Source organism: Cupressus sempervirens, chromosome 3 (assembly GCF_028749045.1).
Source record: "Cupressus sempervirens isolate cs-2001-9-10 chromosome 3, ASM2874904v1, whole genome shotgun sequence".
In the NCBI taxonomy this organism is placed as follows: Eukaryota; Viridiplantae; Streptophyta; class Pinopsida; order Cupressales; family Cupressaceae; genus Cupressus; species Cupressus sempervirens.
The window spans coordinates 461,274,290-461,346,378 of NC_143120.1; the positions used below are offsets into that span (position 1 = coordinate 461,274,290).

The following is a 72,089-nucleotide window of genomic DNA, read 5'->3' on the forward strand; positions in this document are numbered from 1 at the left end:
TCCTTGCTTCATATTTCACCCTATACAATCTACATGCCATGACTATTTGTCATGACATGAAGTCATGATTGAGATTCAGTGGTATCACATGTAATACCTACAACAACCAAAGTATAGAGGACTACTTTTAATATGTTCATAGAATTCTACATCTAAGGTGTCATATAATCCTACATCTAAGGTGTTGGAACTCAATATTATATTATCCAATGGAGTTGAAATTTAATCACATGCTTCTATTTTTAAAAATTTACTGACACACAAATTATTAGAGTGGGGTTGCCATTGCACCAAAAGATTGATCTGTTAATGCATGATACAAAGAGGTGGTTAATCCCTTGTCATCAATCCTAAGGGGAGTGTTGAAAAATTTTCCAACAATTTCACTCTCAACATTACCTAAGGGTCTGAGGATTCAAACCTATGACCAAGCTTTGATACCATTTGTTAGAGTGGCGTTTTCGTTGCACCAAAAGACTGATTTGTCAATGCCCAATACAACCACTCAACTTATAGTACACAAGAGGTGATTAAGCCCTTGTCATAAATCCTAAGAGAAGCATTGAAAAATTTTCCAAAACAAATGACATATATAGAGGTAAGAACCATCAATTGCATAAGAAATCCTAATCTCAAGGTATTCTTGTGGATCAAGAAAATCAGGCGCTTTTCATTATGCAATTCAACAACACTTTTAATTAGAAAAAAGAAAAAATTGAAAGTAAAAATAAATAAATAAATGGATCATATATCTAGTAGTTTAATATCACTTTTAATCCACAAAGTTGTAAAGGTGTCTAAAGGGATCTTGACCTATGAAAGAAGTGTTGAATACTTTTTCAACAAACCCCTTCATATGACAAAAATTGAAAAGTTGCTAAAAGATCCTTGAAATAGAATTAGACAAATATTAAAATTATAAAAAATGATAAAATATAAAAAATTATAAATTATAACCAGCTAGACCCATGAAACTACGAATCTCTGACACAGTAGTGGGTGCAGGCCAATCTACTATTGCCTGGATCTTCACAGGGTCTACAGAGATACCTTCACCTAAAATAACGTGTCCCAAATACTGTATCTCTGATTGAAAGAAATCACACTTTTCCGCATTGGCATAAAGTTGATTATCTCTCAAGCACTGCAAAACTAAACTCAAATGTTCCTCATGTTCCTTTTGGGGCCTAGAATATATCAGAATATCATCGAGGAACACAAGAACAAATCTATCAAGATAGGAACGGAACACCCCATTCATTAAGCACATGAAAACTGATGGAGCGTTCGTCAGTCAAAGGGTACCACTGTGAACTCATAATGCCTGTAGCGAGTTCGGAAGGCGGTCTTATGAATATCAGCCTCCTTGATGCGAAGTTGATGGTATCCTGACTTAAGATCAATCTTAGAGAACACTGTAGCCCCCTTGATCTGATCAAATAAATCGTCAATCCTTGGTAAAGGATACCTGTTCTTTATTGTCACCTTATTCAGCTGTCTGTAATCAATGCAAAGGCGCAAAGAACCATCCTTCTTCTTCACGAAGAGCACTGGAGCTCCCCATGGTGATACACTAGGTCGAATACTACCCTTGGCCAAAAGTTCCTCTAACTGCAAACGCAACTCACTTAACTCTTGAGTGGTCATACGGTAAGGAGCTCTAGAGATGGGTTCCGCTCCTGGAGTGAGCTCAATGCTAAAATCAATGTCTCTCTTCGGAGGCATGCCTGGAATCTCACTCGAAAAGACATTAGCATACTCATGTAAAATAGGGTGATCTAGGGTCTTCCTCGTAGAGTCTTCCTCATCTAGCTCATTTACCGTAACGGCAAATACCTGATATCCCTTACGAAAGCTTCGCTTTAATTGCATAGTAGAGATCATCCGTAGGGATATAGGCCTCGGTATCCCCACAATCTCAACATCCTTCCCTTGGTCATCCTAACACATAATGGTCTTCTTTCTGCAGTCTATACTAGCCCTATGAGAGCCAAGCCAATCCATACCTAAGACCACATCGTAGGAGCCAAGAGGAATAACTCAAAAATCAACTGAAGTCTCAAACCCTTCTATGCTAAGTCCACACTTATGAACTACAGAATCTGTGGAAACTTTAGCGCCTGAGGCTAGTTCCACTTGCCAACCATGATCTTGCTTAACCGACTCCAGATTACACTTATCGACTAGAGATGGAGAAATGAAAGAATCTGTAGCAACCGAATCAAATAATACAGAGAGAGGTGTACCTCGGATAGCTCCTGTAGTCTCAACTACTGTCCCCTGATGGTTTGCCTGACGGTGGTCCACCGCTGCAAATACTCTATGAGATCCACCTGCATTTCCAACTGTAGGCTCAGATGTTGCTGGCCTAGGTCCTGAATACTGAGATGCTCATTGTGGGCAGTACGCTGCAATATGACCAATCTGTCCACGCGAATAAAATCCCATGCTTCTACCAGATCCTCTCCCTATAGGTGGTGCATTCAACCGCTGGTGGCTACCCCTGCTAGCAAAAGACTGGCTGCTCTGTGCAGGCCGAGATTGTTGATTCTGTTTATTACGTTGAGCATTGCGATTGATCCTAGAGTTGGATCCACCGCCACCACTCTGTGCCTGAGGGTAAAATCCCTTAAGCTGCTGAAGCTGCTGCTAAGAATGTTGATTCCTCCTAGGGAAGGGAGGCTTCTTGATTCCACCGGAGTTGTGGTTGCCCTTAGATCCTGCTATAGTAGGCGCTCCCACAAAACCCCCTTGTCCAAAGTTGACACTCTGCTCTACCAGGATAGCTCGATGTACCGCATCCTTGAGGGTCTTAGGCTCAAATACCTTAACACCCCCAATAAAACGGTTGTTCAAGATTCGAATGAAATGTTGTGCCAACTGTGTTGGGTTGTCACTAAATCCTGAAAAAGGCATGAGCTCATAGAACTTGCGCTCATACTGGTCATAGTGAACTGTCTCAGGTTATGGAACTCATCTACTCTATGCTGCTTCCATTCCTCTGGTAGGAATCGCTCATGAAAACTCTCCAAGAAAATCTCCCAAGTGACACTACCCATGTTAATGCCCAACTTCTTCTCCTCAATAGTCCACCAGGTGGCCCCAAATAACTCTAGATTGGTAATGGCAAATCTCGCTTTGACATTACTGTTAAAGTCCTACATAGCAAAAATCCTGTCAAGGGCAATAAGCCACTGCTCAGTTACATACCCAGAACCTTGCCCATTAAAGGGCTTGATCTTGGACCTCTGAAGATCCTTCATCTGAGAAGATACTATGGATCTATGTCGATCCCTCTGAGGACTCCTAGATTTGTGTCTATGCTCATGTCTTGCCTGGTGTGCTCTATCATGCTCAAGAACAGGAGGTAAGCGATCAATAAGGGTTCGCATCATTTGTCTCAGATCAACCTCCTCAGATTTGGCATGTCCCTCTCCCTGGTTCTCTTCCTGATGTTCACTGACATGCTCTTCCCTATTCTCTTCCTGAATGGGGTTCTCGTGGATAGACTCATGAACACTAATATCTCTGCCTCGTCCATGGCCTCTGCCATGGCCAAGGCTACGGCCTCTAACGGAAGATCTCGTCCCAGATACCATCCTACAATAATATCCAAGACACAAGATGCTAAAATAACCATGAAACATACTACTGAAACACATAGATAAAAGACACATGTTTTGCAAACAAGATATTTTCAATTTTCAGTTTACCTATAATTTTAGTTTAAGTATAATTTCATTTTTGAAGACTTAAGTGTTGAAGTATGAAAAATAGGTACTAATAGTTTACATAATGTTTCAGTTCAACTAGTTTCAAGTTTCAGTTTAAGGTTTGCATTTTTGTTCAACTAGTTAACACTAGTGGCATTCCAATATACCCAGAGCTCCCAATGTAGAAACTCAGGCTCTGATACCAGATGTAACGCCCTGCCAAGGGATCCAAAAGAATGACCTAAAGTTTCACTAAGTTTGCAAAACATTGATGTAGTGCCTGCCCCTAGTCTACATTTTCGAGCTACATTTCTGATATCATTGCCAAACTCTTTTAGGCCAATTTATGTTTGATGATTAGTATTATTATTTTAGAGATTATCAGATGTTGTTTTACACTCAGTATTATATGATGAGATTACTTGGTACTCTATATTTCATGCATGTATGATGATTATTCAATGGTTTCAGTTATCGATGATGATTAGTTAGATGGTTTATTATTTCATGGGCTTCTTATGGATACTTACCCCATACTGCATGTGTATGGTGTGCGTGTTGTTTTATTTATGTATGGTGTTTCTGATGTGGTTAAGGAAGGGAGTCGTAGTCACCTGCTAGTCGGGATCTACACGATGCACCACTTCCTGCCATTGTCTGTTTAGCGTAGAATATTGTGTTTGTACATGCATGAATTTTATGCAGGTTGCAGGTACCGGGTATCGACTTCCCTGAATTGTCAGGATGAGCGTACCCTATCGCACTGTCTCAATGGTAAGAGAGGGGAGATAAACTCTTAAGTCCAATTCCTAAACCATTTAGCCAATTGTCCTAATTGATAATTAGGACAAGTATCTGAGTTAAGTACCCTCTGAATGCATCAAATGATGTAATTTCGGGATTATAACCTTTTTGTTTTGATTTAGTATATGCTTTTCTATGTAGGGTTTTTGTATGTTGTTATATGAGTCCTTGATGTGTTTTCTATTAATTAAGTCTAATTAAAAAAAGATTAATTAAAGATTTAATTTAATGGAGAATTAATATGATATCTTTAATATTTAATTAATTGAGAAATTAATTAAATAAAAGAATTAAATTTAAAGGTTAAAGTTCAAAGATAAATTTAGAACAGGATAATATTTATTTAATTTAATAATAATATATTTGAAGTTCATTTTTAAATAAATGCTAAATATTATTGTTATTTAAATTAATTAAATATGTTATCAATTAAGTTCTAAAATAAATTCAAAGTTGAAAGATATTAAATTATTAAGAATTCTAGATCGCATGATCTAAGCATGAGTTTAAATATGAGAATTAAATTAAAAGATTAAATTATAGAAATTAATAATGTTATTTTAATTTCTTAAAAGTGCACATGAGATTAAAGTAATAAATTAATTTAAAATAGAAGTCAAGTAGAATATTAAATAAAGTTATTTAATAAATCAACTTCATGTGCATGAAAGTTGAATGCAAAATAAAATAAAAGATAATAAAGGTTAATTTGGAGTTAACTGAGTTGTGCAAAGAGTCTTCTCGGGTAAACGCACAATTAGTGCTCCAATTTGAGGAGAAATTGCTTATCACAACTTTGGGGGGTTCATTTTTGGGATATACGAAGTTGGACAGGAAATTTTGGGGAGACAACTTTTGGAAGCGATTTTCAGAAGGCGAATACCAAAGAAAGATTTTGGGAAGAAGGTTATTGAGAGGAGCGAATTCTCTTACAGTTCCTGGGGATTTCATAATAGCATCAGGATCAGGTAGGGTCTTGTGTTTTTTATTATCGATTAAATACGCAATTATCCTTTCCTGTCTTCTTCGTGTCTGAGGTTTGTAAATCTGAATTCTCTATGATGAATGTTTAAACATTACAATATTAGAATTTATCAGATACTTGTCTATAAACTTCTGTATACAAAATTTAAATGGGAAGGGTTGAATCTTACACTGAAATTTTAAATTAAACGTTTGGATGAATTTTCTATATCAATATAGAGAAGGAAACAAATTTTCAATGCATATATTTATATATATATATTAAAAGAAATTATTTTAATATATATATAGTTATAAATTTATATATATATTTATATCCAAACAAATTCAAATTTAAATTAAAAAAATATTTAATAATGCAATATTAAGTGGGGGGGAGGGATTTACCCCGTGCCCACCCCCACTGTCGGCATAGCCGACAGAACCTGCATCGCAGGTACTGCGATTGCAGGTACGATGTACCTGCTGCCGCAGGCCCTGCGTCCGCAGGACTGCGGCAGGCCATCGGCTTATATAAGCCGACGGTTATTTATATTAAATGATTTATTTATTTATTTTTAAAACGTATTTTGTTAATTCATTTTTTTTTATAAAAATTATGTTATTTACAAAACAGATTTTATTATTATTTAAAATTTTTAATTAATAAAATTATAATATATTTTAATTAATAATAGTTTTATTTTTATTAATATTTAATAAATAAATATTAAATGTATTTCACATAGTTTGTAAATATTAATTTATTGATAATTTTGGTTTAATATTAATAAATTAATAATTAATGAATAGATTAAGATAGGTAATTAGAACAAGAAATTATTGATTAATTTAATTAAAATTAGTTTAATTAAAGTTAATTAATAATGAATATCAAATGATTAAATGGCAGATTTGGAATATTGACTTAATGGAAGTTATTATAGAAATGGGTTAATCGTAAAAGGGTAGTTGAGAAAACCTACTTACTTGAATTCGACATTAAACTGAAACATAAACCTTACCTTAACTCAATAATATACTTTCAAATACAATCTCCGAGACTTTGACATTTTCTTTGTGTTCTCTGTGTTTTGGGGTTGTTTTAGTATTGACCAGTTTAGTTATTACCAGAGGCTCGGGATTGTGAATGTGATGTCATGATGATTTGGTCTCGATCTTTCTTAACTCGACCATGGTAATGTGATAAAATGCTCTATGACATGATTGTGTTTACTGTTTGTTATTGGTTTCCAGTTTCCTTGTGTGAAGCTAAGATGTATGTATTTGAGATACCTGACTTAACCATTTTCGAGTCTCGATCAGTTATATTTGATAACCATTTTTGAGTCTCGATCAGTTATACTTGGATTGCTTTTCGGTCGCTTGAGAGGACTGAAGTGTGTGTTATGTTCTTGATGATGTCATGTTTTGACTTGACCATTTTGGAGTCTTCGATCAGTATTGTAATTTACTATTGGGATACTTTCTGGTTGCTCATTGGAGAACCATTGGATTTTGTGATTTATCATTGATGCCTTCAGTTGTTGATAGAGAACTGTCGTGATCATATGTTTATTATTTGATATTATCTGTTGCTCATGAAGAACTGATGTAATTTTGTGGCTTATCTTTTTATGATATTTTTCAGTTGCTTGTATAGGACTGAGGTGATTTTATTATGATTCTTTGATTCGTGATTTCATGAGCCTAGGGTAGGTTATCTATGTGCAGTGTCAGGAAGTGGCTTGCAATGGGGATCGGGGCCCTAAGAGGTTGCCTGGGGTAACCCATTGTAAGTTGATTTAATAAGTGAAAACATTTACACTAAATGGGAGAAAATGAACATAACAAGATAATTGTATGTTCTCTCCCATGCCTTGAGTGCTAGTACAGACTAGGATGGGGTAGAGAGAACGCTTGGTTACGACCTTGCATTCCATAGTATGCCTCGTCAGTACGAGAGGATACTGGTGGCCGCAAGAATCAGTAGGGACCCGGGATTCCTAAGGGATTGCTCGGGTAACTTCTACGTGACTTTTGCGATGACACTTTCCCGCTTGCATATTAGGTTTCCTACGTGTCTTGTGGTACCTCTGGGTTTAGATGTCGATCTTTTTAGGAACCCTTGAGTTAGCATACTTTTAGGATTTTCCAGACTTAGAGAGTACTTGTGTTTTGTGTTTTTGATACCTTGTTTGGGACTTGAGACTATCTCCTCAGCGCGGTGGGAGTGGACCATTTAGGTTCCACGCGGTCGGGTGGTAGTGCTTTTACTCTTACCATTGAGATCCGTTCCGTGGTCACCGTGGCTGGAGTTTTCTTGGTTGGCATTTACCTTCATTCTGTACATGGATGTTTTATCATTATGGATGTATTGATGTATCATGTATGGTGGATGATTTCATTTATTTTACTGTACTTTGTATCATGAATTTGAGGATGTTGTATCTTTATCTTTACATATGTATATTCTTTTAAGCCTTTCATGCCCTGTGACTTGTACAATGGATGATTGAGCATTCCGAATTAATTTGCCAAGGAGCATTCGGATCAAATGTATATTATGGACATGGGACTTTCTGATTATTCTTTCATATGTATTTGATAGTTGTTAGACTTAGAATTAATTAAATTTAAACATGACTCAACGTCTTGGGATCCTTAAGAAATGTAACTTGCAATCTATGTTAGTTGATGATTACATGTTATTGCTTCCGCTACTATGTGTTTGATGTGTATGTTATGCATTCTTACTTTTTAAAAAAAAAATGTTTTGCAAACTTAGTGAAACTTTAGGTTATTCTTTTGGATCCCTTGGCGGGGCGTTACATGCATGTACATTCAAGAAGAAAGGAATTGATCTCCTTTGGAAAGCAAAACCTCAAAGTTTTTTGTAAGAACTAGGAGGAAAGGGGAAAATAACTAGAAAATAACACCACATATGTACAATGGTTATATTATGCAAAGCTCTTTTATGAAAAAAGTCAAGAGAAAAATGAGTCTTCCATCTACAACAAATATATTCTTAGTAGAAGATATCAAATAAGACACAAAGAATTGAGTAAGTGGCAAAGCTCAATACATTGATGGGTTATAAAAAAAAGTATTTGAAATGGGGTTTTGAAACATGCATTAGGACTAAAATATATAAATCTAACAGTTACATGTTGATTCAACCAATAATGTAAAGGAATAAGCCACCACATATGTATAACTGAGGACACACAAATTTAACATGGTTCACCCAATCTTGAGCTACACCCACCAAATAAAATCTAATCTTATTATCTAGGGAAGAAAAAATTATAGTATGATATGGTTTACATTATACTATGACTTATTTATAACGCTTTATGTAGTTTATCAATGTTTATTAACAAGTAACCCTAAAAATACTTAACAAGTCATTCTAGGGAAATGTTTGACACGTCAACTTGAAAATGCATGAAAATGGTAAGTGTGTAGCACTTGCCTAATCATTGACCATAAAATAATAACCTACCACTCAGGGACTAATCAAGCTCCAACCTAAAACACCTCCCACTTAGAGACTAATCATGTAGCAACACTACTACCCATAAACCTCCCACTAAATTGCCACACCTTAGACTCTATTATTATTTTTATTAATTTTAAGTCTTGAAGACCAACCAAAGTTAAACAAAAATTCAGCTTCTCCCATGTCACTTCTTTTTAAAAATACATCTACTATATTTTTTTCTATATGAATCTTTTCCAACTTTAATTGTTTATCAACCAAAACTAGTCGAATGAAGTGATACCTCAACTATATGTTTGGCCTTAGTATGTAAGACACAATTCATTCCAAGATGAATGACACTTTGATTTTCCATATCATCTCCTTAACTTCCTTTGTAACAATATACTTTTCTTTATAGTGGACAAAGCATTCACCTTCTACAATTGAGAAATCTAACTTATTTTTGTCTCGCTAATAGTAAATAATATCATTTGGTACTTCCCCTATTATCTAAATCCACTTCCAAATACGATTTAACATAGTCTTGTAAATCAATATCTGAGCTCCCAAAATATAAACATATGCTAGATGTACCTCTCAAATATATGAGAATCTATTTCACTCTATTCTAATATTCAATCCTAGGATAAATCATACACCTACTAATGACTCCTACAACATGTGCAATATATGGTATATTACATGCCATGACATACAATCAACTGTCAACATCTGAAGTGTAAGGGACATTTGACATTTTTTCTTCCTCCTCTTGTATCTTAGCACATGTCTCCTTAATCATCTTCAAATGACTACATAAAACATGCTGGCATATTTTGCATTCTCCATATGAAATATTTGCAACATCTTTTCCATGTATTAATCTTGAGATAGAGTCAATTTTTTATTCTTCCTGTCACTACAAATTTTAATACCAACAATTTGTTTTTCTACCCCCAAATCCTTCATAGAAAAAGAATGTGCTAAGTGTTGTTTCAACCCCTTAATGTGATACATGTTATACCCCACTACAAATAGATCATTAACATATAAACGTAATATTAGGTATTTTTCATCATTCAACCTCTTAAAATAAAAATAATGGTTTGAATGAAACCAAGAGTAGCCATGCTTAGTCATAAAGTTGTCAAATTTCATAGTACATACTCAAGGTTCTTGCTTCAAGCCATATAAATTTTTCTTCAGTACGACACTAGATTCTCCTTACTGTTGACCTCAAATCCCTCTATTTGATCCTTATATTTCTTCTTTGAAAACATCATAGATAAAATGTTGATTATAGAAAGGAAGAATATTGAGAATATTGATATTGATGATGAAGTATATAAATCATTGTTGTCATTTCTGGTAAATAATTGAAGAGGAAAGTCAATTTTGTAAAAATATAAGAGGTTAGAGCAATCGGCGAATAAACTTAGCCAATCATTAAGAAGTGTTACTCAGCAGTGAAAGGAAAAGGCAAGTTAATTGGTGAATAAGACCAAGTAGAAAATATATTGTTCAAGTGATAGATAGTCAAGTGGTAAAGGCAGAAAGCGGTTTGAGCAATAAATAAAGAAAATATAGGTGAATGGTGAACTAAATAGTGAGTAGTGAACATAAGGAAAAAGTGGTAAACACACAAGTGATGATCATGAACAATAAAGAGCAAAAACATGAATAGTTTTGATCATTTAGCATGTCAGTCATGATTAAGGTAAATTCATTGAACCTAGTTAACTAGTGAAATATTTTACATAGATTAAAGATTCAAATGAAATGGTTTATAGCGTTTGGTCAAGAAATTCTTATGATGAATTCAAGGCATACTATGGAGAGTAAAAATAAGGAAATAAATTGCATTGGGAATAATGGAAAGATCCAGATCTAGCAAATATGATCAAGAATCCAAGCGTGTATCATCATTTTTGGATTGATTTTTTTTTTTTAAAGGGAATTGAAATCCTATTTAGATTTTCACCACTAATTTAGGAAAAGCATAAAAGGACTTAATAGTCATGAAGAACTATAAAAATTAAAGAGTTGATGACATGAAAAATAATTGAAAGATCAAAATGCAATAGCAGATTGAGTTGCAGAGAAGCTACATAGTTGTTAAGTGGACAAGTACAAAGCTTAATGGATTTTATCAGCATTTGAAGAGTGCAAATTACAAGTCACTTTCTTGTTGTATTCCTAATAGTTTCAACAACTTTTTGTTAAATCCATTAAGCAAGGTAGTTCTTAACAATACTTTTATGTTAGTCCCTTTAAAGGGTGAACATTGTAATAGTGGGATACAATCCTTTAACATGGTAGTTTGTAATAGGAATTTTAGAGACTTTTAACAAAGTTTTAGTCACTCCTAATAGGATGAGTCACTTAGAAGGTGACATTTATAGCTCCTAACCCAATAATCTTTTGTACTAGAGTGAAAATTTGTGGGCGTCATCCCCACCACAATTTTAACATTTGGCCAAGGGTTTTTGTGAGACCAAAAATTAGTGTGTTATGTATGTGCATGAATGGTTTATGGTTGATTTCTTATTTACTTTACATTCCATTTATTTATTATATTAAGTGTTGAAATATTATTATGTTGTAAGGTTTAAGGTTTTAATTGTGAATAGGTAAATTGCTATAGAAATAATTTACACCCTCCCACCCCCCAGTACATATCATTTCCAACAATTGGTATCAAAGAAAAGTTCTTTAGAGGGAAAGTTTAACAACTTGAGAGTAGATTTGAGCAAATGGAAATGTATAGGCATTAGAGACAATTGGAAGAATCCCTAGAGGCAATTAATGAGACAATAAAAGAACAATACCCCAAATGAAGACTTAACTAAGATGAAAAGGGAGAAGGAATGTTAAGCTCTAAGAATGGGTGAAGTTCTTGAAAGAATGAGAGCAACTAAAGATGTAAATAGAATCCTATAAACTAAAAAGAGGAATGTTGAAGACCTTATCAGAGATAAGGATTATATTCTACAAAAGCAATAAGATAAGCATGCCTTGATTGAACAACTTAGTGATATTAGTGGTGATAACTTATTATTAGTAGCTGAAAATGAAAGAATAAGACATGAGAATTAACAACTAAATAATTACTTAAGGTTGAGAAAAAAATAAGAAGTATGAGAAATGCATGAAATTGATGAATAATTGAAGAATAAAAGAAGACTTAGGGATGCCACTAGACTAGGAAATACAAGTGGTAGAAAATTTGAAATTTGAGAATCATCTAAATCTGGAGTTGAACAAAAATTGCACATACCTAACAGTCATACTAGAACACAAGGTATGAAGTTTACTGAACCCAATTATTACAATTTTGGAAAGCCTATACACACATCAAATGATTGTAGGATTAGATAGGCAAATACTTCAAGAACTATAATTCTCAACAATCACTGTTATAATTGCAACTACTATTGTCATCAAGCTTACAAGTGTAGATTAGGAACTACTAGTAGATCACCTGGAAGAAGTTTTTTTGGCTACTATTACTCATGCAATCATTATGGACATAAGGATAAATAATGTAGATTAAGGGTGTCATCATGAAGGATACCTAACAAATGGTAAGTATTCTAAGAAGAGAAGGCAACATTAATGTTATATGTACCATTTGTGGGAATTATGGACACATGGGAATAAATTTTATATTAACAAATATAAGAGGTAATGTTGTACCATAAATATCAACAAGTATGGCTTGTTTCATCTATCATAAGGTTGGACGTCTTCCAAAAGATTATAGGCATCAATCACTTATAAATGAAGACAAGAAAGGTAAAAGGATTATCAATAATGAACATGTTAGGAATGAGATGAAGAAGGTATGGGTAAAGAAAGATGAGAACAATATATTAAAAGACAACCCACCATTTAAGGGATTCATCTTCTAACTAAAAAAATTAAGTTTTTCTTAGGGACTTGAAATTAATTGTAATATCTAATTGATCCCTTATTTGATGCGTGATGACACATATTAGCACATTGAGATGAATTAGTGAGAATGTTGATTGTATCAAAAGAAGTTGAATGAATCTGGTCATCATTGTTTTAACATTTGGAAAAAAATATGTATTTATCTAGTAACAAATAGTGGAGATAGCCAGTGATAAGGAGTACGCTACCAATAAGAAGAATGATCAATGAATTACACTAATGGCTATTAATAACTAGTCCTTGAAAACCTTTTTGGGAAGGTTGTGCTATTCATTTTTCACCTTGCATTTTGAAGAGCTATTTATGAGCAAAGTTTGAACACTAAGAGTGATTGATTGAGCGAATTGTTGAGAGTTGAGTGTTTGCAAAAGATTGAATTTGGAAACCTTGGTTGTGAGGTTTGAGAAAAGCATTAAAGTTTGAAGATGATTTGGGATTTGAAGAAAAGAACCTGCAAAATCACTATGGCATTGAAGATTGACACCTTGGTATGGATTGAGATCATAGAAGAGCTACAACCCAAATACAAATTGAATCCACTAAAGGTTGTGGAGGTTGAAAACACATATGCTTTTATCTTTAATTAAATAATGAGTGTTTGATAGAAGATATCATAATTATCATACATTGAGCTAGGAAATGCATAAATTCAAGAGGTATCTAAAAAATGTGCAAAAATGGGAATTTGAAGGAAGATTTCAAGCATTTGGAAATTAAGGGTTTAACCCACATGGTTAACCTACCAAAGGTTTTCAAAGATGAGTGGATTCTCTATGTACTTAGTTGATCCCATGATTAATGTATATGATTGGAATACCCTATTAAAATCATAGAGTTGATTCATTTGGTAACTAGATTATCAGTGGACAATGAGCAATGCACTCTAAGAATGTATCATGAGAATCTGTTATAAAATTGACAAAGTAAAGGAGATATTATAGAGTGATGACTATAAATGACATACAAGACCAAGAAGTGAGATCTGCATCGATGATTATTGGGTACAAAGTTTATCAAGCCAGTTAGTCGAATAACATATCATGTGGAGTGATCCATGTTGCATATAAAATTGTCAAAGAGGGCAAGCGATACGACCTAGTGTAGATGTTGAGGACTCAATTGATGGTGAATCTAAAGATAATTCAACTAGATATGAAACAAGAATTGAATTCAGTGCTTTATTGCTATGTATGTTCTTTTATGTGAAAAGTTTCTCCCCGGTAAAGGTAAAGTTACATAGAATACCAATAGGCCTACATTATATTAGACGAATGAATATATAAGTGAGTTGGGATAAAACTTTAACAAGTTTAAGTGGGGATACTTCAAATGATTTCAAGAAATAATTTATAGAAGGTATAGGATCCCACCTCACATAGTTGAAAATATAGAGATACCATATATTTTCTTAGTGGGTACCAATACATGCAAGATACAAGTGGTAAAACCTAGAACATCATGTATACCTACTATGGGTTATGAAACTAATGAAAGAATACTTATAATAAAAAATGATTATTTGTTGACTCTACCTAAGAATAAGAATGTCAAGACGTTTGGAACCTTTGAGGAAGCACATAAAAGGATGAATTTGGATTCCAAGAAACCTATAATAGAAAGGAAAGAAAGAAAAAAAAAATATATATATATATATATATAAACATGAATAGATATATGGAACTAGTGAAGAAATTAGCTCATCTATTAAAAACACAAAAGCTATGCCTAAATTTTGTGCCAAGAGGAAAGGAAAGATAACTACAAAACAAAATGAAATCCCTGCTCTACCAACAATTGGAAAGAAAAGTTAAAGAAATAGATGAAGGATAGGCAATTGAGGTAAAAATAATTAAAGTGGAAAAACAAATAAAAACTAGGACATACCTAAATAGGAGAAAAATAAGCCAAACTAAGTAATCATCCAATGGAAAGAAGAAAAATAAAGTAGAAGAAAATGCATAGAAGACTGACTTTGAGAGAGAAATATTAAACATTAGCAAATCAGGCAAGTAGAAGGTCAACCTACCCAAGACAACCACTCAAAGTACATAAAAAAAGAGAACATGGAATGGTAGGAAACATAAGTAACTTCAAGTTGTGAAGATTATCTAATGAGGATAAAAAGAGACTAGTAGAGGTGTAATAGTCTCTCACCTACACAAATTTAAGAGATTCCCAAATGAGTTGAAAGGTCATACTGTAGATGAACTACTTGAAGTAGTAAAATTGATATAGTAATCATCATCACAACTTGAGAAGGAAGTTAGAGAAAGAACTCTAATATACACCATTTCACAAATGACTATTAAAGAAGTTGATGAAGTTACTAAAAAGTTCAAAGACAAGTTCAGTGTTAGAAGTAGGACAACAAACTATTGGAATTTTTTAAATAATTAATGGAATGAGTTAGGACTCATATGGAAAAGGATCTTTGATGTTGATTGACCTTAACCACATGATACAACATGAACATAATAAGTCAATGATACATTTGTTGTAGATGAATTAGTAGGAGACATGTTAGGTCATAATCAAAAGGATCTCATACACATTTATCTAATAAGAGATCAAATAGATGAGGTAACTGAGAATATTACCACTAATCTAGTTTATCCCATAATAAAAAAATATAGTTGTTGTTGAAGATGTGCCATTGTAATAATTGCTAGAACTAAATACAATTGAGCAACTAACTAATGTTGTTGACACAAAGGTCAATAAGGGTGATGAGATTACAATGAAAAAAGAAGAGGAACAGGTTATAGAAGTTACTAAGTAGACCATGGACACTAATGAACAACCACATGACACTTCCAAGAAACAACATGATACAAATGAACAATCACATGATACAGATGAATAGGTCAAGGATACTGACAAAGATAAAGCAACTACAAAACAACATGTTGAGCAACAAGAAACCAAAGAGTTAGAAAAGGAAAAATAAATAGGCAATACAAATATAAGCAATTAGAGTAGAGATGTTGGTATTACAAGTGCACAATTGGTCCCAACCACCACATAAGGAGATACAATAATCCAAATAGAGCAAGAAGAAGAAATGAGAAAGAAAAATGTGCTAAGAAATTTGAAGATAAATAATAATAAAATACCTAGTGGTAAAGAGGTAACCACAATAGAGAATATTCCTAACACTTTATTAGTTGTTGAAGAGGATCCTAGTGCTATAAAGAAGAGGAAACAAAGTGAAGAAGAAGAAGATGATGATGATGAGGATGATATCGAGTTTGAGATTTTAAAGAAGGATCCAAAAAAGATGAAATACAAAGAAAAGATATAATACTCTTATAAATTAGCAGATAAATATGAGAGGGACAAAATTGAGAGGAACAAGAAAAAGAAAAGAGTGTTGAGGAAAATAATTGATTTATTATCTGATTTGATTCTTGATGTACACATTGATCAATATAAGTCATTGATTGATCAACTCAAATATCTAGTTGATGCAATCAATATATCTGAACATAACTTAGAGGCAAAAATAGCTAAGAGCACTAAAAGATGTTAGAGACAAAGATGATGGAAAAGTTATTGGAGAAGATTACTCTAATCAAAGTATCATTGTTTGAATTGGTTAAAGAAATTAAGGAAATATTGATGGAGAGAAGTAAAATATTGAAGAGGACATCTCTCTTAGCGAATTTCATTGTAGAGATCAAGGTTAAACTTACAAAGGTTGAAGTTGAGTTAGTTGCACTTGTTAACTAACTAGACCCCCTAACCAACTCAATAATAAAGCACACAACAGAATTGAGGGATATATCATTGAAATAAAGAGAGTTTATGGCAAAGGAAGAAATGGTGAGAATGACTTTGCTAGAGTTGCAAGGTATTATGACTCTGTGCATAGATATCATGCAAACATACTTTTAAAGAAAGTTAAAGAGTTGATTGGCACACCAAAGATGAGCACTGTAAATACTATGGAGGACCTTACTTTCGATACGAATGGGTAACTTATAACATTAAAAAAACTAAAGGATTCATGGAAAACAACTATTAACTAGTGCAAAGGAAAAATTCAAGTTTGTATTTGACAATGTGTGAGTTTTAAGTACCCTTGTATATAAAGTTTTTGTTTATAATCTTTGGCATTATTGTTGAAAAAGGGGGAGTGATGTATAGTAGTAAATGAGTATGATAGAAAGGGGGAGTAGATTGTACAAAATGTAGTATAATCCAAAAAAAAGGAGCAATAAGAATGGGGGAGTATTATTTTAAAGTTTTAGAAAAGTTTCTACCATCAATGCCAAAGGGGGAGAATGTTGATAATATTGATATTGATGGCTACGTACATAAATCATGGATATAATTGATGGCAAATAATTGAACAGGTAAGTCAATTTTGTACAAGTACAAGAAGTTAGACAAACTGGTGAACAAACTTAGGCAACCATTAAGCAATGTTACTTAGTGGTAAAATTAAAAGGCCAATAAATTGATGAATAAGGCCAAGTGACAAAAACACAGGTCAAACAACAAACAATCAAGTGATTAATCCAAGTGATAAAGATAGAAAGTGGTTTGAGTTAATAAACAGAGAAGACATTAGTGAGCGATCAACTAGATACTGAGTAGTGAACAAAAGGACAGAGCTGTGAATGTGCAAGCAATGAACTTGAACAACAAAGTAGTAAAACATGAACACTTTTGATCATTTAGCATGTTGGTCATGATTAAGGAAGATTCATTGAACCTGGTTAACTAGTGAAATATTCTACATAGATTAAAGAGTCAAATGAAATGGTTTATAAGGATCGATGAACAAATTCTTATAATTAATTTAAGGCATATTTTGGTGAATAAAATTAAGGAAACAATTTGCATTGGTAATGACAAAAAGATCCAGATCTAGCTAACGTAGTCAAGAATCCAAGTGTGCACGAGTTAGTTATGGATTGATTTTTTTTTTAAAAGTGAATTGATACCCTAATTAGTTTTTTTTCATGAAGATAGGGAAAATATAGAAAGACTTAATCGTCATGAATCACTAGAAAAATGAAAAAGTTTTTGACATGAAAAAGAGTTGAAAGATCCAAGTGCAGTGACAGATTAAGTTGCATAAAAGATACAAAGTTGTTGAGTAGATAAGTAAAAAGCTTAATGGATCTTATCAACATTTGAAGAGTGCAATTTATAGGTCACTTTCTTGTTGTATTCCTAACAATTTCAACACATTTTTTAAAAATCCTTTAAGCAAGGTATCTCTTAATCAGACTTGCATGTACATCCCTTAATAGGGTGAACAATGTAATAGTAGGATGAAATCCTTTAATAGTGTAGTTTGTAATAGGACTTTTGGATATATTTAACAAAGCATCAACCACTCGTAGCAAGGTGATTCACTTAGAAGGTGACATTTGTAGCTCTTGATCAAGCAATCTTTTGTACTGCAATGAAAAGTTGTGGGTGTCATCCCCACTACAATATTCCCAAGATGAAAAGATAGTGTGTTATGTATGTGCATTAATGGTTTATGGTTTATTTCCTATTTACTCTACATTTCATTTATTTATTACATTAAGTGTTGAAAGTTTATTGTGATGTAAGGTTTAAGGTTAAAAGTTTGAATAAGTGAATTGTTGTTGTACTGATTCTCCAATAGAATTTTTTTTTTTTTACATCAAGTTGTTCTATATGCAAATCTTCACTAGCCACAATACTTAAAAACAATACAAATAGAAGTCATTTTAACATCTAGAGAAAAAAAAATCTCATCAAACTCAATGCCCTTTTTTTGTGCAAATAATCCCTTCATAACTCACCCAAATTCAAATCTTCTCTTAACCTTATCTTCCTCTTTCAACCTGTAAACCCATAAATATTTTGTAAATTTCTTTTAGCTGTAAGCAACTTACATAATGCTTAAGTTTGATTTTTCAACAAAGAGTCCATTTTCTTCTTTCATTGTAGACTCCTATTGAACCTTTGTATCCACCTTTATAGCTTCATCTTATCATTCTGGCTCACCAACATATGTTAATAAAATAGAATACAAAGAGGGATATAAGATTTTAGAAGGTCCACTCAACCTCTTTATTTAGAGAATGGGGACCATTGGAACCTCATCTGTTGGAGTACCATCCAAAACCACATAATCATCTTCTTTCGTCTCATGTTACTACAACAAATATTTATACAACACTTTCTCATTGGATATTTCATCCTTTCTTCTTACAACTTTATGATTTTCAAATCCAAACTTTAAAGCCAAATTCATCAATGTCATATCCAAAAGATATACATTTCCTTAATATAGCTTCTATTTTGGTTCTTTTAGAGTGTACACGTGTAAATGCTTCACAACTAAAGGTTTTGAGAAAAGAATAACTCAATTTCTTACTTGTCCTCACTTCTTGTAGAATACCACAACCCAAATCACTAGAGGGACCTCTTTTAATCAAATAAATAATAGTGTTTATAGCCTTTACTTACATATTCAAGGGCATCCTGACATGCGATCACATAATCCTTGCAAACTCCATCATTATCCTATCATTTTCTTGCAGAGCCCTAGGAACAATTTTATGTCTATGAATACCGTTATAGGAATTAATAATATTAAAATACTTTATTACAATACCTAAGACCATTATCATAGTAGAGAAATTTTAACCTTTTACCAGTCTCATTTTGAACCGAGCTTTTCCATTCTTTTAAAGCTTCAAATTCATCAAAATATTGTCTAAGGAAACAAATCCATACTTTTCTTGTTTCACCATCAAGAAATGTAACATAATATAGAGAGTCATCAAGGGAAGATACTTGAGATAGTGTCCATACATTTGTATGCACAAGCTCTAACCTCTCATTCTTCTTTTCCTCCCCAGTCTTCGGAAAACTAACTCTCTTTTTCTTACCATATAACTTTCACAAAAATCTACAATGATACAATTTAGACCAAGGTAAGTTTTCTATGAATGAAGGAATTGCATACCTTTTTTACACAAGTGCCCAGGTCTTTTCTAGCACAATATTGTTTTAGAATCTATAACAACTATTTGGTGTTCTTCCTACTCAATTGCATAAATTATTCTCGAACATTAAATTTTCTTTATAACAATTAAAGTATAAGGAATATTATGACTTATACAAAGATATTTAAGGTGCCTAAATTTATACCTTTTGGTACCTCTAAGGAGCCTTTTGAAATTTTCTAATTTTTATCATTAAAACTAATTGTGCAACCCTTATCACCTAGATGACCTACTAATATTAAATTCCTACTCAACCTTGGAACATGCCTTAAATCTTATACTAGCCAATTTTTCCATTGTGCAACTTAATTTTAATTCTTCCCTATCCAATAATCTAACATTGTTCATTATCTTCTATATAAACTAGCTCGGAATCCCCTTAGACATAATCAATAAAATAACTACAATGGGGTTTAACATGAAATGAAGCCCTTGAATCTAAAAATCGTGAATCATCTACATGTTTTGGTGAAAGAAGCAAACCATCCTCTTCCAATTTATTACTTACCACCTTTTCTACCTTATTTCCTTCTTGTTTGTCTCCTTCATTGTTCTTCTGATACCAACAATCTTTCTTCTTATGACCTAGTTTCCCACAATACCAACAATCTCTTGGTCCTCTAGATTGAGATCTCCTGCCCTTTGATTTTTCTCATGATTTCCAAAATGATTTCCTCTGTCCATTGATTTACCCCTACTTTTTGCACTAAAGACATTGCTTGATGTAGATCTATCCAAGATTTTTATATGAGTTTTCTCACTTAGAGTAGTATCAACAACATCGTCAAATTTTAGGGTATTTGAACTATAAATAACATTACTAACAACCTCAACAAACCATTCTAGCTTTCAGAACCATAACACAAAATCAAATGAGCCCTTGTTTCTTCATCAAAATTGACATTTATAGAGGATAATTGACTGGTGGTCATATCAAACTCGTTTAAATAATCATTAAAAAAATCACCTTCTCTTATTTTCATATTAAATAAATGCTTCATGATAAATTCCTTATTCGAAGAAGGATTTTAATACAACTTGATAGGATTTCTATCCACTCTTTGATTTTCTTCAATTTTGTAATATTAAATGTCACCACTTGTGATAGGCATAACTAAATACTACCAAGTTACTTTTTGTCCAAAATATCACAATCCTCATCTAATATATATTGGGTCTTTCTTGGATTGCTTCCAAATGACCATCATAAATCCTTTTGATAGAGATAGTCCTCCATTTGCATTTTTAATGACCAAAAGTTCTACCCATTGAACTTCTCAACCTTCAACTTACCCTCATATGTCATTATTCCCACTCAACCATGAGACCTTACAATATAGGATAACTTAAACAACCTTGCTCTAATATCACTTATTAGGATTAGAATGATAAATATAACAATTATATGCAAATATAACCAATAATACAAAGGAATAAAGAACATATAAGTACAATAGAAGGCACAAAGATTTAACATGGTTCACCTAATTTTGGGCTACGACCACCAAAAAAAAGTCCAGTCTTATCATCAAACAAAGAGAAAATTATAGCCTAATATGTTTTACATTATATCACAACTTATTTATAACCCTTTAGGTTGTTTACTAATGTCAGATAACAAGTAAACATTAAAAGTACTTGACAAGTCAACCAAAAATGCTTGACAAGTTAATCTAAATTTTTTAAATGGTAAATGTATGATACATGTCTGGCTAGTCATCACAAACTAACAATATTGAGACCACACATTAAATAGATATTTAAAACCATAGAACAAATATTGCTAAGTCCTCCATTGCCAAGGGGAAAAACTAGAAGAATGTTCCCTTTTATGATATTTTATTTGGCAATTTTAAGATTGAAGTGTTTGAATATAATGTTTTTGTCATATTATGGAAGGCATAGTCACATATAAGGTGTTTTCTTCTTAACACAGGGTCTATAGGTTCCTCTCCTTTCATACTATATTTGACAAATCTATTTAGTGGGGATTGACCTTGAATAATAAGCCCTTGGCATTGACTCAAAGCTTCTCTACTAAATATTGGAATAATATTGGCATTTCTCTTATTAAAGACTAGTTCATTAATAATTACTGGGGTTTGCGAAAAGAAATTAGTGGTAAGTTTGGTATTCCTAGTTCTCACAAGAAGACATTTACTTTATTATCAAATAACATTAGTAATTCTTCTTTGAATAATACTTATGATTCAAAACCTTTTTTGAAGCAATGAATCATATTTTTGCGACATCACCACTAAGCAATTATACATGATGCTTAAAGATGACTCATCTATATTTCAATGATGAATCTTGGTTGGGGATTTCAATGTCCCTTTTTTTTATTGGTCTTTTTACTTAGTTTTTTTGGCAGTCTCCCTCTAAACAGAAAAAACAACTATGTTTTAGATAGCTTGTAATATTAAAAAAATTAGTTGTTGGGTCTGTACTTAACCCTTTGGTCATGAACCTATTAAGTATGGATTTTGTTTTGCTTCTAAAACTTTTTGAAAACTTATTTTTTGAATTTGAATTTGCTGGAAAAAAAGTGGGCTATTTTTTGGGTTCTCTGATTTTATAGAATAGTCCTCTTGGTTTTTGTTGGAGTGAAATTCTTGTTGGTTACATGTTGTCCTATTTGATTCTAAGCTTTACAAATTTTGGTTAGTTTTGTCTTGTGAAATCCTTTGGTTTTTGTGGGATAAATGAAATGGAGAGGTGTTTCAATAGAAGACAAGAAGACTTATCAAATTTATGCTTAAATTTACACATTTTTCTATTATGTCACAAGTCTCTCTTACTCTAGAGATTTCAATGAGGTAGTTCATGATGCTTGTTTAAGAGGATCTACTATTATTTTCAAAGATGATGTAAAGGACCATTATATATATTAACCAATACAAATATATGCTTAACCCAATGTAACTTGAGAAGCTAGATAATATAATGAAAGAAATCAACATTAAAGATGATCTGGGTTGTTCTATTGCCTCTTTAGATGTTGATCCCAATTCAAAAAGATTAGTTGATCTTGCTAAATTAGTTGCTAACTATGGTGTGGCTAGATGGGATGGTGTTGTTTACCTGCTAAAATAGTGAAAGCATACAGTTCCAATGATGGTTGGGGCAATTGACCCCTATTGGTTCTTTAACTTGGATAATCTAGCCATATTTTAATATATTGTAACCTCTTGATAGTGTGCATATATTTGCTATAATGTTTTGATATATTTTCTCCCCAATTTTCAATTGTATAAATGAGGGGGAGTGAAACTTCTTAGTCTTTTCTTCAAGATTGTTGGTTATACTAATACTTCATTACATTTCTAAGATGTATCATGTGTTTTAACTATTCTAATATCAAGTCTTTAAAATCATCACACAAAGGAGCTTCCCAATTGATTTGACAATTAGTGCTATCATTCCTTTATACAAAAATGGTGAGATCAACAATTCTTACAACTACTATACTATTAATGTCAATCCTCCTCTTAGTTAACCCTATGGGATCATGATACAACACAAAATTAATTACAATAAATTTAGGTAAAAGGGCAAAAATATAGGGTGGTTTTAGGCCAAAACACTCTACAATTGATCACTCCATCACTCTCAGACGCTTCATTTAAAATTATAAGACTCCCAATGGAGAGATGTCTTTCGTTTCTTTGTGGATTTCAAAATAAATTTTGATACCATCCATTGGGAAAATCTATGTGGTACAATGAAAGATCTCGGAATTCCAAATGAGTGTAGAACAATTGTTCACTAGATTTATGAGTAGGTTAGGGAAAAGGTTAGAGCCAAATAAGGTGTATATTTGAGTGCTTTTGTAGTGACATTGGATTCGAACAAGGGTTTCCTCTTTACCCCATATTGGTTTGTATATTGATAAACTAAAATAATAGTTAAACAACAACAATGGAGAGGGTGTTCAATTAGAGGGTATGGCAAAGTTGGTATTATACATCGACGACCTTATTCTAATTGCAAATATGCCTAAGAATTATAAGAGAATTTGAAGGTTGTAGATACCTTTTGCCAAATAGTTGGGATGCAAGTTAAATCTAGCAAAAAGAATATCACAACCTTTACTTGGAAAAAAAGAGAAAATATAGTTAAAGCAAATTTACCTTTAAGAACGAAATGTCCCTGCATGATCATTAGGGATAATATCTAGTTCTATAAGGAATGGCCATGAATGGAGATGAGCATCAATTTTCTATTAAGATGGAGAAGCATCATTGAAGACCTAGGAAGGGATTGGTTGATTGATTATTTGAAGGCATATGATGCCTATATCCATCTGGAAGTGGATTTCAACAACATGGAAAATGTGGAATTTTATCTTCCAAATTATGACAAAACCAGCAGGGGAAGGTCTTCTTATGAATTTCCCCTAGGATCAAAGGCTAGTTCTCTGCATGAAGCTTCAGAAATTATCATGGTATTCAAAAAATTTGGCTAAATCATTACCTAGGTCATTTTGCATATTAATATGATCCATATTTTGGCTGGTAGCACTCTGTTTTAAGCTTGAGTGCCTTTGTAGACAAGTCGTCCCTACTACTAAATCGAGCAAATCTGTTGTTTAATACCTTTTGTCAGTTTCTTTTCAAAATTAGATGGGAAATGATGCTTACTATAAATATTATTATATATAATAGAAATCATATTTAGCAATAACTTTGCTTCCTGTTTATGGTATGTTGTTCATTTTTCAACTCTTTAGAAATGTTTGATGTAAGATTTTATTGACACACCCTCATAACCATGGCATTGAGTTATTCGGATTCCATCCCAATATCCATATCAGAGATCTTTTTGAGAGATTCAAAGTGACATCTTTGATAATATCTATGGGTTTTCGATTTGCGCTCATGTAGGATCCTGCTAACTATCTAAAATTTTGATATTATTCCTTTAATTATGTAGGAATCTACTTTTGAATGAATTATGTAGTACGATCCCCAATGCACTCTCATTATTATGTGAACATCAACAAAATCCAATTAAGTATATATCAAAATTATTAAGCTAAGACAAATTAAGTAATAATAATAAAAACTAATAAAAATCACAACTAAATCAAAATATTAATGTTATTAATATATTTCAACATGGAGTATAACTGTTGGTAATGACTCCCTTGGCTGTACATTATAGTTAGTTTTTTTTTATAGAAGTTTTTATTAACCTTTAACACTTGTTGATGTTGGTGAATTTAGACAGATGGTGATTACCCCATCCAATCTGAAGATTATTTGGATGCATTTTGTATTGTTCAGATTATCCTTTTAAAATTAACACTGGGGTATGCCCCTTTTATTGATGTATAATATAGGACTAAGGTCCCAGGCAAGACAAGAGGTTTTCTTTCCCCGTTCTTTCCTACTTGTGCTTGTCAGAACGGGGGAACTCTTTGTATTTCTTTTGTATTAATAAAATCAATCAATTCTTAGGCTGTTTACTGAGCAAAATAAATAAATAAATAAAAATTTACCTTTAAGAAAGTTCTTTAGAGATAATGGAAAAATGCAAGTACTTAGGAATTGATTATGATAATAGGCTCAACTAAGAGACATGTATGGCCAAAATGATTCAAGTTGGATGGGGAATCACTTACCTTCTTCAAACAAGTGCAAGAAGGTGGAAAATTATAGAATTCAAAATCTAAAAAGACTATTTTTAGTTTATTTGTCATGGCAATTTTCCTTTGTGGTCATGAATTTGAGAGAGTAACATATCATACAACAAGTGGAGGCACATAAAAAGAATTAAAAAACACTTAATTACTAACAATCCAAAGTCAACTCAATAGTGCTATATACAATCCTTTTAGATGATACTGGATGCTCTTGAAAAAAGCATTTGCAATAATTCATTTGCTAAGTTACTTAAAATAGGTTGAAAGCATGATAATCATTGTTATCCCGAAATGGGTGTTGAGGAGGAACTTCACTATAGAAAGAAATCTTGGAGGAAAGAAAAAAAGTGTGTGGACAAGTAGGCATGAATGTCCCAACATTAACATCAAAATAAAATTGGTGGTGCTAGAAAAGTTTAGCACTACAATATGGATAAAACAAAATGATAGAAAAACAATATGTTATGCCATATAATTCAACCCCATATGAATGCATATGAATAAGCCTATCTGAAGGCTAATAAAGGGGTAGACTAAAAGTTTAGTAATGCAATTGAGGATTGACTCTCATTACCTTAGATGTGAAATAGATAGATGGTCTATAATAAAGGGCTGGCTAAAAGTTTAATAATGCAATAGAGGACTCACTCTCATTAACTTAGATGTGAAATAGATAGATGGCCAATCCCAAAAGAAAAGTCAAGGACAAAACTTGTGCCTTTCGTAAGAAAGATGTCATTGAAACTGAGTGACACTATATCATAGGACATGTAACGTATGAGGATATCTATAAAAATGGCTTAAAGATACTTTGAATGTGAATAGTCTAAATGCACCACTTGAGAAGACACAAATTAACAAGTTACCAAACCTCCTTGTCGATGTTCATAATTCAATAATTGATGCAATGCAAGGTGGAAGAATACCTAAAGGAGATGTCCTAGCCCCAACAAATGACCACACAGTGGAAGTACAAAAATAGCACAAAGATTTAGATCCAAATAATGTCAACTCTCATAAAAGAATTATAAAATTTACATCCAATATGCCCGATTGTAAGGCCTTTCGAGTTACAGCCAAATACATAAGCAATTACAAAAGTAATTCTGCAAGATCTCTCAGAAGATCCAAATCCTAGCTAGCTCATATCCATAATCTGGTAGAAAACCCCAAAAAGAATCTAAATGTGTGCTCGCAAGCCACTAAGCAACCTTCTTGTTTCCCAAGCTGCAACTACTAGCTCTGCTCACAAATTTTGCTCTCCTCAGCTACTCCTCTCTCTAGCTGACTCCCTTCATGTTGAAAAATGAATAATGAGAAGACAAGATCCTCTACTTATAAAAAAGCAAGCCATAAGTCGGCCTAGCAAGTTACATTAAATAAACCCTCACATTAAATAAATCCTCAATCCACAAGGTACATTTATCATCATCATCATCATCATTATTTTATTTTATTTTTCTTCCAATTTTCATCACTTCCTCTATCCAATTTTTTTTCTTTCATTTAAAAAATAAATATTATTATTATTTTTAATTCTTATATTTTATGATGCAAGATGCTCTTGCATCAGATTCCCTAGGTAGATAGAAAAGTATGTCCCATACTTTGATGCCAAAATAAATTTCTCCAACCAACTTCATCTTCACCAAAGGTTTCCAATCCACTCGAAATAAAAAAATTAATTTGAACATCAACTATCTCAGCTTCATCCACTCAAACATTAGAATCAAATGAATCTCAACAACCCAATCAACAAGCTCACTCCTAAGAACAAACTAAACATAATGCTTCACCAACAATCTCTGCAATTGATCACAACCACCAACAATAATATCTTCAAACATGAAATCCATGTCAGCAACATAAGGTGACTCCCAAACCAAATCAACAACATGTAAGCTCAAATCCACAATAAGAGCAATGTCTAAATAGCTCAAATCCACAATAAGAGCAATGTGTAAATCCTTAGCCATGTCAACCACAAGCAAATTAGGAACATATAGATCTGTAGTATCATGTAGATCCTCAACCACATTAGCAACTAGTGAATCCACACTAGCAACATCCAACTCCACATCAGTAGAAACTTTCATATGTAAATTCTCACAATCAACAATCTCATCATCCACAATAGGATGCTTTGCAATTTTCATGTCAGATCCATCTAACTAGTCATGAAAACAAACATCCTTTCTAGTCTCAACAAGGTTAGGAACCTCTTTGGTAAGCTTAGGTATCTCAACAAAAATCATAAGTTTCTCTGCAGGGTTCATATCAGACTCCACAAACTAATCAACAAAACCAACCACACATACCTTTTTAGCTTTAGTGAAGTCATCCTTTACCTCTTCTTCAACAACAAAGTGTTTTCTCCTCTAAACAATCTTCTTAACTGGCCATACCACTCTCTTCCAAATCAATACTCTCCAACTCTAAAAATATCTGTGAAACTCAATTATCCCTTCCTTAACTTGATTAGTCAAACTAGCTTCCAACTGAATAGACATATTTGAAATCTTCTTCTCCACCACATCATAGAGATATGCAATCATCCTACTGTCAAATCTTTTCAGAGACATCTTCCAAGATCTTTGCAATCCCTCTGAAACAAATCTCCAACCAAATCTAACCTTTACTCAATAAGGTAAACCTTCCATTTTCACAATCGTTTCTTCATATCAAGATCCATCTATGAGCCCTCTATAATTGTAAGTCAAAACCACAATCTGCCACCTCACAACAAAGATATTTAGGACTCCAAAAGGAACAATCCACCACAAAATCGAACTCCGCTCTAATACAACTTGATGTAGTGTGAGGCAAGAGAATCCCAAAAGGAGATGTCCTAGCCCCCAATAAATGACCACACAACAGAAATATAAAAATAACACAAAGATTTAGATCCAAACAATGGCAACTCTCATAATAGAATCATAAAATTTACATCCAATATGCCTGACTGTAAGGCCTTCCAGGTTATGACCAAATACATAAGCAATTACAATAGTAGTTTTGCAAGATGTCGCAAGATCCAAATCCTAGCTAGCCCAAGTCCACAATTTGGTAGAAAACCTCTAGAAGAATCTAAATTTGTGCTCGCAAATTACCAAGTAACCTTTTTGTTTCCCAAGTCGCAACTACTAGCTCTACTTACAAACTTCGCTTTGCTCAACTACTCTCTCTAGCTTACTTCCTTCATGGTGAATAATGAATAATAAGAAGACAAGACCCTCTACTTATACTAAACCAAGCCACAAGTCAACTTAACAAGTAACTTTAAATAAACCCTCAAGCTAGAAATTACATTTATTATTATTATTATTTTAATCATTATTTTTTCTTCCAATTTTCGTCACTTTCTCTCTCCTCCATTTTTTTGGTTTGTTTTGTTTCCTTTTTTTTTTTTTTTTTGTGATGCAAGATGCTCCTTATGAACAACTAACATAAAACAAACACAAAAATGCGTTAATATTACGACTTTTGATTCTTTAAACTACTTGATCTTATATACATCATTGAAATCCCTTCATTCATGTTTTTTTATCAACTACTTTGAATTTTTCCAATTTAAAAAAATATTTTTACCATACCTATTGAAACTCCATCCAAATACTAGGCATAAATCCACTTTAAAAAAGGAGAATTGAAAACTCTATAATTGATAGCCCATCCCTTATATAGCATTTTAATTTTCTTTTAACATTATTTGCAACTTTCTAAGTTTCAATATATTGTTCGACATAGATAGAGATTTTAATGTTTTATTATTATTATTATTATTATTATTATTAAAAATAATGCACTCGTATGCAACAATAAAATTTTAACTTTAAAAAAAATATGAATTGGCATGCAATAATATAATTACATTCGTCGGGAACCATAGGACGATTTATGAACCATTGGGAATGGTAGCAGAGAAATCCTGGGCTGTTTTCGGAAAAGATGGTTTGATACAAATCGAAGCAACGAAATCACTCGGTATCTAGTAACAAGATTACTACCTGTTTGAAAGCCAATATTGACAGAAGCATATATATTCGGTTTGAGGCACGGTCTCGTGGGGATTGCTTTTGAAATGCTCGTATGCAGTTGGGCAGGATTTTTGTTATTGTGTAAGACAGATTAAGATAGAAGTGGAGAGAAATCAATATTACAGATTGATTTATGGCGTCGATTTATCAGAACATTGGTCCAGGTCGACGCCCTCCTCCTCCCCCTCCGCCTGGTCAGGGCTCATACAGGCAGCCTCCGCCTCAGTATGGAGCGGCTCCTAATAACAACTTTGGAGGCTATGGATCTGCCCCTGCCCCTCCCCAAATTCCCTACAACCCTATTCGTCCTAACAGTGGCTATGGATCTGCCCCTGCGCCTGCTCCTCCTCCTCCATCCCACATGATGCAACCTCCGCCCTACGGCGTGCCCCCTATGCAGCACCATGCCTTTCCTCCTCCTGGATCATCCTCCTATCCTCCGCCTCCCCTTCCTCCTCCTCCTCTCCCTCCCCAGAATTCTCAGCCTCCTCCTCCACCATTGCCCCACCTTCAACACCAGCATCAGCATCATCAACAGCAACATCAACAGCAACAGCAACAGCAACATCCTCCTTATTACCCTAGTTCTCAATTTCCCCATTATGCACCTCCGCCTCCTTCTCAATCGCAGCCTCCGCCTTCCCATGACCGCCCAGCATCGCCCCCGCCTCCGCCTCCCCCTCCACAATCCCCTCCTCCGCCACCACATTTCCCTCTTCCGCCTCCTCCCTCCGCCCCCGCCCCCGCCTCTGCAAATTCTCATCTAATCAAGGAGACCCACAAGATTAATCATATTCAACCTTCTCCTTCACGCGGTGGATGGGCTGCTCCGCCTAAGCCCAGCATGACACCTAAGCATAGAGAGCCCTCTGCCGGTGCTGCAAAGCTTTCGCAGCAGCTGCCAGCCAAGGTTGAGACCGAGGAAGAAAGGCACTTGCGCAAGAAAAGAGAGCATGAGCAGAGAAAACAGCAGGAGAAAGACAAGGAGAAGGACAGACAACGCCGTGAAAAAGAGTCTCAGGCTGCCGTTTTGCGGAAAACCCAGCTGGGGTCATCAGCTAAAGCTTTACCACCTCCACAATCAACACCTAAGGCAGCAGGGGGCTCAAGAGGCGTAGGAGACGCGAGGCTCGACAGAAAGCCTCAGTTTTTAGCTGCTGACAAGGATAATAAACTGAAGAAAGCAACTACCTTCTTGTGTAAATTGAAGTAATTGCTACTTTCTTTTAGTTCTATATACCTTTGCTTTGTTATTGCCACCGTTGAGAATATCTCGGCTGACTCAAATTATCTAGAAATGCAGGATAAAATTTCACCGTAGGTCCTTACTGTAGTAATTTTTTCAAACTAAGTATTCAGAGAATTGCATTATTGGTGTATCTTTGGCTGGTCGAAGTCTTCAACATAAGTTTCACGGAAGAGTATTGTAGATACAAGAAGGAAACTGACGAAACCTAAGCCACAGTATGGATTATACTCAATTTCAATATTAGGCTCCTAAGTTCTCCATGATTTTAGTAGTTTGTCTGAAGACGGTTTCACGCCAAATAAAATTCACTGCCTCTCTTACAGTTTTTAGTAAAAGGTGTTCAAACTATCGATGTGTAATTTATGAGAAATAGTAAAACACATTGCACCAATAGAGGTTTCTGATTTTGCAGAAATAAATCTTAAAATATCTCTCCAGCCTTGGAAAACCTTCAAACACCCATCTGCAGCATCCGCACACTTTCCTCCAGAGAAAATGGCCTCACACTTTTTAATGTTTCCGTAGGTAAAACTTTAATCTTGCATCGACCAACCGCACCCCATTTTACATCCTTGCTCAAAAGGGGTAATAATCATATAAATTATCTCTATGATATTGATAAAATTCTAGAAAACAGGCACGTAATATAGAACAAATCGTGATGATTGCAAAATCTTTGCATACAGAAATAAGAATTGTGAAGGCCGGCAGCATTGTTGGGAAAAAGGGTTTCAATCTAATTTCAGTCAATGAGCAGTTTGAATGCCGTGGGCAACTCAGATAAGCCTATTCAAGTGCTTGAGTGGGCTTTGTTTAATGCTTTAGGAAGGCAGTAGTCTAATCTTCTCTCACAGAGAAAGATCCATTCTCTCTGAATGGAATCTTTGCTGACGGTCTTGCCTGCTCTATTATGGATGCTGGACTGCTTGATTAGTAATATTACCTAGAATTTTAACATCGTCATTGTGAATCCTATCAAGGTTTTGTGCCATATTTTGTAAGTGGAATTTGTAATTAAACTTCGTGTACTACTTTTTCTTGTTGAAGGACTTAATACAATTTTGATATCTTTTCTTTCAGCGTGCGGTCCTTGACATTCTTTTTTTTGCGTACATTTTTCCGCTATGGTTGCAAATTGTTGATATTGACTAGTGTCATGTATATAAAAAAATGTCAGAACTACTCATACATTTTCAAAGACTTTACTATGTTCTAATTTTCTTCACCTTATTATACTGGTAGTAGAAGTTATAAACTTGAACTAGGCCTTTTATTTTAATTGAAACTCAATACAAGCCTGATATTTTTCTGTTAGTTTGTGCTCATCGACGTTCTTGTACATTTGCATGCATTAATTGTTGGACATACTGCTGAGAGATCCTTAGTTGTTTTATTAAGGTTGTAAGGGATACGTCTGTCAACTTCTTTTGTTCCTCCTGTTTTAAGCTTTTCCATTCCCCTAAATTTCAACAACTATATGAATTGGATCTCTCTCTACATTCAATGTAGTCTCTTTTCACAGATTGGTACATGCGTTTCAGTTAGTTTAATGGATCTATGGTAGAATATATAGTGAAATGAATCTTGATCTATGGTTGGTTTTCTATTTGATGTAATTGTAAAAGATAACTTTAGCAGTCAGATCACATATCTGATCCATTTATTTTATTGTTCTACAGGTTCAGAAATGAGCTTCCAGACCCAACAGCACAACCAAAATTATTATCCTTTAATACTAATAAAGATCAGTAAGCATTATTTCATCGTTTTCTTCTACTCTCTCTCTTATACTTTTTGAATGGTGCAACTGCAAACTAAGGCATTGACATGGTTGGCTTGTTGAACAATTCATCACGGTTGATTGATTATTTTTGATTGGAATTGCATTCAAGTTTCAGTTATGGCATATGCACATACAGATTGCAGGTTTTCTTTTGCTTTCACATTCTATTTTGGCATTCATCATGAATATATTGCAGATACACAAAATACACGATCACATCTTTAGAGAAAATGCACAAGCCAAAGTTATTTGTTGAACCAGATCTTGGGATCCCACTTGATCTCCTTGACATCAGTGTATACAAGTAAGATGCTTTTTTCTGAAAACTTTTTAAAACATTTTTATTATTATATTTTTGGCCACGGGATATTCTTTTTGAAATATGTAATAAGAGTTTAGTTCAATGTGTGCAGTCCTACAAGTGAGAAGCAACCTATTGCTCCAGAAGATGAGGAACTTTTGCGAGATGATGAGATGACAACACCAAGTAGACAAGATGGCATTAGGAGAAAGGAAAGGCCGACTGATAAAGGTGTTGGTTGGCTGGTGAAAACACAATACATTTCTCCAATCAGCCTTGACGTTACTACGAAGCAGGTGTTTTCTCTTGTCCTGCAATCATGATTATTTTTTAAGGGTCTTCTCTCATCTTCATGTCTGGAAATCAATATGAAGTTTGAATCATGGGAGTATTGCAATGTTTATTACATATAAGATTTCTTTTTAATTCTCATGGTTTGAAGGTATTGATTCAAATTAAAAGCTTCTGAAAAAAATTGATCTTGAGATTCTTGAAACTTGTAGAGTTTAACGATAAAACAAGCCAAGGAGTTGCGAGAAACAAGGGAAGGACGTGATATCTTTTTGGAAAACCTTAACAGCAGGCAAGCATCAAAGAGATTGTGGATACTCTTAGACCTTTTGATACTACAATACCTCGAAAGCTTTGACATATTACAAAGAGAATTCTTTTGCAGCAGTATTTTTGTTAGATGTGACAAAGAAAATGAAAGTGATGGAACAATTAATTTGTTCACAGGGAACGACAAATTGATGCAATTGAAGAGTCATTTAGAGTATCCAAACTACGCCCAGTTCACCAGACTAAAGTAGGTCTGGAGCCAGTGGAAGTCCTCCCACTTCTTCCTGATTTGGATCGGTATGCACTCTATATCAACATTTCCATTAATTAAGTAGTTTGTATAGCAAGTTTGATTTCATTTGTGGTAATTTTGTCACCAGAATATGCCTGATTGTAAGTTATATTGGCAGTTGGAATGAACAACTTGTTCTTGCGTCATTTGATGGTGAAGCAACAGCAGATACTGAAATGTTTAGCAAGTTGGAACCTTCTATTCGTGATGAAATAGAGGCTCGGGTAATGTTTGATGAACTATTCATCCCCTTTTAACGTTTTCATAAATGGTTGCAGTGTTAGAGACTACCAGATTATATTCTTTGGTACATGGCACTTTAATTGTTAATATGACGTGATATGGGGGTGAGATAATGTCTTCTATAGATTGCTATTCATTTCAAGAAATCTACTATAGATTTGCCAGGACTATTATCATACTATTATCATGTCTCATTCTGACATAATGGCTTCAATTGTCAGCAGTCTTGCTAGAAGTATGGTTGCTTCTCTTGCAGCCTTGGACTTATCATAATTTGATGTTATAACTTGAACATTTGTTTATATGAGAGTAACTTCCACATTTGAGGATCACTCAATATAATATTATTCTACGTCACTGGTTTGTCCCTTACATGCTTTGCTTCCAGTTCTTGTTTGAAGGAAGTTCAGACTCCAAGTCAATCCAGTTGGTGACTCTGACAGAATTTCTTAGACAGTGCATTCATTCCGTCAATCTGTCAAGAAACTGTGCATTTTTTTAATTATTCTATGTAAATCTGTCAAAGATCTGTGCCCTTTTTTGTTTTTCTGAAACTTATAAACTTATTGACTCTAAAAGATTCCTGGTCTTAAAGAGAAAGCTGCTAAGCTTGGTTTCTTACTTGTTTATTTGCCTTTGCCACCTATTCTCTCCTAATTACATATATTTGTATTGTCAGCACCGATGGAAATGGACTACTGACACATAATTATGATATAATATATATGAACTGTACATATCCTTAGGGTAAATGTGAATCACACCAATATTACTAGACACATGTCTTGATCAGTGACATGATTCCAATGGAGACATTGAAAAGAAGATTATGATTTATGTGATGGTACCTTAGGAAGCAAAACAAAATGAAAGCATTATAGTACAAAGGACGGGCTCATTAAGACAAGCATTATGCTAAGCATGGTTTCTTACTTGTTTATTTGTCTTTGTCAGCAAAGCCCTCCTGATCACATATATTTGTATTGGCAGAGCCAATGGAAATGGACTGCTGGCACATAATTAAGATATAATATATACAAACTGTACATGCCCCGAGGGTGTGAATTCACTAATATTACTTGTCTTGATCAGCAGCATGATTCCGATGGAGACATTGAAGAGAACAACTTGATATATGTGATGGTACCCTGATGTAGAGTATCTTGGAAACAACTTCATTCTCCTATGATCCTGATGGTTCATTCCACAAAACAACCTTAGAACAATCATTTTAGAGGCAATAACATCCCATTCCATCAGTAATTTATTGACATGATCAGTTTTCCTTTCAGAACCTTGATGGGCTCCTCAATCCTATCCATAGTCAATCCATGACTCAAGGTACGTTACCCTTATTCAATCACTAAATTTATTACCATTTTGAAATCACATCTGCCTCCATATTTCTTGTTCTGTAGGTATGTGATAAATTGAAGTTTCTTAATAAAGATAATTTGGCTCTTTTTTTTTTTTTTTTTTTTTCAAAGAGGGGTAAACGCTTTGACCTGGAGCTATGAACCAGTGAGGCCACAAATGGGGGACCTCATCCCCATTAGATTTGAACCTTGATTGCAAGGATAACAACGCAACAACTTAACCATCACAACATGCCACTATTGGCAAAAGTTATGATGTATAGAGATGGTGGGGACTGAATATACAACTATTAAAGATACAGACTTAAATCGCTAGAAGGAGGGCTTGAACCTCCGACCTTGTGGTTAACAGCCACACGCTCTGGCCAACTGAGCTATTCCAGCAGTTTAATTTGGCTCTTATTAGTTTAATAAATTTATTTATTTTTCAGACACATGATTTGCCATTAGTTTCTCAGTGTCAGCCCATGGAGGCGACTGGAAACCCCCACATGCCCTGTGGGTGCTGCCCGGATGCCACCCACAGGCTTCCGTCCGCATCCGGATGACTGTGGGTGGCCTCCAGGGGCTTCCAGTTGCCTCCACGGGCTGATGCCCAGAAGCTAATGGCAAATCACATGTCTGACAAATAAATAAATTTATTAAACTAATAAGAGCCAAATTATCTTTATTAAAAACAGGCTTCCGTCCGCATCTGGATGCCTGTGGGTGGCATCCAGGCAGCAACCACCCAGCTTCCATTTGTACCAGCACCTCCGTCCACATCCGCTTCGGATTCCAGGCCAAACCAGCAAGTATCGGTATCTGAGCTTTCAAGTAAGATTTTTCAAAACTGCCAGTTAAGCCATTCCACTGAAGAGAAGATGATGATTGATATCCTCTTTCTGATAAGGTAGAGCTTTCATGTAGTCGGTCAAAAAAACTCTATTTTCCAATTGAGTTAGCCAGAGAGAGTACTGCAAGGAACCCTAAAGCACATCAGCCATTGCTCGAGTCACCTAGAAAGAGATTGGTTGATTTCAGAAACATCCCACAGCTTTCCTTACCCTTTCTTTCCAATGGTCACACTCCTCAGACATCCAGTAATTTTTAACTTTCTGCAATTGTTGGATACCATTTCTAGAGTTCCCTTTAACTCAAGATGCCACATGATTGCATAAACACCAAGCCAAGCATCCTTCCATAAGCGCGGATTCTGTCTAAGGGTAACCTTTTGAACAAGAGCCCTCTGAATAGAACATATAACTTGAACCACATTAAGCTGAGCCTTGTGGAAATGTTGTGATTTTTGTTGTCTTAGTAAATCCTACGCATCACGGTGCTCCAACCTAAGTTGCTTTCTATGTTGTCTCTGAACTAGCTAAACACTTAAAAGCTAGGTTGGTGTACTCGTTTCTAATTGTAGCTCCCCTCAGAGTCTTGGTGAGGCAATTTTTTTTTCCCAAATGGATCTCCTTATGGACCTCAATGTAGAAAGCAAAAATATGGGAAAATTTTGGGGGTTTTTTTTTCCTATTTTCCATATTCAAAGTTATAGATTTCCTACTATAAATAGTTTGTTTCAATGACACTTGATAATTCAGTAGAATCTTTTTGAGACATGTATACTCCCTCAGAGAAGGCTTTGTAGTTAGCATTGCATCATCCACAAACTTATAGCCTGGGTCACTTGTGAAAGACTTGAGTTGACCAAAGCCTATTAGCATCTCAGTGATGTGTTATATTATTGTTGAGTGATTGAAATATTTGGTAATGGTTGGTGAAACACCATTAAAATATGAAAACCTTTATGCACCATGAAGATTCCTGTGGCATCAAAGCCCTTGTTTGGCCCTGAAGGTTGGGGCTCTACCACTTGATCTCACACTTCAAAGCTAGGTTGGCCTACACATCATTTCTAATTGCAGTTCTCCTCAGAGCTTTGAGCCTTGGGGAGGCCTTTTTTTTTTTTTTGGATCTCCTTATGGACCTCCAGTTTCAGAAGCAAAAATACGGCAAATCTTTTTTGTTTTTTGTTTCTATTCTCTATATTCATAAAGTTCTAGAGTTCCTAGCATAAATAGTTTGTGTCAAAGACACTTCCTAACTCTGCAGAATCTCCTTGAGACATTTACACTCCTGCATAGAAGGCTTGGTAATTAGCATTGCATCATCCACAAACTTATAGCGCCTGGGTTACTTGTGAATGACTTGTGAGTTGTTGAATTTCGCCCGTGACTTGTAAGTTTTTTGCCAGTTTCTTGACCAAATTCTATTAGCATCTCAGTCGTGTGATATGATATTGTTGAGTGATTGAAATATTTAGCAATTTTTGGGGAAAAACCATAAAAATATGAAAACCTTCATGCACATGAAGATCTTTGTGGCCTCAAAGATCTTATTTTGACCCTGTAGGTTACGTCTTTACACTCGATCCCATCTTGTCTTGTGCTAGAGAATGTCCCTGGGCTGCCACCACTCAATCCCACTGGGGGCAACTGTCCTTAAATTCTCACTGGGGGCTTCTGCCCACAAATATGTGCTCTGGCTTTGAAATTGGTTTGTGCCTGGTTGAAAAGCAGAGCTTCTATTTATTTGGCTTGAAATTAAAAACTTAGATTTTTTTAATAATTTGTTGAACTATCTAACTATTTTAGCCTACTGATTAGATTCCAAGTAACTAAATTTTATAGTTCTTTTGTTAAGTCAATCTGATATTGAGTTATGCTACTATGACCAAAAGCGACATAGGCGTTCTCTAAATTCATTTTTTATATCAGGCATTATTTAAGTTTATTTTGTGTACTAATGTAACTTTCCTACATGCCAAGTCCCAGAGTCCGAATAAAAATATTGGGTTACTGAGTTTTTACTGAATTTGAATTTTTTATTTCTGAGAGCCAAGAATCCATGATATGATTAAACGTCAACCTGACCCATAGCATCCACTATCCTACATTATTACTCCATATTGATCTGCCATATCTTTCCATCTGGCTTCTTATTACCCTAGTTACCTTAGAATGGTTGTATGCTCTATTATTGCTTTTAATAGCTCTTTATTGGAAGGGTCATGCATTCCTCTAATATTCATTGATAAAGCTTCGTAAATTGCATTTGCATTTTTACTTTTTTCCAAGTACTTCCATCAGTGGAGATTTGACCTTCTGGCAATCTAGCATAGTTTTCTTCTTAATTTTGATTGCTTTGGCCAGTTTGAGGTTCTTTCCACAAGTTGACTGAACTATGGGATGTTCTTTTCATTTCTTAATCGAGTTTTCTATCTCTTCTCTCTTCCTTAAGTTCCTCTTATCTCATCTTGAGCTTCATTCATAATGACCTTCCTGTGATGCCTTTGCTTCCTATGTATGCTCTAGTATGCCTTTATAAGTATTCCTCTTGAAATCATAATATTCTACAAATTTCTTTTCCTTTGAAGCCACCGACCTTTGTAAGATTCTTTTCTGTTCATCAGCGCTGATTTTCTGCTTTCTTTCTCTACTTATGGGATTTATGCCCACTTTCCTCCACATGGTAATTGCTGTATGCTTTTTCTAGGTCTTGTGGAATCCTTCCTCTTCTGTACTAGAAACCCCATTTGGCTGGGAAAAATCTTTTTTTTTTGCATTGTGAATGTACATTTTCTTGCAAAATGGCCTTACTTCTGATAGGCTCTGCATTTAGACAGACTGCATTCACATTCAGTTGCCTCACCTCATTCAGGTCCAACTCAATACATTTCCTTGCATGGTTAGCAGCCTTTCTTGAAATTGTTTGTGGAACACACAAATATGCCCGCCGAATTCCATAGGAAATGGAAGAGATAATATGATCAGACTTCAATTGCTAAGGCATACATTTGTATCCAGATGAGCTCTTGAATGCTTTCTTCCATGACGGTTTTAAAGCCAATATATCCTTTTTTGTAAATGTGTTCATATTTAAAAATGTCTTCAATTTTACTTTTCCTCCTCTTGACTCATCAGCAAAGATGGCTATGAAATATTCTCCATTTCTTTCTTGTACACAGTCAAATCATCAATAAACATTTGAAAACTACAAAAGCTAAAGATAAGACCTTCAGAGAGGAGTTTGCAAATATTATTGTCAAGGTTTTTGATGTTCATGTGGAGCTTCATTATTGTGCAGACTTCCTTTGGTTCCAAGTATCTGCAAACTTTCTTCATTCTTAGGGGAAAGCAATTTTTCCTTGCCATTGTAATTGCTGTACAAATCATAAGTACCCCCAACCCAATCTTTTTGTCAGTCTTGGGGGAAAACATTGTTGACCAACCACTGTATTTGCCATGTGAATCTATAATTACTCTGTATAAATTCTTCCTAGGGGAAGCTAGGCATTTCCTTCTCTTACTTGCATTTTCACTGAAAAACAACTCTTAACCCTGCCAAAAATCTCACACTACCAAGAGAAATCAAAACTAATCTACTCTTCTTTGCTCAGACTACCGTGCACCAAACCCTGACAGAGGTCCCTTACTGCGTTTATAACAACACAAAATATGCATTTCTTGGCTGTTTTTTGGTAATCATTTTCTTATGTCCATCGTTAAATTCTTCTTTTTCTCTCTTATGGACAGTCATGGCAATTACATTGCATTGTTATCTAATCAGTGAAACATTGAGTTTTTTTAGTGATATATTATAATTTATATCCCTTATTTCGAAATAGTGTAGTATGTTCTAATCTTAAACTGTTGTGTAGGAGAAGGCTTCTCTTTTTAAAGCTCAAAATGGATTAGATGTTTTATCATGATGTTATTACAACCATACAAATTTTCTTACCTCGTTTTTTATCTGAATGCAGGCTATAATGAAGAGCTTTGTTAATTCTGGCACAAATTCAACAAAAAAAGATACATTTTTGGCATACATGGTCCCTGGAGTGGAGGAGGCATGTGAAAAGAGTTCATGATAAATGCCTATTTTTGATGTTCCTTAGCATTTTCTTTCTCTTTCATGATTGCATGCTCAGTTCTAACAATTTTCATAATAAATGGCAGCTCATGAAAGACATGTATGATGAGGATGAGGAAGAGATGTCCTACACCTGGCTGAGGGAGTATCACTGGGATGTATGTATCAATTTTTTCCCAAGTGAATGACATTGGTGTTACTTTTGTTTATTCCGATTTTTCCTCTCATAAGTGGGGAGATTAATAAAAGAGCTTAAAAAATTATACATTAAAAATATTTTAAACTTATACAAGATCCCACTGCCATAGAATAGAATATTTTGGATCCTTGTAGAGCTCCTGAATAGAAGTTGTAATGAAATGGTACCCTTTTCAAACTTTTTGTTATTTTCTGTTTTTTCTGAGCAAGAAACAGCAAACTGGAAAGGAAATAAAATATCAGGAAGTGTTGCAGATTGTTGGAACTTATCAAATGGAGTACTCAACTTTGTTAGAAAAAAAACATTAAATCCTTTTGCCCCGAAATGATCAAATCTGCTTGTTACATTTAAATACATGGTTGGAAAAGCATTGGATGCATGATTCAGTACATAAGATTGCAGTATGCAGTAATCTGATATTTCATCAATTGTACAAGTACAGCGTGGACACAAATTATTCAAAAACAATATTTCTGTGTTTACAAATGTCAAATCTTCTTACAAAAAATGCAGATATGGAACCGACTTATGCAAATCTGAGTGATGAGAACAAAAGGATCAGATAAGGCACTGATATCTCATTAGAACAGCTTTATGAAGGCTGCTGTAGCCAAGCATGGACTGCTGTACAGTTCAAACACGTCCAAAAATTCTAATGACAACCATCTGAATAGGGCAATCGACAATAAATGAGGGGTGTTCAACCTTGAAATTATGGCGGATGGTCATTAGAAAAATGGTGATGTCCAAAAACCCTGATACACAGTTCCACACCAATATGTCATGAAAATATGCCAAACACTGATTGCAACCTTCATGAAATCCTTTACTCTGTAGTTCCCCCTCAAATTGGGTGATGCCAGCAATAAATAGGAAAGTATGACACCCCTAAAGGCTCACTGAATTGTACAGATCTGTCATAATCAGCAACAAGATATGTAGAAGCAACATATATATCAGCAACATTGGGCTTGGTGATGGCCGGAAATAATGTTGACAATCTCCTCCACAAAATGTTGCTCCAGTTCTAGCCTAAGGTGTTGATGCAGAGAGCAATAAATTCTGAAGGTCAAACGTAAAACTCACCGTATGCCAATTGTTAAATTTGTGTGCGAATCTACACCCAACTTGAGAAATTTGCATCAGAACTCCAAGTCATCACACTGACACACTGTGCAATTCCTTCGTGGAATTGCCTTTGGACCAAAATTTCCCTAGAGTATTTGAACAATGAATTTGTTTTTTTATATTTATGTGTTTAGAAACACTTTAATTTATTAAATAATATTATCAACACTTCAATTTATTAAATAATATTATCTAAGTTGCCCAAAAAACAAAAGTGATTGGTTCTAATGTGAAAATATTGAAAATAATTTCCTTTGCACAATTCTTTAGCTTATACTAAATGGGGATAGAGATTTTCTCCACGATGCTGATTGAAAAAGGAGATATGACATGTAACTTGATGTACTTGTTCAGTATTAGAGGTTCATGGAATTGCATTCTTTTTTAATGTAATTGACAAACATCTTTATTCTCATTGCTAAGGCTCCCTCATAAACACTTAAAAATTTAACTAGCATTACTTGTGTAACATGGACAAGAGGTCCAAATATTGCACTAAGATGATAGTAAAGTTTTAGGATGACTTCCTATGATCTACGCTTTTATTCTTATTGCAAAGGCTCCCTCATAAACACTTATAAATTTAACTGGCATTACTTCTGTAACATGGACAAGAGGTCCAAATATTGCACTAAGATGATAGTAAACTTTTAGGATGAATTCCTATGATCTAAGTCACAAGATTCGCCGAATTTCATCCATTAAGTTCGAATTTAAGCGAATTTTTATCCTTTTCAGAATTCATCCGAATTTATGGAATGTAGGATAATATTGTGATATTGCTATCAGGATTAAACTGTGTGTAGTATAATAGTGTTATTTATAATAATATTATTTTATTTTAAAAATAATATTGTTATGTCAAATTTTTTCCGAATTTTTACCCTTGCTGAATTTCATCCGAATTTTATGATTGACAAACTCGAATTCGAATTCGAACCTTGTGACTTAGCCTATGATTACAAGTTACAACCATTGAGCAACTTCAAAATTCAAAACTCAAATGGGTAGAACATGATTCACTTATCCACACTGCTATGTCCTTGCTTCAAGATTTATTTCTCAGAGCTCTAATTTCATGCAGTACCCTATTCATTATAGCACACAACTTTTATAGGTCTATTGCAATTTGGCGAGAGGTCCAAGTTCTTGAAGGTTATCTAAGGTGACGATTTCACTGCTAAGATATGTACGCTTTTCTGCAACTTATCAATTTCCTAGCTTGTGCAATCGCTTAAAATCTCACTACGCTCATGTTCTTTGTGAACTTAGTCAATGCTCGTTGACACCCGACCACATCCTGCATAAACCAATAACTTGTTTGATAGTCATTGTAGCAGGCCACCATGTAAAGCTTGGGAGTAGAGTTTATTTGCATCAACCCAGGCCCAGGCTCCATATTTTTGAAAGAACAGCTATTTGGTAGTTCAGTTTATTGTTTTTTTAAATTGAATATTGAAGGTCATAAATGCTTATTAAATGCAGCATGTTATTTTGCAGGTGCGTCCAGATGATGCTAACAATGCAGCAACATATATTATAACACTAGGCGAGGATGCTGCTACATATATGGTGATGCTTTTCTCTTTGTTATCTTTTTTATGTGAAAGATGCACAAGCGGTGCTTGCATGTACTTAAATAGATTTTGTTTGAATGCAGCCCCTTCAGACAAGGCTTTCCCTACAGAAAAGAAGGGCGAAGGAGGGGAGATCCAGTGATGATATTGAAAATCCATATCCTGTACCTTCAAGGGTGACTGTAAGAAATAGGTCCCGTACACACAAAGAGGAAGAAGATAGAAGCTCTGGGAGAGAAAGGTTGATGGAGGTAATGATCTGTTAGTCTGTTTGAAATTCATTTAGCTCTGGAATTTGGTGTGTGGCTATCTTCTGTGGCTTCTCCTATTCAATGTCAAAAGATTTCCATCTTCTGAGTAGTATCATTTATTAGAATTCATGATGAGAATCTGAATCTTCTAATTCTTAAGCATGGCATTTGGCATTTCAACTGTATTGTGTATTAAATTATTATCAAGGTTTGTTGGGCTGGATTTTTTTAGGTATGGTGTCTAGCTCTTGTTGAGGACCCCATAGTTTTGGCGTGCAGAGTATACAAAAAAATCTATGTATATTTTCACGAAATATTAAAAAGAGCATTAAATCAATGGTGGAAATGTGCACCATTATAACTATATGTTAGATGCATCTATTTTAAGGCTGGTACATGCCTTTGATTGATAATAATTTATGAGTCTATTAATTCCAGAGTTTGGGCAAGAATACACCGGGGCCATTATGCTGGCTTTGCTGCAATTAGTTTATGCTATGTATTCAATCTGATAATATTTTAAAATCTCTTTTAACAACTGTGAATTCCGGGAAAGATTTGAAAAGTTTACTAAGAATCAAAGATTTCAAACAGTGTGAGATCAACAAAGGCCAAGAAGCAGGAGGCAAAAGAAGAAGAAGCACCCAGAGACAGGGCAAATGGTGCTAACTGAAACAGGAAACAACAGATTTCCAGGGCACAGTTTTTCAGATGCTCGCTGACCTGATTTTTGTATTCATTCACATGGTTCATTGTCATGTTCCATTGAATCCTATCTTTCTCTGAACCTGATTAGCAAGAAAATCAGCCAGAAGGTTTTGGTCATGACTGGTAGACATGGATAACATCAGGGATGTACCTCCATAAATCTTTAATTTGGGAAATAATCTGCCTCAATCGCCATGAAGAAATGGGGAAATTCCTCATACAATAAAGAGGACCACAAGATTTTGGGAATCAGATTCAGTGATGACTTTATTGTAGTCCTGGCTGACGGCCCAGAAAGACCCATAAAGAATGGTTAATACTTGTGCCCCATTGCTAGTGGCCCTTCCTGAACCCTACAATTCCCAGTGTATAACAATACCATTACAGTCCTGGCATATGAAGCCCGTACTTGTATTCCCAGGATTACATTGAGTAGTACCATCTGTATTAATTTTCACCCAGTCAGTAGGAGGTGGAAACCATCTTTTGGCTCAACGGTTCTTAATATTTTCAGCTCTTATTGCACATTGCCTTTCCTCAGCCATAGAATTGGATTAACATGAGCCATAACTGTCTTAAGTTATCTTGCTCCAGATGGTATGCCACAACATCCACATAGTTTGTAAGCCTCCTTAAAATATTTCACTCTTATGTTCCACCCATACTTGCCACCCATATGAAATTAAGACCATGTTTTCATCTAGTGCCTAAAGCTTTGGAGCCGAACCTTTGTCTTTTCCATTTATGCACAATATTGTCTGTGCATTTGTTTCCAAAAATTTTAATCATAAAAGAAGAAAACTATATTGCCCAGGTTTTGCAAGTTTCCTCTTGAGTGTTGCATAAAACACATCTGGTCGGACCTGGAATCCCTCTTTCATGAAGATTCTCAGAAGTGAGAGTGCTCTGATTCATGAACAACCAAGCAAAAACAAATAATTTTGGCCACCCTTTAGGCTGCCAAATCATATTCCAGTCCAGATAAATGGAAGATGTTTAGAGTGGGCTGCAAGAAGAATCGAATAACCATCTTTTACCATGTAAACCCCAGGAGTTCCTGCTTGCTACCGAAGAGGAGGCAACAGACAATATACAGGCCATTCGTGAATATTCTTTAACTGCTTATATCTGTAGTTTTGAACATGTCCATATTTTATATTGCGTTCAGTCTTAGTCCACTTTGATAGGAAGCTACACAGGGAAGTCCTTAATAAATGGGGGGATGCTGATCCGAAACATCTGTTGAAAAAAGAGCCTTGTCCCCCTTACCAACAGTCCAAAAGAGGCCTCCTTTGATGAGGCTGGAACCAATCTTTAGAGCTTTTGAAGCTAGAGAGCCATAACCTTCCAATGGATACCAGCTCACATCCTCCGCATTAATCCCACCAAAGTATTTACTAATCATCACTCTGCTAAAGAGGGATGTAGGAGAACAAATCCATTGCCAGTAAAGCTTTCCAGCCAAAGCTTTTTTGTTCAAGTCAGCCCTTTGAAGACCAAGGCCACTGGCACTCTTTGGCTGGATGATTCTGTCCTATTTAACAAGAGCCCATTTTCTAGAGTCTTTGGCCCCATTCAAAAGAAATTCTCTAGTCATATTGTCAAGATCCTTCCAAATAGAAGGGGCATCAAGAATAGAGAACCTATAAAGTATAAGGAGGCATAGCTTGAATAACAAACTGAAAAAAAGTTAGCTTACTCCTATAACCAAGCCATTTGTTAGTCCAGTGGTCAATTTTCGACTTCATATGCTCCAAGAGGCTATGCCAAATACCCATGGGGGGTTTTTTAATACTGAAGGGAAACTCAAAGAAACTCGAGGGATAAGGAAGCCTATGAGAAGCCAAAAATGGCAAGGATAGGATTTTGAAGACTAATATCAGCATTGAAAAACACCACCATGGACTTCTGAGCATTGGTAACTTGACCAGAAGCAGATAGGTAAAATTGGAGGATCATCAGCATTGAAAAACACCACCATGGACTTCTGAGCATTGGCAACTTGACCAGAAGCAGACAGGTAAAATTGGAGGGTCTCAGATATCACATGAGCTTCAAGACAGGAAGCAACCCCAGAAGCCCCATATCATCATCAAATCATAGATGAGAAAATATTTACTCTCCAACCTTTACATCCATTAAAAGCCTTTTGAGCTTTCTTTTGGGAGAATAGTCTGCCTAATCGTTTAGCCATGATGAGAAAAAGAAAGGGAGAACAAGCATTTCCTTGCCTTAAACCATACAAGGCACTGGAGTGTAAAGAAGGGATGCCATTGATAAGAACCGAGTACGAAGGAGAGCAGACACAACTTAGCACCTAGTCCGTCCAATATTGAGAGAAGACAAAAGCATACATAATCTTTGCAATATATCTCCAGAACATTTTGTTGTAAGGTTTTGACTTCAAGTTTAATGAACATCCCTTTTTGATTAGAAGTATGTAGCAAATGCATAGCTTCTTGTGCTGTTACAACACTGTCAAGATAATGTCTCCCCTCAACAAAGCCTCCTTGTCCTGGAGAAATAATCTTATGAAGCAAAGGCTAAAGTCTTCTAGTTATCACTGAGTAATCATTTTATATATGACATTACACAGTGATATGGGGCGATAATTGGCAATTTGAGAGCCTTCTTCCTTAGGAATAAGTGCAATGAAAAGTGTGGTTCAAAGCTTTGAGCATCCTCCCTCTTTTGATGGATTCTTTAACCACCTCAAGAATGCTGAACTGCACTTCATCCCAGAAGGTCTGGAAAAATTCTACAGGCATTGGGCCCTGGAGATTTGCTAGTGCTCATGCCAAAACCACCTTCTTGACTTCATCCAAATCAAGCACTCATCAAATAGAGATTATCCTCATCAGTAACAAGGTTGTGAGTAGCATTTAGAACCACTTGTTGAAAATCCTTATCCAAATTATGACTGGCAATAGATAAATTGGAAAAGGAGTCACTTGAGAGCTCATGCATTTCTGAGGGAAGAAAAGAAGCGACCAGTAGAATCCTGTATCATTATAAGATTAATTTTTGGCTTCCTGTGACAAGCTGTTTTATGGAAGAAGGTAGTGTTCTTGTCCACCTCAAGAAGCCACATAGTTTTTGGTACGCTGTTTCCAGTAAATCTCTTGTCTATCAATATCTTAAACAGCTTTGTGGTTTGAATCATCTTCTTCTTTCAAATGATCTGTAATGACACCTGTCTTAAACTGATGATGGATTTCTGTCCACCTAGAAAGCAAGGGATCTTTTTGGTATTGGAAATCTGATCTGTGTTGCATTTTCCATCTTTTGAGTTGATCTTTGACAAAATGCAATGGCCCGTGAATCTTGAACATGGCCGTGCCGTGTTTAGGACATCCCTCCTTCCACCAAATGGGAATAAGGTTTTTTTGGGATCTTCCCTTTGAAGCCAAAAAATCTCAAAAAGTGATGGTGATAAAAATCTGAATGAATACCACCTTCAAGGAAGAGAGTTGAATGATCAGAGATAGGGCCATCAAGAACATGCATGTTTAGCCTCCATTTTGTCAGGGCAACCTCAAACAAAAATCTGTCAAATCTAATTTTTCCAGAATGATGTTCAGCCCATTTATTGGTCTAGGCGAAGGTTGAGCTAGGATCAGTCACATCAACCAGACTTAATTCCTGGATTTGTGCAATCATAAAATGGTCTCCTGGGTCTAAGGAAGGAAGCCCACTGTCTTGATCTTTGATGGAAAATTCTGCATTGAAATCCCCGCAACAATCAATCCAAGTTTGACTTATACAGTGAACAGTTGACCGTTGGCTTCTTAGCCCATCAAGAGTTTGTGCACCGCTGAAGTTAGTGTTTGCAATTAAGGCAGAAGTTGCATTGTTTTTAAAGAGGGAAGTTAGAACATCCCTACTGGCAGTGTTACTCAGAGCAGTCCAAGTGAGAGAGTTCTATGCTGTAACAATACCTCTAGAAGCAGCATGAGAGGCCACTGTTATATGTCACCGCAGAAGTTAGTGTTTGCAATTAAGGCAGAAGTTGCATTGTTTTTAAAGAAGTTAGGACATCCCTACTGGCAGTGTTACTCAGAGCAGTCCAAGTGAGAGAGTTCTATGCTGTAAAATTACCTCTAGAAGCAGCATGAGAGGCCACTGCCATATGTCAGAACCTCTCCAGATTTTGTTTATATAGTTCGTGCCATATAATTCAAGGTCATATTTGTCTCTTCAAGGAAGTCAGTCTTTGAGTTTTCCAAAGGTCGTCAAACAGCATATTGATGGGATTTTTTTGTTTAAACACTTGATATTCCATGTTTGTATAATCATTAATTACCATGGGGAAGATAAGAGTCCAAGGGCTTAACTGTTCCTTCGCTAAATATTATCTCTCTCTCTCTCTCTCCGATCTCTCTCTCTCTCTGAGATGCTATCAGTTCCTAGGTACCACTCCTATAGAAGCATTGTTCTTTAGCCATTTCTTGATTTGATTGAGTTAATGTAATGTCCCCATTTTTGGCAAGTCCATGCAGTTGATGGAGTTAGCTCATCATAGTGACCCTCGTGAGCTGACAGGGTGTTTTGTGGGTCTTAGTTGTGAACTTACCATTTTTAGTAAGTCTATTATTGGCAGTTGCTATTTTTGCCAGTGCAGTGGGTGGCTAGGTAGTTGGTCGTCACCTGCAATAAATCAGGTTAATAATTGCATGGGCTCTTATTTATTCAATAATTATTAAGCTGCATTATTATAATGATATTTATATTATTAGAATAATGACATTAAGAGATATTTCTAAAAAGTATGTTGGAAAGTTTCTAGTGTTGAGTTCTTTTGGGAAACTTCCACAATTTCTGAAGTGGAGTTTTTTTAGGAAACTTTGGCTAATGAAAGATCATAAACGAGAGCTCATTTCATTGGGAAAGGCACACTTGAAAATATATTTGCTTTTGTGTCTTAGCGGTTTTTTCCTGAGTTCGGATTTGTGTGCCCTTGCTGAAGTATGAGTTTCTGAGTTTCGGAAGATTGTCCGGGGTCACTGCTGATGTATAGTGATTTCATTGGTTAAATCTCCTATCTGTGATTTCCTGTGATTGGGAGATTGGATTTATAATTCTGGGAATTGCTCGTGAATTGCCGCAAATCATTGCTGAGGTATAACAATCTGCATTTCTCCTACCGTTCATACTGTGTCTTGGAGATTGGTGTGAGGTTATTGTCTGAATTTCTGTAGAGAATCAAATTGCTCTTTCATGTTCGTGACTGCAAGCTGGGAAACGAATTTGACATTAGAAGACTGCCAAATTGCATTTGGAGGCAGTGTTTTACATAGCAATTTTTTCCGGCAGAGTTCTGAACCGAATTTATCAACCAAGGAGCTGGATGGCATTAATATAGGATCTGCAATTTACTACCAGCTGCATGGATGCTCCATTCCAGCCACGTGAGCAAATTAAGGGCTTGTGATCAGTTTTCTGAAGCAATTCGGGGTGTGCGTTAGGATTGAATGGGCCTGCTCTGCATATAAATCATCTGCAATTTTCCTTGGAAGGTCGTATGGCACACTAGGCAATATTGTGAGTCTCGCCTGACTGCCTGCAGCACAATTGGGGAATCAGATTTGGCGTGGGACTTCCTAACTGCTCACACCAGGTTCCTTTTCATTGGGGACAATTAAATTTACAGTTTCTTTGCAACTTAGTTGGAATAAATGAATCATAAAAGATTCTGGAGATTAATGTAATCAGTTGTGTTCAAATATATCATTCAGTTACAGTCTGATTATCTATGTTTTCATTTTAAAGTTCTTGAAGTTGCTGATTTATATTTACAAAGGAAAAACAAAATAAAATAATTAGTAGACTTTGAGGAAATTGCAAAAACAATAAGTTGTGCAAATTGGAAGCCAGTTCAGGTTTTTACAGTGGTATCAGAGCTTGCTTGCAAAGTGTTTGACAAAATGTCAAACAACTGAATTATAAAAGAATTTGGTGTTTGTTGAAGTTATAACCGGACAATTAAAGAGAAGGATTTTCCCTGTTTTTCTTGGGAATTCCCATACCAATATTCGGCTTGGAAAGGTCAGCAGGTGTAAGCATCTCCATACCCTCCTCGATAATGCTAGTACAGGCAACTTGATCACGGAGATGCATATTCTGGGAACTGGGATCCACAAGGGGAATGGCCTTTTGGATAGGCTGCTCTAAAGCATTTTCTTCAGCTATAGCCATATTCTGCTCCACCTTCTGATCAACTAAGGTATTGAAGATCACATTCCATTTAGACACTTTGAGAGCCAATAGCTTGATACCTTCCTTTCTCTATCTTTTTGTCAGTTTTATGAAACCATCATGAATGGGATCACCTTGAGATTCAGGGAAATTAGAAGTCCGATTCTGGATGCTTCAGGTGCACTGAGGAAGAGGGATTGACTTCAGAAGCATCATGCTTTGGAGCTTGATGGGAGGGGTAGTGTTGGGCCAGGGGACAATGCTGTAGACATAGTCTACGCCTGAAAGGAAGAGCCTTATAGTCAAGTTGTTGAATCCATCCTGATTGTTGCAGTCAGTTCTGACTCAGTAGGAAGAGATTGTGAGAGATTAATTTCCACACAAATTCTGGCATAAACTGCTGAGGTAATTTCTTATGTATCTCTCGAAACCCCAATATACCTACAAATGATGGTACCAATCAGGGCAAACATCTTTTCACCTCAAATTTCCATAGAGAGGGCATACATTTGAATCCAGACTGAAATCGCCGTAGCTTCTTTTTTCAGACTCCAAAGCTTTAGCACAATCCTGCTAAGGAAGAAAAACTAACAATGGAAATAGCCATTGGCCCATTTCCAATGAACCACAGAGAGTAGTCACTGAAGGGCTACCAGTTGTTCTGAATCCAAGCATGGAGGAAAGGCAGAGATGGTCTGGTACCAGAAAACTTTCAGATAAGATCATGGCTTCTCTTGTACGAAACACAATCTTCAATCAGGGTCTGTTCTATGACGATTTTCAACTGATTTTCCTCCTGTGGAAGAAATCTTTTGATCTTATGGACAGAGCCAGGGGCCTATGCTGTGTAATAACAGGCGTCCTTCCTCCCAACACCAGATCTATTCACAGATGAAGAGGGAGGATCTGAGACAAGGCTTGCAAAGGTTGGCTTTAAAATGGAATGGAGCACCTGTGGAGACTCTGAGTCTCTACAGCAACCCTAACAGTGAGAAGAGCAAACAGACAGCAGCAGAGTAACTGGGGCATGCGACTAACAATTAAGAGATAGTATTTTTTTACTTTGATGTTATTATAGCTTAGTAAATTTTGTACATAGCCAGAGATTGAAGAGTAGAGAAACATTTTACCAGTACAACATTTTAGAGAAAAATAAATTCTCTGTTATCAACTATTATTGTCTGTGAAATTTTCTAATTCATTAAATCTTTTTTTTTCAGCATTAACAATTTACAAGTGATATTATACAAAAACATTTACTAAAACTAGACAACACTTTTTAATGTAGGCAATTCATAGCAATTTGCATGAATATTCAGCTAGAGCATAGGGGAGAGGACCCCGTACTTGAACGCGTTCCAATAGTCGTGATGGGAGTTGTTGACTTGATACCTACACTTATTGACTTAATGTTCAAATTTTCTGGACAACATTGTACCAATACTTGCGACTTTAAAGTTCTTAGTACAATGATAACTACCCAGAATTGAATGAAATTTACCCTTCGCTGTAAAAAATAACCAATGATGTGATGCCACATCAGCACATCAGCTGTGCAATTATGGGTACCCTTTATGCACAACCTTTGCATGTGGCATCATAATTGATGATGTGGACTTGAAACCTTAGTTATAAGAAGACGGCTCGCCAAGTAAGTGGCTTTAAAAAATTGGGAATTTGGGAGTGATTTGAAATTTCCATGTAGGATTTTGATAAGCGCAAAGTTAGGGTGTTTAAATATTGGGTCCTCTCCCCTATTAGTTCAGTTTATGAAATTTCTCTTTTGGTAGGTACCATGCAGTTGACAAAACACATGCATAAGTAGGAAGAAAATTTATTACTCCAAACAGACTCTTGAATCAAAATTGATCCTTTGTAAAGGCACTACTTAATATCTCCTATGGTGCATGGGTACGCATACCCATACCCTTCGACATGTACTCACGTGCCCAAGTACTGGGTACTCAGTGGAGAGTGTCATAGCTGAGGACCTTGACTAAGATTTTGGATTTTTGTTTCGGGTTTCTGTTTGCATATCGGCTTCTTGTTTATCAAGATGAATTCAATATGCAATCGGTTTGAAATAATGATACAATACAATACTGATTAACTGTAAACTTTATCATTGTTCAAGTCAGAAGTTTATCATTTGCAATCTATCATTGGTATATGATTTATGATCTTGTTCATGTTTAAAGTTTGCCTTCTCTGTTATGCATCTAAACATTTAGCATATATTACAAACATATTGGTTTTCTGAAACTGAAAATTGTACATGTCATCTGCAAACTTTATCACTGTTCTGTTTTGAAAAACCATTTTCATGACTCATATTTTCAGCTTTTCTATAAATATTAAATTATTTAATAAAAAAATTGAGGTACCCTACTAGCCATGTCCACTATTTTGAAAAATAGCCGTACCCTTACCCGCACCCTAAAGTACCCAAGTAACCTTGTCCCTGTGCAACATTGAATATCTCAGTTCTTGTATTTGTAGAAGTATGATTTCTTGTATACCTCTAATGTTTTAAAGAATTGAATGCTATTGCTCTTCTGTTATCAGTATGCTGAATTTAGGCATCTGTTTGAACTGTGTCTTTTTCAGGGTCATGGAGGTTTTACTGGTTCGAAACGCAGGTCACCGGATGAAGACGTTAATCGATCTAGACATAAGATTGGACGAACTGAAATAGTTGAATCTAATCTAAGCCCAGAGGAAGATATGTCTGAATAAGTTTGAACTCAAGATGAAGCTCAGCATTTTTAAATTTTTATACAGGAAGGAGTATTGAAGAAAACAAATCAATTGTTTTTTCTATGGGTACTTGTATATGTGTATAAGTCTATCCGCTTCTTACAAACATCACACACGTGGAATGTAATGTTGTCCCGTAGAGTAGTTTTGTACTCGTGAATAGATTGCATTTACTAGAAATGCTGTGAAAATTAGAAACTATGAGGTTAGCTACACCTCTAACAAATTGTATTTGTAGCTAGCACTGGTTCCTTGACCTGCGCTTCGGGCATTTCAGAAACATGTTGTGTCGCTTCTAACATCAAATGCAAATATTTGTCCAATGCATTTCAGAGGCTTTTATATTGATATATCCTCTGTGGCTGTCAGATTCTATCTTGAAAACCGCGAGTGTGTAGACTCGGAGATATTGTAATGGCCAGAGATTACTGAGATGGCAAATTTTACTTATCTGTTGTTTATTGTACCAATTTTTATAATGTTATATGGAACAATAAAGTTTTATGAACATTTAGCCAAGGGATTATATATTTTGTTTCATGTGGTAAAATTGTAAAAGACTTTAAAAATGAAATCAGTTATCTTTCATAATATGTTCCCAAGTCTCTTCCAAATCATTTATGGGGGTTTTTTACCCTAACCATCTGACATTACGCAGAGCATAAACTTGATCAATCAAAAATATGGATGGTCTGAAATAGAAAAACATTGGAAAATCATTCCTTGATAACCATGAATGAAAAAAACAAATGTGTGCTTTGGAATCTTTGTGTCTTGAGGATATCAGCTATGCCCATGTAACTTTGAAGTCTTAAAATCTTGGTGAGTCTTTCTAATAATAATTTCTCAAATTTTAAGTTTGTTGATTATTCTATGTCAATTTCCTCATTATTCTGCTTTTGAATAAAATTTTGACCAATTTTCAATGATTTAAATTGTTTTGGAGAACCTAAGAGTTGTCCTTTCTGAATGGATGATACATTTGTCAAAAAAGCAAACAAAACAACAAGAGGAAAATATTAGCTAGTGCTAGAATTGCCCTGGCATTTGTAAGATCCTGAAGCTCCGGTATTGAAACACTGAAGACTCTTTTTGGGCTAGCTCTCTAGTGTAACAGATCTGAATAACTGTTGATATGTAGACCCGAGGAAGGTATGTATAAACTTCTGAAGGGTATACGTTACATGGATGAACTTTTTGGAACACACTCAGCAGTTTCTCAAGCATGACTTTGTTGTAAAATCTGTCTGTCACAGAAGTGCAGCATCCTGTGTTTATTTGTTATAGGAAGTTACAACATAATACAAACCTCCAAGGGAATATGGTCTGTTGTATGTGCAGAATATTTACAGTGGTTTTGGTGATTAGTCCATACTGCTTTTGGCTCATGAAGTACTCAGTTTTTGCGTATGATTCTTACACGTTAGTCTGTCGTGGAGCCAAATCTAGGCTAAATGTTCAGCCACGTTGAAACTGAAGTTTCTTAGGAAGGACATCAGCCAATTTTCAAATCCATGTATGTAACGAGACAAGTGGACTACTTGTGGAAGGGATACTGTGTCAAGGAGAGTGCAGAAAGAAATGTTAATAACAATCAGAAAGAGCAACGGCCTGTAATGCAGAGGATAGAATGATGATTATATATTATTTCAGAGTAGAAACTATTTCTCCATACTATTGGCCCTGACTCCCAATGTTTCTTTTGGTGCTCTTATTGCTAAGTTACTGAGGTGCGGATGCAGGTATGAGAACCCTGTAGGTAGATGTGATTTTTTTAGGGAGGGGTTTTGGGTGTATTTAGATACACACAAAATAAAAATAATAATAATAAGTAAAAAAATAAAGAAATATACTTCATCATTGATCAAAATAAATATTAAATGTCAATTGATAATTCACAAATATTCATATAAGACAGTACATACGTCTATGTTCACAATTCCAATGAAAATCAGATCTTTTTGTTTGATTGGAAAATTGTTACAATTCCAAAATTGAATTGTAATCCATGCTTCATCAACTAGGATTCAATAATCAGAATCGTAAGGATCATAAAAAAGTCGTCTTCATCTTCAGCTATTGCAAGTTTAAAGTCATTTGAATCTGAAGCTGTTCCGTTTGTACTAGGTGCACCATGGGTCGAGATATAAGTATTATCATCATAATTTGTAGTGAGTTTAGTAAGATCTTGAACAATTGCATCTAAGCTGGCACTTTCAAGGTCTGCATCCCAAAACTTTGTTACTACATCATTGTAGTATGGATGTCCTCAACACTTTTTAAACTTGTATTGATCAAATTGAAAAGTAAACATAAGCATAACACAATGAAACTCATAACAACATTATTTGTTAACTGGAGAAACTTTGGCCAAGGGAAAGTCCTGTTGGGGATGGTACCCACAATTATCTACAAATCAAAAGTCTCTTGTGAAATGTATTAATCCTGTTAGGAGTCTATTACATCCGTATAGTGCATTTGTCCTTGTTAGAGGACCAAGCTTTGTTAGAATCTTCAACTCTATTAAGAGTTGTGATTACTACAAAATGCAAGTTGAGTCCATTGCCCAAACATGCATATACAAATGTACAAAGCTGATTGATTTCCTAAAAGACTCATATAGTCAGAAAAGTTTTTCTTTAAGTTCTTAAATTTTGTATCCCATGAACTTCTAACTCCATTTGCAATACTGATTACTCTGCATAAGCAAATTTATCGTATGAAGACTTAGCCTCGAGAAGTGTGTCTAGTTGTTTTTGCACCAAGTCAACTTTTGGAGTTAAGTGGTCTCTTAATAGGTTCTCAAATGGTGATTGAGATGTATTGGGAGCGTCCTTATTTGTTTTCTTTGAAGTGTGCAAAATCTTTATTTTTTTGCTGTGATTGTCCTCCTCTGTTCCTTGACTATGTTCATCCTTAGTCTGTGATGTATGTTTATCCATTTTATCTTTTTCCTCCTATTCCTTTTTTTTCCCCTTTTCCTCTTCTCTTTCCTCGTCTTTTTCTTCTGCCTTTTTGTCTTTTTTTGTTTTTGTTTTGAGGGGCTAATAAAACAGTGATTGTCATACTTTGTTCGTCATCCTCTTTTCTCTGTCCTTGTCGACTAGAGTTGGCGCTTTCAACATTGGGTGTCATTGTTGGTATGAAAATCAAGGAAAGTTCTTTAGGAGTCTCTACACTTTGCTGAAAGCTTAGGTCCTTCTGACCTACTCTTACTTCCTTTCCATAGTGTCCTTTTCCTTTTTCTTCTTCCTCATCATTTGAGTATTCTATAACATTGTCACTAATCAAATTGCCAACAGGAAATTCTGATTGGTCTTTGAAAGGGTCAACAAAGGGGTCAACTGTTACCTGAATTCCATTAATGAACATTGAAGTGTTCTCATTAGGTGTATCCAAAATAGTAATGTCTTCTAGTGTTTTCCCTTTTGGTGTTGTAGGCTACAAAGTAACATATTCATTTAGAACTTTTAGCATTGCTTCCTCTATCTCTTTAATGACTTCCTCATAGAGACCTCTCATTATTTGTATACATCTTGTCTTCTTTTTCAAAATGGGCACCAATTTCTTCAAAATGTATTGTAATTGTTCATCATTCTCTATTACACACAACATTTTCCCTTATCTTTTTCTATTCTCCAGCTCTCTTCTTCTTGCCTTCCAATTTCTCATAAAGTTCATTTGGAACGTTTCCATGAATATGAATGAAATTTTGTTTGAAATCAATCATGTATTTGACAACTGCATTTTCTAGTTGCCTCTTCTGACTTGGGTCATATAGATCATAGTACTTGTTTAACTGTCCCAAATTAGCATTTTGATTGATCATATTGTTCATTCTTCCTAATTCAAGGTTCCAACTCTTCTTCTTTCCATTGCTTGGTTCTGGTTGATCTAAAGGCATAGATATCCTCCCTCCCATTTTGGGTATCTTAGGTGGCACATCCTTGATTTCATCTTGGTTCCTCTTCTTGCCTTCGTAAATAACTTCTATATTAGGCTTTTTTACGGCCAGGTCCAACTACCATTTCTTTTACCTTCTTTGATCTTTTTGGTTCTTCAACTTTCTCTTGCTTAATTTTTGTGTACAAAATTATTGATGGCCTTTCTATAGATGAAGTCCTAGTAGACCTCCTTGAAGGTGCTAAAGGTGTAGATTGCACATGATTTATTTTCACTTCATCGTCTTCTAGTGACTACTCTATTGCAACAATCTATACTATAGGTGTTGTAGGGGTACTAGAAGTTGTATCAATTGCATGTGGTTTTACCAAAAGAATGTCTAGTTGTCTACTGGCCTTCATTTCCATAGTAGTTTGATGACTTCTTGAATTCCTCTCTGATCATACCAGAATCCTTAGGCATTTGATCTACCTTCCTATTCACTCTCCTCTTAACATCTTTGTTGTATAACTGGCTTCTTACTTCACCATACTTTTCCTCATAAGTCCCCCATCATCCTTGAGAATGTTTGGTTGTCCAATTGCAAGGGTTGTAGGGGTACTAGGAGTTGTATCACTTGTATGTGGTTTTACCAAAAGAATGTCTAGTTGTCCACTAGCCTTCATTTTCATAGCAGTTTGATGGTTTCTTGAATTCCTCTCTGGTCATACCAGAATCCTAGAGCATTTGATCTATTTTCCTATTTACTCTCCTCTTAACATCTTGTATCAAGGGTACTAGGAGTTATATCAATTGCATGTGGTTTTACCAAAAGAATGTCTGGTTGTCCATTGGCCTTCATTTCCATAGTAGTTTGATGGCTTCTTTAATTCCTCTTTGGTCATACCAGAATCCTTGAGCATTTGATCTACTTTCCTATTCACTCTCCTCTAAACATCTTTGTTGTATAACTGGCTTCTTACTTCACCATACTTTTCCTATTCACTCTCCTTTTAATATCTTTGTTGTATAACCAACTTCTTACTTCACCATACTTTTCCTCATAAGTCCCCCATCTAGGACACTTTTCATCTTTTTTTTGATTTCAAAATAGTTTTTTCATAATCATCGAACATTTTCTCTTTCACTTCATACCCCATATGTTCAATAAAAAGTTTCCTAGGCTCTACAACCTCCATACAAGTATAATCTATATCTACCATGAAGCATATCTCATCCTTGTATTTCTCAACTATTGAACTAGGTATTCTTACTCTTTTCTTTATTTCAGACTAAAAGGATTTCATCATTTTAGTAATGTTCTTAGTCATTCTCCCTCTCAGATATTTTCTAAACCAATCAGTAATAATGTTCATATGCATCTATTTGAATTCCACTCATAACTAGGTATATCAGGAAATCTGTTCATTATATGAAAGAAAAGATAGGTTACCAATGATCAAAATATAAATCCCACATACTTGTCCTTCTTTATCCTTTAATATTATCCAATAATTGTTGCTTCAGGATCTCACACGTTCACTTTTACCTTCTCCACAATAATTTTGTTTGAGCATGAATGAATCCTACTGATACTTCATTGTCCCTTGAATTGTAATTCATTTTATATATACCCAATAATCTCACTGATTATCCTTACATCGGTTTGTTTGATTTTGTTTAACATCATTCCTCTACCACTTCAACATGATTCATTGTTATAGTTTACTAATTTCTTCACATTCTTCTCATTTATCGTACAATTCCTTCATTGTTCAATTGAGTCACTTGGTGAATTAGGTCATTTGAGATTATGACTGGTATGTCTCCAACCCAAAATATATTGTCATGAATTTGGCTCAATATAATTCTAAGCCATTCTTCTTGATCAAATTCCTTATAATATTTGTACTCTATTATGTTCAATTAATCCAAGTGCTCAAACTCTTGCTTCAATGTCAAATCATTGTTATAAATCTTAATTATGTCTTCATGTATGTCAGTATCCCCAATAGATTCAAATTTGCAATGAATATATGCATGGACATCTTCTACATAACCCTTTTTGAGATATGAGAAAATGCTCCCATCGAATCATCTCTCGAAGACACGAAAGGATGTTTCTTGAATTCATACCTTGGTCTTTCTCTTATATCAAAAATAACTAGAGTTGTCATTGCTACAATTTAAATCCAAATTCAAAGCAATTAACAACCTCGTAGAATGATTAAATACTTAAAATTTGTAATTTAGGACTTCCACAAAGAATCCTTCCAAATCACGTCCAAACACTCCAAATCTTCTTTAAATCACTCTGCTAAGTCTTAACACTCCTCTATCAGTCAAATGGTGCTCAAAAAGTTGATAACCAATCCAGTAGACTTAATCTCTTTTGTGACCTTACATATGACCATAATTTTTTTTTGCTATCTTAACCATAGCCTTATTGCATCCATTCCAAGCTACCATTAACTTTGCAGAATATAATTCCACCATTAAGTGATCTAATCATTATCTAGTGCAATTTCCCTTGTTTTAAGCTTGTAAGTTGATGCAAGGGGTTCAATACTTGTTATTGTTCCCATCTTACTTTCAAATGTATCCATCGCCTTTTTCAAGCCATACTTCAATATTTGTAGGTGTCACTTCTTTGACAAATGTTTTATCAATACTTTTTACTTGCTTTCTTTTCACATTCTCATTCCTTCTTACAGTGTTGTTCATATTTCTTCTAGAATTAGGTGTTTTCATGTTGTTGAAACAATTAAATTTGCAAAATTTTGTTGTATGACCCAAGTTGTTGCAAATTTGACATGTCATAACTTTGCTTCCATATCTAGGTCCAAATTGATTAGTCTATAATTTGCAATCTCTAGCAATATGTCCAAAGTTCTTGCACTTATAACACATGCCCATTGTTTATAATATTTATTTCTTCAAATGGTATACTAGCTACAGGGTTAGTCCTTTCATGCATACTATTATCAAATCTAGGTCTCCTACATTCATTAGATCTATGACCATAAATAAAGCAATTATAACAATAACTAGAAAATAGTTTAGAATACTTCATATGTCCAAGTTGATTACATGCAAAACATCTTCCATTGAATTGTCTCCTTATATCTTTAGGTTGTTCAAGTTGATTAAGTACTTCTTTTCTCAAATCTACTTGATGATTAGGCTATTGGCTCACAAGATCTTGTTCTTTAGTTAGTTCAGTTCTTTAGATGATTCTCCTTCAATAGATCCAATCCATATCATGCCTCCAACAAGTCTTTGTGCCATAATTTGGTCATCAAGCTTTTCAGTTCTTAAATATACTTCTCAAGTTTAGATGTCACCTTAGTCATTTGAGATTTGAGATCAATAATCTCATATCTCAAATTTGATTGACCTTTCTACTCATCTTCTGACATACTCATCTTCAAATTTGTAATTCCAAGCTCATGTTTCAAAATATCATTCTCCTTCTTAAGCCTTGAAGTTGACTCACAATCCTTGATATGATTATGTAACTCCTTTTTCACTCCAGTGCTCTCAATCTATTTTTTCAGTTTTAGAATGAAATCTTGTGCATCTTTAAGCTTGACTTTCAATTTATTTCTTTCATCAGTGATTATATCAAGTCCTTCAAGAGCTTCTTCAAGATTCTCTGCAATTATTCTAAATCTATAGTTATCTTACTCAAGCTATTAGGCCTCCCCTGAGTAATTGTGCTCTTATATCAATTATTAGAAATAGGGAATATCAAGAGGGGCGGGGGGGTGGGGGGTTGTGGGGGTGGAGTTGAATCAATTTTCCACAAACTTTTTCCCAACTATGGATCTCATTAACAAATTTTTAAACTTGCATAGATGATCAAACTAAAAGTGAACATAAGCATAACACAATGAAACTCATAACACCATTATTTGTTAACTAGGGAAACCCCAATGTGGATGGTAGCTACAAAATGATCCACTAATCAAAAGTATCTTATGAAAGATACTGACCCTGTCATAAGTCTATTAAATCTATATAGTGTATATGTTCTTGTTAGAGGGATAGGCCTTGTTAGAAGCCTCAAGCCTATTAGGAATTGTGAATACAATACAAAGTGAAAGCTAGTCCCACTACCCAAACATGCATATACAACTATACAAAGCTATCAATATAGATAGATACAAAAACCTTTGACTATTGATGGTATCTTTGATATTTGATCAAACCTTGTAGTTCCTCTTCACAAAACAATTGTACAACTCATGTACTTTGATCTGTACATAAAATTCACATCTATATCAATCATACAAAGTTCTTCTACATGCGGATTAAAATCTAGGATGTCATCTTAACCTTGTTTGGTAATTATTTTGCAAGACAAAATAATTCCTTAACCAAAATACCAATACTTTGTTGTTTACCCTATTCTGTCCTGTCAAACTCGTCTTTGGTAAACTGTCCATAATTGATCCAAAATTAACATTTCTTTTTGTTGGCTTGCATGTGAGTACTATAGTATATGTACTTCCATCCTCTAAGCTCACATAACTTCATGTGCTTCCAGTGGAGCTTGCCGAACAAAATAAGTTTTATGTAGTCTATATTCTTGCCTTCTTAGTCAATTTTCTAATTATACTTTCTTCAGAATTAACCATAAGTTTTTTCATATCAAAATGAGTGATATACTTCCATAAATGACAACCCTATCAACTACACTTAGCCAAATTTCCAACAATCTCCCCCTGTGGCATTGATGGCAATATGTGAAAAAATTGGCCAAGTATGCAAAATCTTCAAAATTTCAAAAACTTGGGCCTTGTGAAAATTTACAAAACTATAGATCATTCAAAATTTATACCATCGTTATTCTATAATGTGTCAACCATCATCCGAGATCAATGTCTTGACCTTTGGGACCTTCTTTGAATATGAAGCCTCCCATACACCCCATTGATTAAAAATAACCATTTGGTTCAATGTCTCTTGCAACTTCAGAAGTTGTCTTATAACCATTTAGGTTCAATATCTCAGCAACCTAAGTTGATAACAATATGCCAATAAATATTAAACAAATTCATTTACAAATTTATAATTGAACATGACATAAAATTTAGTAAATATAATTTAATCTTCAACAACTTCAATTTCTAGAAAGACTTGAACATTGATTGTGACATTTGGTGGTTCAAAAAAAACATTTGAATGTTCCCCCCTTTTGGTATATTTGTTTCACCAACTTTATTTGAGTGTCAATTTGTTGCATCACCAAGTTGAGGGAGTGTCTTATGTCCAAAAAAAATGGTCATATCGGCTCTAAACCAAGGCACTTGAGCCACTACAATTTTTTGCATTCTCTGTGATTACCTGAACCACATTCTCACTATCCACTAGCTCCATCGACTCAATGAGAATTGTTGAAATTAATTTTGCATCTTTCACTTCCCCTTCACAATCAACTACCCTAAAAAAATATTGCCCCTTTGGGGGACACTACTATAACATTAATCAATGGATGATTTATGGTATCTTTCCATCCATAAAATGAATAGAAACACCTGAATTAATCCAAAAATATTTAATTGGTTGAAGAGATTTTTCTATAGAAATCCTCTCTCTTTTTTTTACAAAATGGTGGTACACAACTTTTCATACCTAGGATTTGTATAGCAAGCTAGTGCACTATTGGTGGCCTCTACTATCTCCTTTGACTATGATGATCCAACCAAGTTGAAAGGAAGATGATTGACATAGAGACAACATCCAATGGCTTGATCAACAATGTGTCTTGTCTCCATTTTAATTGTTGTGTCCAATGAACCTCTTTTGTTGATAGTAATTTCAACTTCTTCATCTTCCACTTTTGAAGCTTTTGAGGGATGAATTTGATTTAGTGAGTAGCTATATTATTTTCATTCTAGAGGGACCAAAACAAGAAGCTTGTTTTAATATTTTAACCAATCTATCAACCTCTTCTTCTTGTTTTTTATATCTCACTATTTGTATAGAACACATCCCCTTCTCCTCTTTGCCTTTGTACAATCCCATCACTTTACCAAAAAAGCCTATGTAATGAAGTTTAACTCAAGAATACAAGCTATAAAATGGTTTACTAGATCACATATATTAAAATTTTAAATATATGACCACCTCTTGCAACTTGTGAAATGCTTTTGGTATGTCTCTATAAAGGAGACCATTGTTACAATACGATTTTACTCTATTATACAAAATTAAATAAAGTTTACTAGAAAAAAAATACATGCAAAGTTCATTAAAACACTAAAAAATAGGGTCAAATACTTACCTTAGACGTTGTTGGTTAACAAGTTAGCACCATAACTAAAACGACTCAAGCCCACTAAGGTCTTTATATTTGCAATAGTTGAGCAAATCACTGAACAATTCAATCTTTGAATTTAAGATACACCTTCCTTAGAAATATTTGCAAGTAACAATTTTTTTGTTTAAAATTGTTATGTTTAATGGGTATGCTTTTAACTATTAAATAAAAAATTAAAAGGCACTAATGAGGATATAGATTAATCAACAACATTAAATAAACAAGGAAAAAGAAACTAATGTCACAAAGAACATCTAAGAATCACTAATCCCAAACAAAGTTGATATTCATGATTCATCTACTCTATTTTCTCGCATTCATCACCATTAAACAAAAAACACAAAATTAAATTGAATTTCAATGAACAAAATTTAAGTAGCTCCAAATTCGAGTCACACTCAATTGACATAGCAAAAGGGGAAATTTGAAACAAAAGTTGTACATCGATACTTTGATTTCAGATTCTTTTTAGAATATATAGTCCTTTGGCATGCCCCATATGGTTACACAAAATTTATCTAACTAAAGTCTCTTTAAAACATAATATAAGAGAAATCCTTTAGGAATACCCAAAAAATATGAAATTGAAACTATCCTTAAACGTAGGTGTCACAAAGCCCTTGTTCGTCCGCCTTTTGTAGCGTCTCTTGAGCTACTTGACTTTCCTTGTATTTCTGTGAGGCCACGACCACTTGGGAGATATCATTAAATTTATACACAATTAAATTTGTATTCCATATTTCCTAGTAAGTTGTTTGTTCCCTTTTTTTCCTTTGTCTTAGCATTAAAATCTTGGTAATGATTTCCACGCCACTCAATGTTGCAACTATCTATACAACCTAATTTGGCATGTACAACTTGAGTTGGCCTAGTGGTGGAGAACTTGTACTCTTGAAAGAGAGGTCACAAGTTCAAATATCATTAGGGGGTATGGTATGTATGCCTCATTTGTAGTGCAGTTAGGTACCTCCTGAAAAGAAGTACGAGGTAGTCCCATATCACTGTCACCATATGTCAACCCAAAAACTATGGCTAGTGTCATGGATTATGTCTTTGCTATACACTTATGGATTGATTATATTGTCAATATTTTGTTGAGAATTTGTCATAAGTTCCTCAATAGTGACCACCCTTGAATCTTCTTTTCTTCAAATTTCGCAACCGACATCCTTGAACAATGTTTTTTTCTAGTCAATATTTTCTTTAGCCTCTTCCAACTACCTTATCAAATTATTCATACTTTTGGAAATGCATTCGTTCTTATAACCCATATCAAACATTCACTTCTAAAGAGGTTCTTTGGGTGATTGTATCAAACCTAAATTAATTGCAATTTCAACTTTTATATCTATTACTTATTTTATATGTTTTATGTTGTATTTATGATTATTGTACTCTATCCTTGTTACTCTAACTTCATATGTCACAACATTTGAAACTAGTATTAAAGAGTCAAAAGATGCTTAATGTTCTATTGAAGGTTAAACCATGTATCTTCAAGTCTTCAACCTATTATGTAGTCAAAATTCTAAGATGACTATATGATTTCAACAATGTGATTAATGCCACATTCTTGTTAGTGGTTGGGTCTAGAATGGTGTTTGATGAACCTTCTATCAAGGAAGATGAGCGTGCTAATAATTTTCTAAGATTATCTTATAGAAACCAAACCACAACCTTAAGTTGTTCTTTATCCATTTTTTCTAATTTCTTATGTATCCTCTAGTTAGTAAATTCCCATATCTTGATCATAGTCGAGATTGCATGTGTCTATCCTTGGCACATGTGAAGTGCTTAGAGGAAAACCAAGGTGGTTAACCTCCTTTCACAACCATAATGAATCTTAAATAAGCCTTACTTTTCATTTGACCAAATCCTCTTCATGTCCTAATTCTTTTGCTTATGCCAACATCACGATCCAAGATGTCTTCAATCTCTTCTATAACTAGAGTTGATGCTGCGATATTCCATTGTGCTTCTCCTACCTCATCTTCAACACATCCATCATAATAATGTCCCAAATCATGCTTCTTAGAATTTTGGATGGTCCATACTTCTTCATATTCAATTTTTTATATGTTCCCATTGGAAATCTCTCCTTCCTCAAATGAACCGTGACTTCATATCCAATCTAAAATTCCTTATGCCCTCTTTCTCATCTTCCATAGCTTAATACTAATATACTTCCTCAACTCATGTAAATTACTTAGGGGTTCTACGAAGTCTTCAACTTCAACACTTCTTGTCTCTTATTTGTCCAACTTCTTTAATTTTGAAGAATTGATGGGACTATTTCTATATACTATATGGAACAATGATTTATAATTGCTCCTATTAACAAAATTATTGTATGTAAATCATGCCTAAGATAAAATCATATACCATCCCTTTAGTTAATCCCCCACTAAGTATCCAAGAAAAAATATGAAGCTCATATTCACCACTTTTGTCTACCCATTAGTCTGTGGATGATGTGTTGGTTTGAACTTTAAATTTGTCCTTTAGTTTTTTCCAACAATGTCCTCAAAAAGTACCTAACAAACCTAGTGTTTTGGTATGAAACTATGCTCTTTGATTAACCATGTAGTCTTACAACCTCGTTGAAAAATATCCCCACCATATGCACAACATCATTAGTCTTCCTACGAGGAATGAAATGTGTCATACTTGAAAACCTCTCTACCACCACAAAAATGAAATCATGCCCAATCTAAGTCCTTGGAAAACCAAGAACAAAGTCCATACTAGTATTATCTCATGGAATATCTGGTACAAACAATAGCTGTTATAATCATTTTTTTTATTTGGTTGCTCCTTCCATCTGACATATTCTACAAGTGCAACATTTACAAACTTCTTAATATCTTGTTGCAATTCTATGGCCAATAATAATTCTTAGGGCATCTACAACCCTCTTAGACTTTGTACTCCTACGATTCAAAATAAAAGTATAACTCTGCAAAAACTCAACTGATTTAAAATTCCCCTAATTCAACTTTCCTTGAGTATTCAAATATTGTAAAGCTCAATGACTAGTAAATAAAATAAACTCTTTAGGAAAAATATAATTTCTCCACTTTCTCAATGCTTGAACTATAGAACAAAAATCCTGATCATAAACATTTTTTTTTTTTTGATATTATTCAACTTCTCGTTGAAATAAGTGATGTGTTTACCCTCCTAACTCAAAATACCTCCACTAATATTACCATTAGCATCATAATTTGCTTGAAACAATTTATTGAAATATAGAAGTGCCAAAGTAGGTTTCTCTATAACTTTTCTTTTCAATAATCAAAACTTTTTGCTTTTTTATAGTCCTCTAAAATTATTTCCTATCCCCTCTCATTGTTTCAGTTAAAGCTCTACATATACTACTAATTTTTTTGCTAAACTTTATGAAAAAATATACTTGGAGTATGTCGTTCAAGGATAGCCTTCACTTTCTTAGGGTCCAGTTTAAGACCATTTTCTAATACACCAAATCTTAGCTACACTAACTTCATAAAACTATACTTCTTTAGGATAACCAACAACTTATCTTCCCTTAACCTTTCAAAGATAAAATAATTATGCATTGTGTGTTCTTCCAATGTCTTACTGAAGATAAAAATATCATCTAGGTAAACAATAACAAATTTACTCAAAAAATCTTGCATTACATTATTCACAATCTACATGAATGTGCTCAGTGCATTGGTTATCCTAAAGGGCATGACAAACCACTCATATAATCCCTCCTTTGTCTTAGAGTTTTTCTTCCATTCATCTCCTTTATGATCTAGATTTGGTGATGTCCACTCTTTAGATCTATCTTTGTGAGGTATACAACTCCACTCAAATAATCCATATTGTCATTCATCCTTGGAAAGGGAAATCTATATACTTGATAAAATCTTGTTGATAACCCAATAATTTATGCACATCCTCCACTCACCATTTTTCTTTGGTGCTAGTATTGTGGGTACAAAAAATGCATTCAAACTTTCTTGAATTGACTCTTTTTGCAATAATTCCCACACATGTCTATTCAACCCCCACTCTTTGCTCAAGAGTCATTCTATAGGTTGCCTTATTTGGAAAAATGGCTATTGGAATTAAGTCCATTTAACGACTAATCTTTCCATTAGGTACATTATTAAATAGAATATCCAGAATTTCATCTAATAAATATAACTTCTATGGAAACATCTTCCACCTCCTCTTTATCATATTTTTGAATTAAAAAAAAATACAGATGCTCATGCTTCAGACCTTCTAGAAATATCCTTCCATCATATTGTCTTTCAAGAAATAATAAAATTCAGCAAATATATCAATAACTTGATCTTTAGAATTAAAGAAATAGATCCAAGTTCTTCTTGAAAAGTCATCAACAAAAGTAAGTGCATAGCTTGCTCCTTGGATGTAGATGTTTTCCAAAGGCACCAAAAGGTCACCAATGCAACTTATGAGTTGCCCTCCAAGGTTGACCATGTGGAAAGGGTTCCATATGAATGTTACCACTTACAAAACCATTTGAAACAAGTTTGGAAGGAATAATATGAGGCAATGCATCAATCATATTCTCTTTTATCATAAAAGTAATGTAATCACAGTTCAAATGACCAAGTGTTTCATGACATGCATTAAAATCAATAGTGGTATGGAAATAATACATTGAACTAGCCAATTCATAGAATTTAAATAAGTTATAGTGATCCATTTTGGAATTAGCAACAACTTGATTATTTTGGATTAATAACATAGAATTGTCCTAATTAAACTCAATATTCAAATCTTGACATAACTTAGCAACATAAAGAAGATTAGATTTCAATTTAGGAACATAAAGGATATCATACATTTTTTTATTAGGAAAAGTCATCTCACCTAAACTTTACAACTATGATTGTTAAAAAGTTGAATTGAAATATTAGAAACATCAAGATGCAAATAATCATACACTTATTTATGATACATAACATGTTGAGATGCACCACTATCTATAATACATTATAAAGGTTTAGAAATACTAGTTACACACACACACACACACACACACACACACACACACACACACACACATATATATATATATATATATATATATAGTATGTACACACACACACACACACACACACACACACACACACAGATATATATATATATATATATATATATATATATATATATATATATATATATATATATATATATATATATATATATATATATATATATATATATATATATATATATATATATATATATATATATATATATATATATATATGTACACACACACACACACCCCAATCCTTATGGGATTGGATTTGTTTCAGACCTAGCCCATGTTGTTTGCTAATTCAATATTTGCATGCTTACGGATCATTATTCCTTCATCAATTATCTAGTCTATTTAGTGGAAGTGCAATAATAGAATCTTTAGAAAAGAGGTTGCAAATGTGAATATAGTTATTACCACAATTGAGTGTCTTATCTCTGAATTAGTAAATACTTATGCTTATGGGAATTTCAATAGGAATGGAATTTTCTCATCTTGGGATAGTTCTATAGTTCAATCTTGAAGTTTATCTCACTTCCTACTTCCCTTGTGTTTCCACGTATCAGAAATATTCCAATTAGTAGAGATTCAATTAAATGGGAGCCTCTGGATTCTTCTTTTGTCAAGCTCAATTTTGATGGTTCATCCAGAGGCAATCTTGGTGAGTCAGGCATTAGGATTTTCTTGAGAAACCATCTTGGTGAAGTGCTTGTGTTTTATGTAGCTCCCATTAGTCATGGTACTAATAATATGGTAGAAGCTTATGCTTTGTTAGAAGGTTTCATTTTGGTTAAGAGAATGTCTCTTTCTTGCTTTCATATTGAGGGTGATTCTTCAGTTGTCATTAATGCCTGCATTCATAGGAAGAGCAACAATTGGCAACTTAGCCGTATTCTCCAACAGATTTGGGGTCACATTGACTCATTGGATAGATTTTTTTGTCCCATGTCTATAAGGAAGGTAATGCTTTGCTAGATTTCTTGGCAAATTTTGGATGTGACAGAGTTGTTTTGGACTCTCTTTCTCCTACTATGTTAGATAATTTTCCTTCCATTTCTGCGATCATCAAGTATGAGGCATCTATATTTTGCTAGCTGTGAGATGCTAATGATATGTCAGTATGATTAATGCCATCATTTGGGCATATTTATGCATATATAATTATATAGGTTATATGTGTAAGCAGATATGGTTATGAGCATGCCTTGTATGATGTTATTTTGAGTGCATTAGATATGGTAATATAGGATTAGCAGCTGGTGGTTAGTGGCTAGTGGATTATTCATTAATTCAGAGTGGGCCCATCACATGTACTTGGTCTACCTACGTGGTGTATTCTTATTGTACTGCTTGCCCCTAATTTACATTTCTATTATCATTGCCAAACTCTTTTATGCCAGTTCTATGCTTGATTATTAGTAGTATTGTTTTGAGATTATCAGATATTATTTCACATTCAGTTCATTATATGATGAGATTACTTGGTACTCTATACTTCATGTATGCATGTTGATTATTCATTGTTTTTAGTAATTGTTGATGATTAGTTAGATGAATTATTATGTGTCTTCTTATGGATACTTACCCCATACTGCATGTGTATGGTGTGCGTGTATGTTTTCTTTATGTATGGTGTTTCTGATGTGGTCAAAGAAGAGAGTTGTAGTCACCAAGATCTACACGATGCACCACTTCCTACCATTGCATGTTTAGCTTAGTATATATGTGTTTGTAAATGCGTGGATTTTATGCAGATTGTAGGTACCGGGTATCGACTTCCCTGAATTGCTAGGATGAGTGTACCCTATTGCATTATCTCAATGGTAAGAGAGGGGAGATAAATTCTTAAGTCCAAATCCTAAACCTTTAAGCCAATTGTCCTAGAAAATTAGGACAAGTATCTGAGTTGTCTACCTTCCGAATGCATCGAATGACTTTAATTTGTGATTATAACCCTTTAGTTTGATCTTGTATGTGTTTTTCTATGATGGATTTTTCTATTTTATTTTATGAGTCTTTGGTGGTTTTCTATTAATTAAGTCAAATTAAATAATTGAATTAATGATTTAATTTAATGGAGAACTAAAAGAATTAAATTTAAAAGATAAAAGTTATAAGTTTAATTTTAGAACATGATAATATTTATTTAATTTAATAATAATATATTTAGAGTTCATTTTTAAATAAATGCTAAATATTATTATTATTTAAGTTAATAAATATTTTATCAATTAAGATTTCAAAAATAAATTAAAGCATGAAAAGATATTAATTTATTGAGAGTTTTAAAATTGCATAAAGTATGCATGAGATTATAATATAAAAAATTAATTAAAAAGTGAAAAGATATTAATTTATTAAAAGTTTTATAATTGCATAATGCATGCATGAGATTAAAATTTAATAAATTAATTGAAAAGATAAGTCAAGTGAAAATTAAATAAAGTTATTTTATAATTCAATTAACGTGCATGAAAAAGATAAAGAAAAATTAATAAAGAGTTAAAGTCTGGTGAGTAGAGAGTGATCACACAATTAGTGCCTTGATTTTTGGAGAGAACTCCATATCACAATTTGGGGGTTCATTTTCGAGGGATTGCGAAATTTTGGAAGGGATACTAATTTCGGAAGAGAGAAGGTTTTGAGAGGCAGAATTTCTCTACAATCTTCTAGGGCATAGCGATTAGCATCAGAGTCCAGGTAGACGCTTGTGATTTTCCCATAATTTATTACACTCTTTCTTTTCCCTATCTTCTTCGTGACTATGTATTGTAAATCCAAATTTCTCTGTGATGAACTCGTGAATATTTCAATATTGTAAATTGCTAAATGCATGTCAATATCTTCTGTATACGTGGAGGTTTAAAATATAGCAAAACAAACCTCGTTCTGTAGATTTGGAGTCTCAATTTTATTTCAGAAGGGTTTGAAATAATATGGAAATTTTATATTGAAAATTCGATTGGTTCGTTGAATTTTCCCTATCAGAGTTTAGTTGCAATTGTGTTTAAAAAAAAACACTTTAAATGTTTTAGAGAAAGGCGAGGAGGGGGGGGGGGGGTGGGTGTGTTTGTTTATTTTGTTTTATAACATAATATTTTAAAAAGAAATTTATATAATATAATATTTTTTTTAAAATTACATGGGAGGGGTTATACCCCACTCCCCCCAGGTTCATGGAACGTGGCACCTGTCGCTAACACAAGGACAATGGCAGCGGCAATACACAATATCGTCGTAGTTACAGGGAGGCCGCGACCAAGGCTGGCGAGCCTTTAAATGAGTGCTTAGGTTAGTAAATGTTATTTTTAATAATTTTTTAAAATATAATTTAATTTAGTATAATTTTATTTTAAATTTTTATAATTAGTTTATTAAAATTTATAATATTTAATTTAATAAATTATATTTATTTAATATTTTATTTTAAATAATTTATTTAATAAAATATTAAGAATATTTTGAAAAAAGAGGGGTAAAAATTTATTCACTCAAAGCAAAGTTATAGGGCAAAGGCCAAAGGCCCAAAAAGGCATTACATATTCCTGTCCTCTAGTAACATCTGATCAATGATCTCACAATACTCAAAAGGTAACTCATCCCTACCATTAATAACCCATCTTTCCCCATTCTCTGAAGCCCACTTTGCTAGACAATCCATCGCTATGTTCCATTCGCGAGGGATATGACGAAAGGAGACC

At 34.4% G+C, this 72,089-nt stretch overlaps 1 protein-coding gene and 1 non-coding gene across 2 annotated transcripts; one reads left to right on the forward strand and one right to left on the reverse strand.

The window, feature by feature from the left end:
- Positions 1 to 29,413: 29,413 nt before the first annotated feature.
- ELF7 (hydroxyproline-rich glycoprotein family protein) lies at positions 29,414 to 53,660 on the forward strand. Its single transcript, XM_089820310.1, has 12 exons — positions 29,414 to 30,809; positions 32,529 to 32,597; positions 32,829 to 32,936; positions 33,046 to 33,229; positions 33,437 to 33,516; positions 33,672 to 33,791; positions 33,905 to 34,010; positions 40,210 to 40,296; positions 40,406 to 40,477; positions 43,147 to 43,218; positions 43,307 to 43,474; positions 52,985 to 53,660. Exons 1-12 carry the CDS (start codon positions 29,734 to 29,736, stop codon positions 53,111 to 53,113), a joined length of 2,271 nt encoding a protein of 756 aa, XP_089676436.1. The 5' UTR covers positions 29,414 to 29,733; the 3' UTR covers positions 53,114 to 53,660.
- TRNAN-GUU (transfer RNA asparagine (anticodon GUU)) lies at positions 35,716 to 35,789 on the reverse strand. Its single transcript has one exon. It is a non-coding gene; the product is annotated as a tRNA-Asn (tRNA).
- Positions 53,661 to 72,089: the final 18,429 nt, after the last annotated feature.

Excerpts from the sequence above, each read along its gene's own strand:
- ELF7 (XM_089820310.1), top strand. The coding sequence starts at position 29,734 with ATGGCGTCGATTTATCAGAACATTGGTCCAGGTCGACGCCCTCCTCCT. Across the intron at positions 40,478-43,146 it reads TGAGGGAGTATCACTGGGAT|GTGCGTCCAGATGATGCTAA; the intron begins GTATGTATCAAT and ends GTTATTTTGCAG. Across the intron at positions 43,219-43,306 it reads AGGATGCTGCTACATATATG|CCCCTTCAGACAAGGCTTTC; the intron begins GTGATGCTTTTC and ends GTTTGAATGCAG.